Below are 72,089 nucleotides of genomic sequence, written 5' to 3'. Positions count from 1 at the left end.
TTTTTAATGACTTGAAAAGTTACCAAGCAAATGGTATAAGTTTGGCTCGGGAAAGGAATTCTATACATGTAAAACATTTATTGTAGCAGAATTTAGGAACTTATGAATAAATAAATACAGAGTCTTATTTTTAAATACAAAATAATGATTGAAAAAAAAAATAGGACAGGATTTGAAACAAGAACGAATATTTAAGAAAATAAGAACTAACCTCTTTTGTAAAATTTCCATCAATTTTTAAGGTGTAGCGAAGCACCGTAAATCCAAAGAACTGATGAGCAGAAGGTAAGAAAATCTCCTTAGGGACATCGATACTTTACCAGTATTATCTCAAAGGTATTTCAGGTTGTACATGAAACTTAGAGCCGCACATGATGTGAATTCTAGTCTAAATGGGAGACAAAAATTTTTGTTCATCTTCTTATCAACATTAATTTTTGTTGTATTATCTAAAAATTCAAATAAAAATTATATATTCATTTCTCCATTGTCGGTTACAGAATCGTTGAGACAATGTCCATCACTTTTTTTTTTATGATAAAAGTTAATAAAATCCCTCACAAATTTTGCAATAGTCGAAATTTTCAGAAAATGGTAATGATTTTCAAGATAAGTTAACCACCGTTAAATAATTTTGTAAATTTATTTTTCGGCATATCGGTGAAAAGTAGTTCTGAAATTGATAAAGATGGATAGAAAAATGAGAAGAAAATTTACAGATGTTGAAAAGAGCGAAAGAGCATTTTTGCGAGGAAACTTATTAACGTACACCATACTTTACCCTGCAACATTTCATTATTTAGGAGAAGTAGTACCGGGATAGAGGTGGCACTACCTTAACCTATACAATGAAATCTGGTTGGTCCGAAGTCTACATGTGGTGAACACGTATACTCCGAACGGGCAAAATATGGCGTACGTTAAGCTCCAGAAAGCTTCCCTATTGCGCGCAATGGTTCCATCGATGCGCTAGCCGTGTTAATATTTCGTTATCACGGCATGAATGCACTGTATGAGTGCTTATCATTAGGGTCAACGGTCCAATTTGGCTAAGCCCGAATTATTTTGAACCATTGATTTGATTTGATTTTTGAAGCCTATTATTATGATTTTTAAGATAAGTTAACCACCGTTAATTAATTTTGTAAAAAAAATGCTCTTTTCGTTCTTTTCAACATCTGTAAAATTTTCTTCTCACTTCTCTATCCATCTTTATCAATTTCAGAACTACTTTTCACCGATATGCCGAAAAATAAATTTACGAAAATGGTAATAAGCATTATTTTTGATGCACATGGTACACACGCATGAGAATGACTGTAACTAAGATGTAAATGTCAGAGGTTCAAAATCTAAATTCTGAAGGCGTTCCAAAGAGATGAGCTCGCTTTAAAGTGATTGTTCTTCGCCTCAAAATCTTAAAAGATTTGAGCAGGTGTTTACGTATCTGTTAATTTGAATTTAATTACAGTTTGGTTGCTATAACACGAGTATTAAATATTATCGAGACATTCGAAAGATTTAAACTTTCTAGATATTTACCCCCCAACTTTTGACAACAGCTGAAATGTGATCAGTTTTGAACTCAAGTATCAAAACTAAATAAAAATTCTATCAGGAAAGTAGGTTTTAAACGTTTTATTGATTGATCAGCATTAAATCACTCATATAAAAAATCACCTCAGTATCAGTCGAACGAAACTTTCTCATACCAAAAATCAACTTGCCTTAGTTATCATCGAAGTCATGGGACTTGTACATGGAGACCGGTTCATTCTTGGCCAATTTCTCGCGGATCTTGTCACACTTCTTGGAGCTTTCCTGCATCTCCTTGGGGCAGGCCAGGGTCATCTGGCGCCACATACAGTATCCGAAGTGGGACGAGGCCGGATTGCAACGGTATTCATCCTTCCGGGTGGCCTTCTTATCGGCAACCTCCTTCAGGCAGGTATCAACGAATCCAGCGATCAGTGGTTCTTGCCAGGCATCGGCAGCGAAGTTCTCCTTCACGAATGGAATCAGGACGGCCGGGGCCAGCAGATCTCCCTTCTCATCGATGACGTTCTTCTTGCGGCCAACGCACTCGGCAGTGCAGACGATGTCCTGCTTGGTTTTGTTGATTTTCTCACAGGAGAAGAAATCGATCGGCTCCTGAACGGTGCCGGCTTCATCCTTGGCCTTGACCTCGTTGTAGCATTCCTTCTTCAGTTCCTTGATTTTGTCCAGATTCTCCTCGTTGCTGTCGTTGCAGCATTTGTGCTTGTTCTGGCGTTTGCATTTGTCTTCCCCGGAACCATCCGCAGCAGCTCGCTTGAACCGATCCATCAAGGTTAGGGTGGCGCGATCGTCCAACAAATCCTCCATGAGGTGCTCATCTGCAGATAAGAATTATCGGATTTTTTTTATATCTGTTCAGAAACGTTAGTACAGGTTTGAAAACTCAGCTTTCAGAGTTCTGGAATAATTCTGAAATGTGAATTTCAAACACTGATTTATGACTTCTAAATTTAATATTCGAAGAATAAATCTCAATGCTGTATTCTAAATTCTGATTTCAGAATTCTGAATTCTGAATTCTGAATTCTGAATTCTGAATTCTGAATTCTGAATTCTGAATTCTGAATTCTGAATTCTGAATTCTGAATTCTGAATTCTGAATTCTGAATTCTGAATTCTGAATTCTGAATTCTGAATTCTGGATTCTGGATTCTGAATTCTGAATTCTGAATTCTGAATTCTGAATTCTGAATTCTGAATTCTGAATTCTGAATTCTGAATTCTGAATTCTGAATTCTGAATTCTGAATTCTGAATTCTGAATTCTGAATTCTGAATTCTGAATTCTGAATTCTGAATTCTGAATTCTGAATTCTGAATTCTGAATTCTGAATTCTGAATTCTGAATTCTGAATTCTGAATTCTGAATTCTGAATTCTGAATTCTGAATTCTGAATTCTGAATTCTGAATTCTGAATTCTGAATTCTGAATTCTGAATTCTGAATTCTGAATTCTGAATTCTGAATTCTGAATTCTGAATTCTGAATTCTGAATTCTGAATTCTGAATTCTGAATTCTGAATTCTGAATTCTGAATTCTGAATTCTGAATTCTGAATTCTGAATTCTGAATTCTGAATTCTGAATTCTGAATTCTGAATTCTGAATTCTGAATTCTGAATTCTGAATTCTGAATTCTGAATTCTGAATTCTGAATTCTGAATTCTGAATTCTGAATTCTGAATTCTGAATTCTGAATTCTGAATTCTGAATTCTGAATTCTGAATTCTGAATTCTGAATTCTGAATTCTGAATTCTGAATTCTGAATTCTGAATTCTGAATTCTGAATTCTGAATTCTGGATTCTGGATTCTGAATTCTGAATTCTGAATTCTGAATTCTGAATTCTGAATTCTGAATTCTGAATTCTGAATTCTGAATTCTGAATTCTGAATTCTGAATTCTGAATTCTGAATTCTGAATTCTGAATTCTGAATTCTGAATTCTGAATTCTGAATTCTGAATTCTGAATTCTGAATTCTGAATTCTGAATTCTGAATTCTGAATTCTGAATTCTGAATTCTGAATTCTGAATTCTGAATTCTGAATTCTGAATTCTGAATTCTGAATTCTGAATTCTGAATTCTGAATTCTGAATTCTGAATTCTGAATTCTGAATTCTGAATTCTGAATTCTGAATTCTGAATTCTGAATTCTGAATTCTGAATTCTGAATTCTGAATTCTGAATTCTGAATTCTGAATTCTGAATTCTGAATTCTGGATTCTGAATTCTGAATTCGAAATCCAAAATTCAGAATCCAGAATTCAGAATTTAGAATCAGAATAAAGGATTCGATCTCATAAATACAAAACCAAGAATTTGAGAAGGTTATTAAAACTTTCAGACACTAACTGTAGAACGAGTCCTTAAAATCGTAGCTGGCAACCAGCCCGATCACCGACAAGCACACCACTAGTTTTAACATTCTGGAACAACCGGGACGTCGAGTGGTTCGAAGAGTTTCACCGAAAATGGATAACCGGCATTCTGCGGCATGGCTTATTTATAGTCTGGGCCGGGCCAGGCCAAGCCTCACCCGTTGGAAGAAAACAGCTGATTGAATGAACGTATGAATACAAGCATTTACTTGCAGGTAAACTACATACATTTCATATATGAAGGTGTAGAAATGGCAAAATATCTAGACACATTTCATCCACAAAAAAGCGACCTGGTGTGTTGATCGATTCCCGGAACGGAATTGGACAACAGGTTTAGGAAGGGGATTTTTTGCCTGTCTCGTTAGATTTATTTTGATTTAGCTTCGCGATTTTTTTTTACCATTTATGATTGATTAAATCATCCGAATGGTGCCTAATTACATATTATAAATTGTTTAGATTGTCATCATTAGCATTGGAAATATTTTCTTTTGTGAAATTTTGAAATTTTGAATTGACTCAAGTGTTGTTTGATAAAGGTTGAACTAGAAATTTTAATTTATAGTAGACTAGCTGATCCGGTGTGCTTTTCTACACCTTGTTAAATTGATGGAAATTTTAATAAAAATTAAAATTAAAATTTTTATTTCATTACCTATATTACATTCAAATTTCAACATTATTACCTTTGTATATATCTTGAGTTTCGTAACTTGAGTTGCGAATTGCATTACAAAATAGATTAATTCTAATTTTCTTAAATATTTTTTTTCGATTCTCAAAACCTGACCTTATATTTGTTTTTCAATAATTATTTTGTAACTTTTATAAAAACCAAGTATTCAAAGCAGTAATAATAGCCGTTTCCGAAACCGGGCGAGCTAAATGCGCATATTTATGTTTTAAGATATATTTCAGTTCCACTTCCAATATTTTCGTATAATTTAATTGTAAAATGAGAAACTGATGTTAAGCATAAGTCAAAGCTGAAATTCTGGTGAAATTTTAGATATCACTAGTTCTTTTGTATAAAACATAGTTAGGGGTGCAATATGGCCATATTTTATGGTAATATTTTGTTAATATTATATTTTTATCAGATCAATACTAATAAAAAAATTTCATTGTAAGATTGTAATTAGAGCGTAGATTTATTGTCCTATACGATATAAAGTAAAAAATGTATATGAATAATCAATTTTTCTTGATAGAGGCATTTAACCACAGAGAACAGATGTACAAACTAGCCCACGAAACTTGTATAAAATTTCCAACGATCGTTTTGAACCAAATTTTGTTTTTTGGCTGGGTCACCAGATGTCTCCAAACACACCAAAAAGAACTGTGAAATCCAAACTGAGAAAAAATAACAAATTTTTTGTCAGTTTTGATCAGGGCGTATGAACTGCATACGTTTCAAGAAAATTGCTGATAAATTTTCGTTACACTTTCGTACGGTTGCATAATGGGAAAATATCATAAAAGTTAATCCACTTCCATCTGTACCGTTGAGCCGTCAACACGTACGCCGGAGCATCGTATCGTTGCTGTGTACCTGCAGGAACATTTTACATTATTTATTTTTTCCTTACCTGTATTTCAATCAGCACTTTTCAGTGCTAAAATTATTTTCATTTTCTTTTATTCATATTTTCTCTTTTCTTTCCAGCATGGGGAAGTCTTCGGCCGGCTCAAGGGCCGGAAGAAAACGGATTGCTGAACCTAATCCAGGGCCATCTGCCAAAAAAGTTGAAATTTCCAATTCATTCGATGTCCTTCATAACATCGGTGATGAGGAAATATTCATATTTAATTCTGATAAGAGTACTAAGAAACCTTCTTCTTCTTCTTATACTCTTAAAAACGAAAAGATTCCACCAATAACGGTCACGATTCCTGACTTCAATGCCTTTCGAAAAGAAATCGTCACTTCCGTCAAGGATGTGAAGATTTCTTTTCAGATCGGTCGAAGGGGAACTGCTCGTATATTGGCGGGATCTTCTAATGATTTTCAAAAAATTTTAAATTATTTGAATAATAAAAAACATCAATTTTTTACGTACGACACTAGAGGTGATCGTCCTTTTAAAGTTGTACTTCGTGGTCTCACCGGCGATCAGACACCGGATGAGATCGCAAATGAATTAAATTCTTTGTTAGGTTTTTCTCCAATTCAAGTAATTCAAATGAGGAAAAGAACCAACACGAATAATACCAGTAGTGTTGGTTTTGCTCCTGAACTTTATTTGATCCATTTTAAAAAGGATCAGGTTAATAATTTGAAAATTTTGGAAAAGGCTCGTCTTATGTTTCATTGTCGAGTAAAATTTGAACCTTTTCGTAAATCCCATACCAATTTTTTACAAAATATTACGCAATGTCGTCGTTGTCAAGCTTTTTGTCATGGCACTAAAAATTGTAGAATGAATGCCAGATGCATGTTTTGCGGCTCATTCGATCATGAAAAATCTAAATGCCTTTTTGGTGGTGATAAGCCAAAAACAGAATTTTTCAAGTGTGCGAATTGCGCAGGTAATCATTCCTCGAATTCTCTAGATTGTCCCGTTAGGGCAAAAATTGTTGCTTCTAGGAAAAACCCCAAAGTTTCCAGAAAAGTTTCTTCTCCTCCTTCCTCTTTTTCGTCTACACACGTCAGACCGGCAAACAACCTGCCTGTTCGCAGTCAGCCTCGGTCTACATTGGAATCACGGCTGGGTAATACCCGAAGTGACTTTAATGTTACCTGGGCTGATTCTGCGCCACAGACTCGTTGTTTATCGTTCTCAGAGGTGGTTGAAAATGGGTTGCCCTCTTCAGGTTTAACTAATAAAAATGGGAAAAAACCAAGTCTCAACGTTCATGCGAAGGCTTGGGAAAATCCCCGAAATTCAAATACTTTTTCTTCTCCTTCCTCTTCTGATTCTAACAATTTTGTTGATTTGGGTGAGATTACTGAGGAAAAATTAAAATTTTTGCATCAAAATTTAATGGAAATGATGCAACTTATGTTGAAAGCAAATTCAATGTTTGAAGCTTTCCAAACTTCTTTTAATTATGCTAACAAAATTATTATGACTTTACGATTCCCTCATGGATCCAAATAGATGTTTAAATATTATGAATTGGAACGCTAGATCTTTGCTGGCTAACCAAGACGAGTTCTTTTTATTTTTGAAAACTCAAAACATACATATTGCTGCCATCACTGAAACTTTTTTAAAGCCAGACAATAACTTGAAAAGCAATGCTTTCTTTAAAATTTTACGAAATGATCGACTTGATCGACAAGGTGGGGGTGTAGCTATTGTCATCAATAGTCGTCTCAAATTTAGACTTCTTCCTTCTTTCAATACAAAAGTCTCCCGAGCAGACTTTTATGGCAAAATTATAGCAAATTTTGCTATCACGCCTTGAGAGTTTAATTAGCTCTCATTTTGCTTGACATAAGGTGGTACACAGCAAAAATGAGAGCAAAAATTTTCATACATGGTTAGCAAAGTGATACCAAATTTTGCTAAAACTGAGACCATAACTACACCTCGTTTTTCGAGAGCTTAGAGAGCAAAATGATGCCAATACAAGGCATCACATATTTTTGAATGATAGCAAAATTTAGCATCATCGTGATATCAAAATTTTCAAAAATACAACAGCAAAACGAGGTGTGGTTGAGGTTTTGATAAAAGCATAATATGGGAGTTCTAAGCAATCCGTGTATTAAAATTTTGCTGTTATAAGCAGGGTTGGTAAATTTCGCCCGTCACGCTTGACCCGACTAGTTTTTTTTCATCAAACGACTGGCACTGTTCTCAATTGACGGAGCTTCACTACTCGCATGTCGGATAAAGCACGACAACAATCAACATTTCTCCGTCATGCGACTGGCGAAGCTCCTACACATCCTCGATCGGCTGCTGCCGGCAGGTACAACTAATTGAACGACTTGCTGGCAGAGAGCAACAATAGCAATAAAAAACTGAAAACGAGCTTGCTGGCAGGAGCAACAATAATAATAAATGCTTTTCTTGTTCCTCTTCGGTCGTCTTCGGCTTGCTGGCAGGAGCAACAATAATAATAAATGCGTTTCTTTTTCGTCATCGGTCGTTGAAATGCGATTGCTTGACTAGGTTATCATTTTAGCTTCAAATGACTGGGGAATGAATGACTGGCAAACGAATTGACTGGTCGTTAAGGAACAGTCAAATGAGTTTGAAGGACCATTTTACCGTTGACCGTTGAATTATGCCAACCCTGGTTATAAGTATTTGCTATGTACCACAAATCAACTAAAAAAAACAGCAAATTAGGCTATCAAGGCGTGATAGCAATATTTGGCCAAATTTTTGCTATAAAGTTGCTCGAGTAACCAGAAACGCCTACATGTATGCAACGTTTTAGCAAACTATATATGGAAATATGTAAAGTACACCGGGGTAAGTGGGGACGATGGCAATTAAAACAATACTGTGCACTATTTTTTTCTAAACTTTAAATGCCGAATGTTAAATTTACTTGTAATCTATCCAATAACTGTAAATGAGATACGTTTCCAACATCAACAGATGTTTGAATCAATTTTAAACTAATTTTCTATTTTTAACTTCGATGTCGAGTGGATTTGCACCTTTTTCAATTGCAATTGCATCTATCAAGCTTATCTCTTCAGCATTTGTAAACAACACGTTCTTCATCACTATGAACGCAATTTTATCCAAATGATGATTCTTTAAAGTTGAACTATACAAAAAATAACCATCCACTCCTACCCCGGTGTACCTTAATTGCTTTTGATATATTCAATAAGGATGCATCATCCCAAAGTATGAAACCCTCGAAAAAAAAAATCGATGTGGACAGTACTTCATAACGCCTCCATGTATGCAATCGAATATTTTCTATCATCGTTATTGATTAGTTTAACTATCAAAAAAAACGACTGAACTGAAGAAATTACTGACAGACTAGATATTTAAGAAATCCATAATTTTGAAGAGCATTCAGCTGAATAGTTTCGAATAATTCAATGAACCAAGATAAATCTACAAATAGGAGACAAATAGGAGAAAAAATCGCAAATGATGTTTTCCTCTTCAAACCAAAACTTAAGTTGAGTGCTAGATACAATTTCAATAATAGTTGCACCTGTATACGAGTAGAATATCAATAAATTTTACACTTACCCGTGTTTTTCCTTTTATTCAGGCAAAAAATTTGTAAGGGTGGTGCTGCTGCTATTAAGTGATATCGCCACTAAGTACAAAATACGACCGGAATTTGAGTGCTGGCGTTCTTTCGGTTAATCATAGACTTGATGTTATGGCATACACCTAAAACAAAAAAAAAAGTTAAGTTTGTATAGCAAAAATAATAATACAACCAGAATTAAACCTGATTCCGCTTTGTCCTGGAGTTCATCGTTTAATTTATTATTTTCATCTAATCAATTGTTAGAGAATTATGCACATGACCAACCAAAGGATTTAAAATTGTTATTGATATTGTCGTGCAATTGCTGGTGTTGATTAATGAAGGATTAGATTTCACTGAAACGTTTTGAATTCTGCGAAAAATTTCAATAGAAAATCGATAAGTCGCAAATTTAAACGAAGTTTGCACGTGTAGCCTAATAAGAACTTACCCATCCAGAACCTACATAGATTTAGATTCCACTATGTTTTCCAGAAGTAGGAACCATTCCGCCTTGCTTGGGTTTCCTCGAATTGGCTGAGATGAATCCATGATAGATGAGAAATTTGCCGTCTAGCTCTTAAGTTTTCAGATTTGTCCGGATAAAAATGGTCCATGTCAAATTCTTCTTCCTCGGGACGTTTACCTTCTCGAGCGTCGCTCATGGAATATAGTGGCATATACTTTTCCCAGAAGTTCGTAGTGTTCCTAGGCCTTTTCCGTCACAACGCTTTTGTCTTGTTCGTGGTGATGCAAAATATCCTTCCTGGGCCCTTTTCTCCCATCATTAACTGTGTTCCTCCGTAACAACTTTGTTTCGTAGGAACTCTCTTCAAGTCTGAAACTTTCCGATTATGTTGATCACAGGATCCGCGCTTTTCGGTCATTTCGGAAACTATTTTCAACAAGAAACACGCCGCATGAAAAACATTCCGCGTCACGATTAAACAAAAACTGAGTAGCGCACTGAACCAAAACAAAACAAAAACTGTTAATTACTGGTTCGGTAACAGCGACGATATGTCATGCGGTTCATTTGTGTTATTTCAGGTTAAAAACATTTACACATATCTACATGTCATATTAATTTCTTTTGAAAATTTAATGTTTTAAAATTTTTGTTTTGAATATAAGCTAATATTAACATAAATTATTTGGAACAACATTTCTTATTATTTTTTTAACAATGCAGCCTTGGTTTAGATTCTGAATTCAAATAAAAAAAATTAAAAATTTAATGACTTTATTAAAGTGGCTTTTAATAACACTGAATCGTTTCTATAACTACGTACTAATATCTACATACATTTAAGTTGAAATTTAATTGCTTTAGAAATAAAAATAATAGTTAAATAAATAAAAATGTTTATAATTAGAACAACATATAGCTGAACACTAGAATTTACAGATTAATGCTCAGAAAATGACTTTGTATTTTCAAATTTTTAATGTTTATTGTGGATAAAGATGATCGTTGTTTAATTTTACTAAAAGTTACTATCTTCATCTTAAATAATTTTGTATTTTAATAAAAATCAAATAAACAAAAATGAAGATTTAAAAAAATTAATTTACGTTTAATTCTTGAATTTCCTGATCCTGAAATATATTTCTTGGTTTTGTACAGTAATCATGCGAAATATTGGTTTGAGTTTGCTATCAAATTATAATGATGTTTTTGTTAAACCTTCAAAAATATATTTTTACAGCAACAAAAAAATTTCTTACATTAATTTGAGTGATCTTTAGTATTTTTGTCAGTATAGTTTGAATAATAAAAAAAATATAATTTTGTCGTTGGGAACCAAAACGAAATTACGATGTAATTTTGGTATCGTGTACATTTTTGATAGAAAACATTTGCTCTTTGATTGATTCTACAACAAATTATGTGGTAATTTTAGTCTTAAGTGTGTATTCTAGCAATATTCTGGAGACCTCAATTATACCTAGTTTTGCTTTCAAACTAAATTTTACCAAAAAAAAATGCTTTCAGTTTGCTGTTGACATCTTAATTTGGCCTTAGCTTGCTATCAAATAAAAAACAAATGAAGTCTTAATTATGCCTCATTTTGCTCTCGTCTGAAATTCAAAAGCAAAAAATGCTATCAGCTTGCTGTTGACACCTTATTTTGGTCTCAATTTGCTATCAGTTTAGGCATCAAAGTCTGCTCGGGCTTAGAAACAATTGGAATTGAATTAGAAACTTCTATGGGGAAAATTATAATTATTGCCGCATATTTGCCTTATCAATACAGCGGTGAACAGAAAAATTTTTTGAAGGGAGATTTACAAAAACTCACCAGAAATAAATCTAAATTTTTTGTTATTGGTGACTTTAATGCAAAACACCGATCTTGGAATAATATTTCATCAAATTCAAATGGGAATATTTTATTTAATGACTGCTCTGCAGGTTATTACACTGTTGAATATCCTAATGGGCATACTTGTTTCTCTTCGATTAGAAATCCTTCCACAATTGATTTGGTTCTAACGGATTTAGGCGAGCATTGTAGTCAATTAGTTACTCATGCGGACCTCGATTCAGACCACCTTCCAGTAACTTTTTCTTTATCCCAAAGTCCCATTGAAAACCCTTTAAAATCAACTTTTAATTTTCAAAAGGCTAACTGGGAGCGATATATGAATTTTATTGAACGTAATTTAGATGTAAACGTTCCATTGAATTCAATAGAAGATATTGATTTGGCTGTAGAAAATTTGACAACTTCAATAGTCAATGCTAGAGCCGCTTCAATACCTAAAGTTAAACATAAATTTAATCAACCTTTAATTGATGATGATCTTCAGTTTTTGATACGACTGAAAAACATTCGTCGGCGCCAATTTCAACGAACTAGGGATCCTTATTTGAAATTAATTTATTGCGACCTTCAAAAAGAGATCAAACGTCGTTTAAATTTCATTCGTAATGAAAATTTTGCTAAAGCAGTAGAGGACATAAAACCCTACTCAAAGCCATTTTGGAAATTAACTAAAATTCTAAAAAAAGCCCCAGAAGCCAATTCCTACTTTGAAAGATGGGGATAAACTTCTTTTAACTAATTCAGAAAAAGCTCAAAAATTAGCCCAACAATTTGAGTCTGCTCATGATTTTAATTTAAACGTTGTAAGTCCAATTGATGCTCAAATTTCCCTAGAATTTGATGATATTCTTTCCAAGCAAATTGTGTTTGAAAGTTCTTGTGAGACTAATATTGATGAACTTAAATTGATTTTCAAAAAATTTAAAAATATGAAAGCCCCGGGGGAAGATGGGATTTTCTATATTCTTATTAAAAAGTTGCCTGAAAGCACTTTAAATTTTTTAGTTAAAATCTTCAATAAATGTTTTCACTTGGCTTATTTTCCCAATAAATGGAAAAATGCCAAAGTAACTCCAATTTTGAAACCTGGAAAAAGTGCTTCAGAGCCTTCAAGTTATCGACCAATTAGTTTGCTTCCTTCTTTAAGTAAACTATTTGAGAGAGTTATTTTGAATAGAATGATGATTCACATTAATCAGAATTCTATTTTCCCTGATGAACAATTTGGTTTTCGTCATGGGCATTCTACTACACATCAGCTTTTGAGTGTAACTAATATGATTAACGCTAGCAAATCTGAAGGTTATTCAACTGGTGTTGCTCTTCTAGATATTGAAAAAGCATTTAACAGTGTTTGGCACAAAGGTTTAGTAGCTAAATTAGCTCGATTTGATTTTCCTGTATATCTCACCAAAATTATTCAAAATTATTTGACTAGCCGAACTTTGCAAGTAAGCTATCAAAATTCATGCTCTGAAAGGATACCCATTAGAGCTGGTGTCCCTCAGGGTAGTATACTTGGGCCTATTTTATACAATAGTTTTACTTCTGATCTTCCTGATGTACCAGAAGGAAAAGGTAGAAGATTATTTGCTGACGATACTTTGCTTTCAGCCAAAGGTCGAAATTTACGGGTGGTACGCAGTAGATTGCAACAAAATTTAAATTCCTTTTTGAATTACTTGAAAATGTGGAAAATTTCTCCTAACGCTTCCAAAACTAAACTTATTTTATTTCCCCATAAGCCAAGAGCAAATTTTTTAAAACCTAATGAAAATCATTCCATAACTTTTAATGGGGTTTCTTTAGAATGGTCTGATCACGTGAAGTACTTGGGACTCACACTTGATCGGAATCTTTCTTTTAAGAATCACATTGAAGATATTCAATCTAAATGTAATAAATACACTAAATCTCTTTATTCTCTCATCAACAGGAAATCCCGACTTTGCCTGAAGAATAAGATGCCTATTGACAAGCAAGTCTTCCGACCAGCGATAATGTATGCAGTTCCGATTTGGTCTAGCTGCTGCGCGACGAGGAAGAAAGCCATCCAGAGGATTCAGAACAAGGTTCTGAAAATGATTTTGCGGCTTCCACCTTGGCACAGTACCGAAGATCTTCATCGGATTGCAGGCATTGAATCTATCGAAGAGATGGCCAACAAAATCATCTCCAACTTCAGAGGCAAATCGATGCAGTCTTCCATCGCAGAGATTCGCTCTCTCTACAGTTAGTTTAATTTTAGGATAGCTTTAGTTTTTAGTTTAAAATATTTTTTTTTTCACTACAGGATGTTCTCCTTTATAAAAATGCTTGATTGTGCTCAGCAAATTTAAGTCGAATAAATAAATTTTAGTGATTATTAAACTATAGGGCTCTGAAAGTTCATTATTGAACTGAACACCTAATTTAATGTATTAATGTAATATAAATGTAATGATGAATTGGTACTAATAAAGATATATTTAAAAAAAAAAAATCATAAAAGTTAATCGCTATTCTCGCAAACTAGAACCACAGATGAGCAGATGTACAAGCTCGAACAAAAAATCTTCAGAAACTCGTGTAAAATTTTCAGTGTTCGATTTTAAAGAAGCCGTTAAAGATGACAAAAAAACAGTGCCATCGATTGCTAGATTTGTAACTTTTGAACGGCGCAATAGATGGCACTGTTTCTATATCGCTCTTTTGAAAGTTTCTCTGAGCGAGCATTTTCTAGTATCATATCTGTTTCTATTTAGATCATGGGTGGCCAAACCATGGCCCGCGACCAACTTTTTGTGGCCTGTGAAACTCATTTTGGAAAAACCATGTTCTAAGAATTGAACGGTTTTCTTGTTCTGCGTACATCATTTGGAAAAATATATCTGAATCTATTCTAACTTAATTCAAAACAAAGATCTGAATTTTTTTTTGAAGTAATATAAGCCAAGTGAATAAAAGTGCAAAAAAACTAATTTCAAGAAATTGTTGTGCATTTGCAATTTTCTTTCGAACTTTTAGTATGTGAATATAATTTTGAAAATATAAAAAATTCAACATGCAGAATCGTTCGGCAGTTTTCGGCACTCGGCACTCAAAATTAACCATTTTTGCACTTATACCTCTTTGGCTCTGTGGGCCTTATAAAATTTTACAAAAAAAGTGACCGTCACTGTATAAAAAAAACAATTACTATTACAATTTTTAAATTATCTAAATAGTACGGTATTTGACAGATGGTCTGTAAATTTCACCACACATTTTCAATGTTTTCCAACTGGGTTTGTTTACTACGTATCATTGGTATGAAGAGCATTCAAGCGGACTCTAGTTTTAATATTGAGGAGTTAAGATAGCCTCTGAAAAAAGTAAGATCGTATAAAAATCGTAAAAAATCATTGAAGCATATCATCATCATCATCATTAATCCATCCAAATTTAATAAGTTTAGCAAATTAAGCAAAATATCGAAAGTTTGCTATGTAAATTTTTACAATTTGATATTGTTGGCTAAGCTTTAACAGAAAAGAGTATATTTATTTGTGAAAATTAAACCAAATACAAATATATTTTAATTTGCATCTTGCTCCATTTATGAACATCAATAGTGGAAAACTAGACAGAATTTACAGTTGGGTAGTAAAATTCAACTAGAACCGGTTTGGTACTGACAAATGTCTCAGAAGATCGCCTTTTATTTTGCAAAATTTGACTTCATGTGGTGCAATTATTAAATAAGACTTAAATTCGTAATCATCCTGTCCATAGAAGGCTTTCAAAATTCACTTGTCAAATCTAGATATTGAAAAATTTGGAAAAGTTGTATTGAGTTGAGGTTGAGGTCCGTACTTTGAAAAATCAGTATTAACTATGATATAACTAGAGTTCGTTGAAAAAATTATTCTTTTAATCGACAAAAACTTGTGAACACTACTTTTTTTTTTCTACAATACCATTCTGCGTTTATTTATTTGTCTATCATTTTTTTTTCTAAGAATAACGGTGAACTTCAAAACTTTGGAAAATAGACGTTAATTTTTTTTATATTTGGAGACCATAAAATTGACTTTATGTCCAGTCCTTTCAAGTCACGTCATTTGACATTTTTGGGATGTATAAACCAATGAGATTTCAAATGCCTTGAAAAAATTGACGTATATACATTAGTTGGGAGGTATGATTAATTTCGTATTCCGTAATATTTATACTATTTTTCAAATATAGCAAAATTTGTAAAAATATGCAAGTAACAAAAACGACTTATTAAGATGAATTTATACTGAAGTTGCCAGAATTTTTTCAGCACGAATCCGGACGGCAAAAATCCGGACTATTTTTATCTAAAAACTTGGAAAAATCAGGGCATTTGATTTTTAAATTGTCGATCAAAACTCCAGGCAATATCAATAGCAAATCAATAACAAAAAAAAAGACATGAAATTTTGTTTTTGATTTTAAATCGTATTTTAGGCTTCCATTCATGATTATTTTTATAAAACTTGATCAAAAATTCTCGTTTTTGAAGCATACAATTTTTTGACAATACAATTTGATTTATTTTTTTCACGATTTTGCAAAAAAGATAATTAAATCCGAGCATTTTTCAATGAAGTCCGGGCAACCAAGTCGGACTGGACTTTTCTCAGATTTTGTGTTGAATATCCCGGATAAAACCGGGCCATCTGGCAAGCTTAATTTTTCCTCAATGTGACCTAGGCAAATATTTTAATAGCGTTTTCAAAAATCAGTTTTTTTTTAAATACTCCACAACAATTTGATTTTTTTGGCCCGCCGGCCAATCTCATTTCTGAAATTTGGCCCGTCTGTTGAAAATGTTGGCCACCCATGATTTAGATCTTCATGCTAGTTTGAAGCAATTAGAAAAACAGCTAAAAGCTAAAAATTCTCATTTCGCAAATCATAAATGTGTAGCAAATCATTAACATAAATTTGCTCGAAACTCGTGAAATAGTAATTCGGCCTATTCATAACTAAAAGTTTGTTATTTGTTTTGTTTACTTCGCAGTATCTCTCTGACAATTCTCTTTGGTGTTCTTGGAGACATCTGGTGGCTCAACCAAAAACATAAAATTGATTCAAAACGATCGTTGGAAATTTACACACGTTTCAAGGCTTAGCTTATACATCTGTTCATCTGTGCTAGAACGCCTAAATTTTGGACAATGGAATGCAAAAGTAATACTTGAAAGTAACCCGCTTCGAGATGTTTGATATTTTTTCATGAAATTTTCGCAAAATCTAGTTCAACGGTTCAATGTACACTCTACAAAATTTGAATTATTTACTATGACTGAAAAAAAGGTACAGCTATTGTCGTAAAGAAGGGAAATTTGAGATTGCTTCACAACATTCGCTGTATTTTTGTCAATTTTTATTGAAAATACTTGAAATTTGGCCAAAAGATGTACAAATGTTTGATCTAGTACCTAGCAAAGTTTGATCTAAATTGATTGAAGCGATCAAAAATGGGACCGGTATGAGAATGAGGTTCATTACTGTCCAACAGGCGATTTCAATCTTTTTTGGAGGGATGTTTGTATGGAAAACATCGTAATCATTTTTTTTAATCGGATTTTTGTTTCACAATTCCAAAATTTATCTCTTAAAATATAGTAAATTGATAGAAACTTCATTCCTGCTTTGATTGGAAAAAGAATACATTCGATTAAGAAGAGATTATTACGAAAGAGCTCGTTAATATGCATCAAATTCGTATATCAATTTTTTTATAGGTCGTTTCTGAAACTTCGTTCTTCTCATTTTGAGCTCTGTTGCAAAATTTCTATTTCCAAAAAAATCAGGGATGAAGCTTTTATCAATTACCAACCTTTTTGGTGTAAATTTGTGGTTTTGTGTTTGTTTGTTTGTATGTAATTTTTCTGTTTATCAAACCTTGCATCTCTAAGAAGCGCATTAGGTTTTTAATATTGAAAATTCCATACTTCATACCAATAGATAATCAAAATTAAGTAAATATAAAGGCATTAGTGTCTTTCTACAGTAGTACCAGCAATTCTTCAGCAAAGCTTTAATTTTTTTTTCAAATTTATAACATTTTAACATATTGTACTTTTTCACTATTATCGATACCTACTAAAATCTGAGAGGAATATTTTTAAAAAATTCAAGAATTGTTAAAATATTTAACATATTAAATAATTTAAATATGTTAATATAAAAAAAATAAAAAGTAGAGACATGTTGAAGTAATAACCATTCTGTTGCATGATTCTGCTATCTTTCAGTTTCCTTTCACGTTTCTATTCTGCATTATGGATACTAGGACTTGTCCGGCATCGTTATTGATGTTCGAAGAGAAAGAGCACTATTTTTAGACATTGTGAAAGTGTTGTCATACCTGGCCCCATTTTTTTTGACGCCGATGTGCAATTCGGTGTGAAATGTTCTATTCAGCCGACGCTTACCTGAACTCATGGGATCCTTTAAGTTAGTAATATTATAAGACAGAAGGAATAACTCCCATAAGTCGTTAGCCTTTGCTCTACATCATCATACGTCAGAAAGTTATTTCGAATTCCCATGGCAGATAGTTTTTAAAGAGCCCGTTTGAAATGTGTGTAAACACACACCATCTTGCCTTCTATACATGAAAATTCTGATTAAGTTTGCTACGTATAAGTTAAGAGCATACACGTTTAACTAAGATGTTAAAACGACTAAAATCGAAACAACAAGAACATTTCTATCCACCTTTTTTCCAAATCAATATAATTCAATTAGCAAACGTGTCAATAACATTTTAGAAATTTCTGTACGAGATGTCTTAGAGAGCATCCTAGACTTTTTGCTCCGGGAAATCTCTATATTATGGATAAACCTAATGTTCATTCATGATTAAAGACAAATATAGATACAAATATAAAAATACAAATATCGAATCTATTTTTTCTGTTACTGACTTGTTTTCTAAGAAGTTTGACACCTCAAAACAAACAGTGAGTTTAAATCCATCTAGTGAGTCAAAAAAAAACAGATGAAATATTTTTTGAGAATATTGAGCAACTTAAGAATACAGATTGAAGTTGTGGAATAGCGTGTTAGGAAGACAGTTCACATAAGTACTTTGGTAAAATTAGGTAAACTTCGAGCGGATTGAGACAATAACTCGAATTAAACTTTAAAAACTTACAGCAGGTTAACTGCAATATTAAGTAAGAATTTCAATAGTCATTTGAGAGTACTGATTGACATTCGAATGAAACAAGTTAGAGGACAAATGAAATGTTTAATTCTGGAAAGTCGAAAATCAATATGATTGTGAGGACAGCTCAATTTGTAGTGAGAGGACAGTTTGAAAATAAAAATCAAGAAATTATTTGAACCAATGAAAAGAATTTCAAGAGAACTAATAGAAGAGTTGAATATTAAAATAAAGCGAGTTGGCTAAGTAGAATGAGAGTAAAATTTTAAATTATACTTAAAACATCATACAGTGACTAAGTTGAGACTACAGTTGAAAAACTTGACAAATTACAATTCAAATGGATTAAGAGGAAAGCTTGGAATGAAACTAAATGAAACACAAAAAGAGTAAAGAACCGATGGAAATATTTGGTGAGAATCGAGAGTGATTTGAAGGAAACTTGAGAGGACAGATAAAGAAGTTACATCAAAAAGGTGAGATGTGGTCAGTTGACAGTACGGCTTAAATGTTTGAAAAAGCGGCTTTAATGATTTCAATATGCACTTTGTGACTCCAGGAAAATAAAACTTCAGGTGAGTTGTGAAGACAGCTTTTGATAACACATATAAAGAACTCCAGAGAAGGTCAAGAAAAGACAGCTGAATATTTACAGTAGCTGGTGATACTCTAAGCATTGAGAGCATAAGCTTTACATTGGGTTGAGAGATCTCTGATTTTTTTAGCATATCAAATTCTCGGAGAAGACAGCTTTCAGTTGAGGAAAAGAGAGTGAAAAGACGACTTCAAAAGGTATTTCGTGAAAACTCATTTTTAAATAGAAAGAAAGTAGTTTGAAAATAAAAAACTAGAAAATTAAAATGTTTTACGAAATTGAGGTCAGCTAATACATTTGATGAGATAATAAATACGACGGAATACTTCGAAAAAACTTTTAAAAAAATTGAACAGTTGAATTTTTAGTGTGGCAGTTCAAGAGGACAGTTCAATAACTCTGATAATTTTTTTTTTATTCAAAATTGTATTTATTCTTAAGTTATATCGTCTCATTTTCCAAAAACTAGCAGCAATTAACAATGTTGTATGGTAGCTGCTCTGAAAAACGATATTATTGAATTTTGAGCAAGTCCGTTTCAGCATTGTTTTAATAATAAAATTCGGAGAAATTGAAGAACTTTTTTTTTAACATTCATTGTGGACTTACTTTAAAAACAAACCATTTAGAATTTTTGAATGTCACGTTTTATCAATTCTTATGATAAGTCTTCAGTTAAATGTTACTATACTCTTCACAATGTTATATAAAGAAAGTACATCCTACGTCAGTAACCAATCCGATTTTTTCCTCTATCCCAATATGATCCAACCAGCAATTCAAAATCAAAACAAAACTGAAACTGATCGGTGATAAAAAGAGATCTGTACAGTTAAATCCACGCTTAAGATGACTGGCAAGTTTTGCAAGTTTGTTTCACTCGTCTTAGAATTTCGCAGCTCTTCTTCTACTGTGTTTGGCACAAACCAAATAGGTACGCAAAACTGTGTCGGAAACTTTCTAGATGTTGGACTTGTTTGCGCCGAAATTTGCCGGCTTTTTCAGCTCAGTGACTTGTTTTGAAGATTGAAGCTAGAAGCTTGGGGATGTAGGAAATTTGAAGCTTAGAACGTTCCGAACAAACATGCATCCCACTGGGTTCAGACCGCGAGATTGATCGATGTACAACGTAGAGAGAGATTTGAAGAAGATTAATTATATTTTTTACTGGCGGCGAACCCTCATGTTTTGTGTGGGTAGGTGATTCACTTGACGAATCAAAGCCAGAGGGATGGGAAGTCATTTTCTATGGCTCTGAATGATACAGTTTTTGTCTATGAGCAGCGAAATAAATCGGCATAAGTTTGCTTTGTGTTTGAGATGCGAGAAATTGAAAAAAGAATCATAGAACGGGTTCCTCGCCTGAAGTTTGGCGTCTCGCGTTGATGTCTTACGTCGTGCTTTCACGAAAGTCAGCGCCAGAGAAGACACTTGTAATTTATTTGCGTTTTTAATTCTTTTTTGTTTCTAATTGGTTTGACAAATATTCATCAGGTAACCTTCCGAAAGCGCTTATTTTATTGTTTACGAATAGGGGGTTCCTGGAAGCAAATGGAACGGGAATTTTCTAACTGCAAATATGGTCAATTTGATGGCTGTCGACTGTGGATGTTTATATAATTATAATTGAATTTGAAAATTCAAATCGTTGACAATTATGGTTTGCAATGTGATATGGAGATACAGTCAAACTGTTAGGGGAACATGCCCTATTATGCGCCACCTAAGCGAATCGCTGATTTTCTATGTATTCCACGTACAAATTGTGTTAAAAATGGGTGCAATCGTTGAAGAAAATTGTTTTCTATAAATGCCCATGATTTTTTATTACTCAAATTGCTATAGTTGCTTCAAAAACTTGATTTTCAAAAACCTCATTCAAATCCACAGAACAAAACTGTGTTGCAAATACGCGCCACCGTGTATTCAATACGCGCCCTGCAGCCGAACACACCCGAAAGCAGCCGAAGACCGAAAACACACCAATACTTACAGACACTTTGGTTGAAAATAAAATCAAAATGGACTAATCAAAATTTTAAAAAAAATATAAAAGTAGATTTTTTGGGCTGAATTAACGCTCAAAAAATGGTTTTAGACTTTTAGTTTGTTTTCAATGAAAATTGGCCTTTTTGAAAAATTAATGCTATTTTCAGCCTACTATGATTGGCGCGTTATAACGAGCGCATGGGCCGTGATAAAACATACCCATAAAAAGCATACCATAGCGAGTTCGGTATATTTTTTTAGCATTAAATCGTAGTTTAGATTCTCCTCTATCGATGTGTCAGAAAATATTGTCTTATTCGTTTTTCTCTGCTTGGTGACACCTTATTGAAAGTGTTTTAAAATTTAGATCGAAATGAAGAAAAACCTAAATTGTGAAATTATCACGACACAAGAGCATTTTAAGGAAAACTTCATACTTGCCATGACCAATCACAGCATTTAGAACAAATTGGTGCAATTTTGCAGGCTTAAAATGCTTCAGATTCTTCAAAACAAGGGTGGCGCGTATTAGCCACATGGGGCGTTATATGAACTTTTCCCCTATATTTGTTTTTTTTTTTTATGAAATGGTATAATATTTCTTACAGAATTAATTTTGGAAGCATTCAAAGACCATTCAATTCATTTGTCAGTATCTAAAAGTATCGTTATAAGTGCAGAAGATAAAAATAAACTGCACAGATTAAGAAAAGTTTTCCAGCTTCAAATTCAATTCCATTGTAAAGATTTAGAATTACGAATCAAATCATGGACCAGAGTTTTCAAAAAATAGCAAAAATTAAGAATCCATATTAACCAAAATTACAACAAAACTACTTGATAACTTATTTCTAACTTATCATAGTCCTAGGATTATCAGAAGCTTAGGAAATGAAAATATTAACAGTAACTCACAACTAAATTTAAAAGCCCATCAGATCAAAATCATAAAACATATTCAGAATTCAGAATTTAAATATGAAATTAGAATTCACAAATCAAATATTGCGAAATCCAATCAGAATCAGTTTTCAGAATCTAGATTCACTGAAAGAAGGAGAAAACTGTACAAGACGTAACAACGAGGTAAGATGGCCCATTAGACTGAGTCGATTTGGGTCATTTTTGAATTGCTCAAACCCTGGGGTCTAAAAAGATTCGTCTTGGTGTAAAACTCTTCTATGAATTTTTGTAGAAATTATAAGTAACGTTTACATGAGTAAATTTGAGCTTTTAGATTTGTATGGGGAAATTGAATATTTTGTACTGAAAATTCACCATAATTTTTGTTCCTTCTGTTGAACCGAGCTTGCTTTTGCTTTTTGTGCCAATTTATCAATTCTCTAAAGGAAATTTTCTGCTGAACAACTTTGTTGAAGACCGTAACTTCGTAACTTATCAGACAGAAAGGTAGCTATTTATCAGGGGATATAAGAAACAACAAGTTCAATTGACATCACTGCTGGGTGCCTAGCGAGGTATTGAATGACTACTGTTTGCGCAAAAAACGGTCCTCTCAGTTTAGGGTATATTCGCGCCACATCAAATTTCCCATTTGAAACACCTATTGCGCGCACCCCCTTTGTTAAAGCCAAATTCTTATGGTCAGTTTGTTGGCGGACCAAACCACCGCACAAAGCGGAGAAGAAAAAATAGATCACTTGCTATCCAGTATCAATCGCGCGCAGTTTAATCATTATTCAGTCCGAACAGTTAGAATAAACGCTTTAAGATCGAACATTGTAGCTGGTTTTTACTTGAAATTAAACGGAAGTAAAGTTTATTGAGTGCGGTTTTTATGACTAATCCGAAAGTCAATTTTTGTCGGTAACAACTACTTTTCATGCAATACTTCGTAAGGCACCAGCAGTGATGTCATTTGAATTTATTGTTTATCAATGCAAAAAGACATACCCCATATTTTCAGTACAAAATATCTAATTTTTCCATACAAACCTAAAAGTTCAAATTTACTCAAAATTTCTGCAAAAAATCATGGAAGTTTTAAACCAAAACGAGTTTTTTAAGCTCCAGGGTTTGAGAAAACAAAAATGTTTTAAACTATGTTTTTTTAAATTTTTATTGTAAAAACACCCTTTTTTGTTAAACTTTTCGATGAAAAGATAACTAAAACGACTTTAATTCTTTGAAACGGAAGAATTTATCGAATCGGCGTGAAACTTTGCATATATTTTTCGAAAATTTGTGTTTTTCTTACAAACGCGAAAGTAAGTAAATAAAATTTAAAAAATCTGAAAGAAATGACCAAATATGGTTTGAAATATGAAGAGTCGTTTGGCATTATCTCAAATTCGATCACGTTTGCACTTTAACCCTTTTGACTCCGAGGATTTTAATTAACATATAAGTCAATTCAAAGCCGTTTAGAGTTTAGAGAGTTAAATCACTCCCCCCACCCACCATGAAGAATTTTTCCAAGTGAAATATTCAGTACAAAAAATGAACTTACCGAGAGATCATTTGATCCCAAAAGAAGTTCAAAAATATGAGATGTCAGAAAACAGGATCTTGTTTTTCATCACTCTAGACTCTAATTTATTTTCAATTGTACGTTTAAATTTGTAAATCAGTTAAACTCTTGTACTGAATCTCAAAACTTTACACTATAACCCCACTTCGTGTTTAAAATTGGTTTTTACTGAGAAATGTCAAGAAACAAGTCAAAAATTCAAACCAACCATTTGAATTCCAAAATTTATTCATCCAATACTTACTTTACACATCACAAGTTAGTTGCCAAGGTGACAGGTTTTGAATACTCACGATAGTCAATTTATGCTGATATGGAATATTTCTCACGAAACCAATTTTAGTTTAGATTGAATTTTGTGTCTCTCATTTCTCTGAATGCTAAACTCCATATTAAAATGGGCTTCGAAAAGTTACATAAGGCAACAAAACTAACATTTTTCCGGGGGTGCAAATGATGTAAGAGATGGTTGTGATTAACTTGTCTGCCCTGAATCCGAATATGCAATCAGCTTTTTGTCTAGCAGCTTTTGTTTTTGAAATCACTTTTGAAAATAGGTAAAATCATTTAAAAATTTCCTTTTTTTGGCAAAACTTTAAAATACTTTAAACAACTTAAAATAACATTAAAAAAAAAACAAAATAATGGTTGAAATCAATCAAGTTTCGCAAGTAATTACGATGACAGCGAAAAAAGTTTTAGAAGTTTTCTACTTGCTCTCTTAACTTCATTTAAACCAAATTGAGTTTCAAATATATTTAAAAAAAATCAAATTCAGGCTTCAAATATTTTTTTATGAAATTAAATTTTTTTATAGGCTTCTTCAGTAGTGTTGGAAATGTTTTTAATGATATTTTTCCAATTTCTAAAGTATGTAAAAATTTACTTTTTTAGATCATTCATCAACATCATCATCATCATTATTCCTAAAATAAACGAAGCATAATAAACATATTAAGAGCAAGTTTTTTAACCTTCATGTAGATTTGTTAGAGCATCAATGATTGATTATTTACACTCAGAATTGATTTACTCAAAACTATTTCCTTTTTTAAATTTTCAAACTCTATATAACCAAAACTAGGAATGTATCTTTCAAATCTTCTTATTTTGTTTATAGATTCAAATAAGTTTACCGAATATTTTAGATTTTTTAATTTAAAAAAAAAATTACAGAATTTTAAAAGCCAAACTAGTTTGTTTTTTTTTTAAATTAAAGTTAAAAAGTTTCTCATCGATTTTCAATTTTGAATTAGGCCGGAACAAATTTCTAATCCTTCTTTTGTCACTCGGAGTCGGAACATCGCGAGGGGGGACAGTAACAAATAATTTGGAATAAATTTCACGAAAGCTTGTATGCAACAAAATTGCATATCATTGCCCAAAACCTTAAAAAACTAGTAATTTTTTATCGAAAAATTCAATAAAATCAAGAAAACAAAAGGTGGAATAATTTCCATCTTCCAAAATTTGTTTCTTTCGTCTTGTAATTTTTTGGACTCTAGAATTTTTTTTCGAAATTAACATTAAATACTTCAAATTTTATTTATTTCCACTTTCGAGTTTTTGGAAATTTTGAAGGGGGGGGGGGGGGGGGGGGGTGTTGAGAAAAGAAGAAATTGATATTTGTTCCAGCCTTATTGTATTTCGAAAATGCTTTTTGGATTTGAATATGAATGGAAAATGTTTAAAAATGCTATAATCCAGTATTTCGACGGCGACAAAATATTTAGAGCTTGAAGTTTTAAACTTTAAAACTTGCACTTGAAAATATATAAACGTTCCACTTATTTTCATTACTTAACCATTTTTCTAACCTTTTTGAATCGTTCATTTTAATCTATGGAAATTTCGAAGAAGCAACTTTAAAGCTAAATTTTAATGCTCACTTAGTATTGATTAAATAAGTATTTGGTTGGTGCTTTAAATATTTACAACAAACTTTCAATTTCCTTCCTTTATTTTTATCAGTTTCTTATTGTTCATTCAAGAAATCACTTTAACCATAACCTGTATTTAAATGATGAATTGCACATGTTGTTTGATAAATATTTGAAGTTATTATTGTGTAATATTTTTTTTGGCTCTACTAGTAAAATTTGAATATGAAAAATTATTGATTCTCTGATTTTTAACACTAAAAAAAATTTGGTTTTTTTTCTTCGTGTCAGATAAAAATTGATCTTCAAGTTTGTGTTTTGAATCAATTCTTTCAAGTTCAAAATGGTTTTTTTTCTTATCAAGAATTCAATCCTAATCAAATTCACAATTCAGTTTAGCGTGTTTTAATATTTTTTTCAAATTCAAAATATTACAGCGTAATTTTTCAATCAAGCCTTCAATTGGAAATGAAGAAATGGAATGTTAACTAAACGATTTTTAAACAACAATGATTATCATTTCTCCGAACAATTTTTAACTATGATGAATTTCTTTCCTGATCTGGAATTTATTTTAGAATTCAGATTTAGTTTCTTTTTTAATCTGGGTTATAATTAATGCTTTTTGTTTCTGTGATAACATATTAGGGTGGGTGTTCCTAATTTGGCATGTGTACCTAATGTTAACATACCGTTTGATTTTAACTGTTTGTGACGTTATTTTCGACTTATAACAACTACAAAAATATGATAATGTAACGGATCATCTTAACTCTCATCATACACACAATACACACACAAAGACTCCTAAAATTTTTAGCAAAAACCTTTTTTTTTTTTAATATTTTCAAACTGAACAGGATTGAAAAATTTCACAAAATGTAACTTGACGATCTTTTTTCATCACTTTAAAAAATGTTCCTTACATGGAAAAATCATGAAAAAAATATTTGTTCCAATGTATCAATCGTTCGAGCGTAAAATGAACTTCATAATGCCATATTTTCAAAGCAATGGAAAACTCTCAACTATTTTCAGAAAAAGTTTTCTGAAATGTTGATTATGGGTACAATTGATCCCCTAGAGTTGGGTACAATTGATCCCCCTTCCAAATGGCATATTTTTCTTCTGAATTGATCGTTATGATTTCTGATTACGAAATTACTAATATTTATCCAAAAACTAATATTTATCAAACATTTGAATGAAGAAAAAAGCAAAAATAATTAATTTTCTCCTAATTATAAAAAAAACAGCGCCTTTCATGCAATGCTTATTAGCGTTGAGACAAAGTTATAGAATTTTCTTCATATGTCTGCTATAAATTGTGAAATGAGAACAAACATGACCAAAATAGTCAATTAACCTTCTATCTTGGGGTTTTGTTTGATTTTTTTTTCCAAGGATTAGGGCTTCCTGAATAAAAGATCAGGTCTCCTTCAATAGGGGATCAAGTGTCCCCTAACTTCAGAAAAATCGCAATTTTTTTACTCCCACGAAAATGCTTCTTGTTCATCAACGAGTTCAAGTATCGTTCTAATTTTTGGAGCATAGAAACTTGAAGTTACAAGCTGTCAGAAAATGTCAAAGACGGCGAGTTGCTAAATTTTTCCAAAAAGATATGGTGAAAATACTGAATCAAAGCAATCGAAAGATTCCTTTTAATTCAACCACGGTAAATGAAAAGTTCATATACCAGTATTTCGATAGCAACTTACTACATTCTTCAGTGAACGTTTTCGATTGAACGATTTTCATTTACCGTGGTTGAATTAAAAGAAATCTTTCGATTGCTTTGATTCAGTTGAATCATTCAACCAAGTAGGCTCATACCACAACAGAATGGTGAAAATAAAAAAAAGAGGATCAAGTATCCCCACTATCGCCCCCCTATCGGAAGAATTCAGTTGGAAATGAACTAACCGTACACTGCAATAAATTTAATTGAATATTGAAAGCTGACACTGAATTTTTGCAGCCATGGCCTTATAGCAACGCACGTGTTTTTTCGGATCTTTAAAATTTTTAATTTATTTAATTGTTTCCATTAGTAATTTTGTGATTGATTGTTTGAAAATATGTTCAAAAAGTGACCAAGTGTCTAGTGAAACACTGGTCACCGGAAGTGTTTCGGACGGGCTTGTGGTTTTTTTTAGGTTCATAATGTTAGCTTTGAGCACTTGGTTTTCCTGTGCAACTGATAGTGACGATCGTTGATTCGTTATTTTCCTGATTATCGTGGGTTTGTCTTACCCTCAAATCTAAACCAAGTCAACGGAAAAGTTGTCGCTGAGATGTAACCTCGTAAGCTCAGACGTGTTAGTTGAAGTTATGCGTACCGTAAATTTTAAGCTTTAACAGAAATTTGTTGGTGTAAAATGTGGGTTTTGGGCTTGGGCTGGGTTTGTGCTGCAGTTTTTGCACATTTAGTGTAAAGTATTTGTTGTTCTAAGTTCTTGGATGCTTCTTGATGAAGAGTTATAATCATCAAATTTTATGCATAAACATTGAGATTTGAATTGTTATGTGAATATTATTTTCCAAAAACCGACGGTCATATATATCAAGGTGATGTGAGAAAATAAGTTTTTTAAGGACGATAGCTATAGCGATCTTGGCATACTGTGATCAAATAAATTATAAGCACTGATTTGTAGACCGTTAAAATATTCCCTTAGCTTATTATATAAAGATAAGTATACTTTTTAAATGGTGAAGGGGTAAGATGTCAAAATGCGTATCTAACTATTTTTTTTCTTCTATATTCATATATAAAAAATTGCTTAACTCTATTTAAGGAGATTAGCGGGGGGTTGAACAGGGCATTGAATGATCCGAAAACTATTATAAAACGGATTGTGGAATTAAGCCAGCAATTTTTTTGGAAATTTGTTTCGAACAATTGGAGGGTAATAAGATAAGTCAAACCTGTCCCAAGCCAATGGTGCAATCCTGAGCAAACTCAGGTTTTAATTTGTTATATTTAGTAGAAATGTTGACTGTTAGGTTAGAAATATGACTTGTCATACTAATTTGAGTTTTCCAAATTTTTAATGTAAGGATTAAGTTAATTACTAAATTTCGAAATGTAGTTGTCAATAAGGATTCTGAATACATACTATAAATTTTTATTTTATCGATTGAATCGGCATTCATTTGATGATTTAAATTGTTCTACTAGTTTTATTAAAAATAGTTTGAATTGAATTTACTTTTTCCAGTCGAGCAATATTCATTAGATTAAATTATCCAAAGGAAATTTCCTATGGATGTTCAATTTTTTTCATTCATATAGGCTCTAGTGCCTTTACATTGTAACTTTCCTAAAGGTTACACATTTTTTTTTAATTTGTTCTGAACGTCACTCAATCATTTTCCCAGCGATCATTTACGCAGGTAGCTCGTTGATGACAAATTTTCGGATGGAAAGTGTTCAGCAGCAGTGAGAGAACAATTACTGTGCCCCTGTCGTTGCGTCATCTCTATGAATAGTCAGTCAGGCGGGTTGATAATTGCTGGCTTTTTAATTTGCTGCCTAAAGATGGGGTTTTCAATTAATTTTCCCCATTGTTGTAATGGAATATAAAACACCTTGGTGGAATATCTGTTTCCATCAGTTGCTGACCAGTTGCGATAACAATCAAGCACAATGCAAAAACAGAGTGTAGCGGCCCTTTTCGTTCTACTTTCTTTGGGAACAGTTTCTACGACCTCCATTCCGGTACCGGAACCAGCTGTTAAGCAGGAAAATGCCACCCAGGTAGCTCCGGATGGAGGCGTTATTGAGATCCAGAAACAATGTGCTGCCCAAGCTGGACTTCCGGAAGATATGAATGGTAACGTGAATGATTTTCCTAGATTGTGATGACTCATATAGGAACTTATGAGTACATTTTAATTTTCAGAGGAAGCAATGTTGAAGAATCGGGACAAGGTGGCCTGCATGCACCAATGTGTGATGGCCAAATTCAATCTTACCGATTCCGATGGCAACTTGAAGTTCGATCCGGTCGTCAAGGGAGTGAAGCAGTACTTCAATGCCTCCCAGTGGGAAGTTCCCCTGAAGGAAGCTCTGATCGATGAGTGTTACAACGAAAATAAGCAAGCGGCCAAGCCGGACGCGTGCAATCCGATGGCTCTCAGCTTCGGGGAATGTCTCTGGAAGAAGATCGATGCGGCCTGTAAGACCCCGGAGGGACAGGGTTCTGGCCAGTGTGCCGCGGTTCAGGCTCAGGTCAAGCAAACGTGCCACTCATTCTACCCGAAGGTTTGCGATGCAGCACAGCCGAAGCCTTAAGTTGTGCTCAGTTATGCACGATGAAAGCGGAGGATATATTTTTCTATATGAAATATCATCATAATTCTAGTCATAAGCACCACATTTATGTCGGAAATGGGTTGTATCAGTATTAGAATTATAAAATTTGCAAAATTCTCCATTTGTATGATCAGTTTTTGCAGCAGTGAGTTAGTTATTGATAAAGTCGATAAGAAAACGAAAGATTTGAAACTTAAGGTATGTGCTATTTACTCGAAAATAAATGATTCATGTAAATGGGAACTGAAACTATTTCCTCTGTAATTAAATGTCTATTATTTTTTACAACTTGTGTCTACTGAGGATTGGATTAGAATCCTAAATATCCGGTGAGTCTTAAGTAGCTGGAATAAACTGGTATTTAGTTTTCCGAAACACTGGATTAAGAATTTTGTTTCATTCGACTGTTGTATTCTTGATGACCAGCAGAGGGCATTTCGATTATGTTGTAAATCGTGGATTTCTTGAAGTCTTCCGTCGAAAAGTGCCTTGGTATCTGCGAAGCCCACAAAGAGGTGAACAAAACCACTCACAGTCGTTAGTCGCTAGTTGAGATGAACATGTGCAAAATCTTGTCCAAAGGTTGACTCGAAGGTTTCAAGCTAAGGGGTGTTCGGATCAAAAAGTTGTCAACTTAAATTCGCCGTATTCTTTCTAACCATTCATATGAAAAACCTGAACACTTCTCATTTTGTAGATATGCGTGTGTGAAGAATGATGCTTTGGCTTCGGCTTTCGACATTAGGTCTTTAGTTTTCAAAATGGCGTCCAAGCAAGAGGAACTACAAACCAGAATTTTGTGCACTTCGTGGAAATCCAACTACACGCACGCAGAAACAGTAAAATCGTTGAATGTGGCGAAATCAACCGTCACCAAAGTAATAAAAGTGTTCGGGGAATGTATTTCGACAACCAGGAAGCTGGGATCTGGGGTAAATCGAAATCCGGGAGCCGCAGTGACGAACTGAAGAGTGGATAGCACTTTCAAGCGAAACTCCAATCTCTCCGTTCGAGATGTCGCCAATAAGTTGGGAATATCGTCTACAACCGTTCATGAAGCTTAAAAATGATCCGGACGGATTCTGCGCCGAAGGAAGGAGATAAGGTAATTGTACAAAATCTGATAAATTTTCAAAAATTTCGATTTCTGGAAAGTGTTACATTAGTTTTTTTTTCTTTGAGGGATGAATTATCTGCGTAGGATAAAAATCCCAGAAAAAGAAAAAAAATCATCCAGTTTTACGCAAATTTAGGAATTTTATAAAAATTTCAAAGTTATTTTAAAACAAAATGAATCTTAGGTATTTTTCAAACAATACGCTTTTAAGGCTTCAACAAATTTGTTACATAAACTCAAATCTCTTATTTTAAAATGATCAAAAAGCCGTTTTGTGATGTCAGAAATAATTATATTTTTTTATTTAAATTTTCTAAAGTTTGGAGAAGATAATTTTTTTTTAAATTTTGCGTCTCTGAAACAAGAAAATCTAGGCAAAATTTGGATCCACCTTGAGATTTTTTTTTGATTTTTTCCAATAATTTAAGCTATATTGACCTTCAGCTATATTTTTATGTAGTTTTTGTTGAAATTGGCCCACAATTAACTAAGATATTTGAACTTATACGAAACGTAAATATACAGCATATTTTTGTTGTTGTACTTTCCCAACCCCGTCTTTAGACTGGGTTCATGATTCAACTCTCCTTCTAAACTTAGGATATATTTTTTCTATCAAAAAATCAATCCAGAATAGTGGTAACTATTACGATATATATGATCAACTTTTTTTTCAAATCTGGAAAAGAATTATAATTTAATTTCAACCAATACCGTGTGAATGATCTGGAAACCACATTGACGATATGATTGGCGTGAATCTTAAAACCAAGCCAAATTGGGCAAAAATCACTTCAAGATCTTGTTTAGAAAATAGTCACCTGACAGGGCCGTAGGAAGAACCGACTCATGAGGGGAGAGGAGGGGGGGGGGGGGGAGGAGGGGGGGTTAGGTTTGTTGACTGTTTATATTACCTATGATTTTTTGCCGAACAACGCTCGAATCTTTTTTTTAATTTTCAATCTGAACTCGGAATCTGAATTCAAAAATTGAACTTTGAATGTGTTTCCAAATTTCCATACGATTTCTGAAATGCGCAAAAAATACGATTTCCGAATCTTTATTGTAAATCAGAATTTTTTGAGCCAATTTTTAGAGTCCTCATTCATGAATCCTTTGTTTAAATTCTGTAGTGATGGTTTAATCTTAATTCATTATTTTATTTTTTTATTTTTAATCTGTTTTGTGAATCTGAATTAAAACGTGAACTTCAAATGATGTATCTGATTCTGAGATTTCAATGTTGGATCGCCACTTTGAAGCTATAAATGTTTGAATTTAGTGTTAGAATAAAGTTTAAGAACTTCACATTTGAATATTAAAAAAAATCTTCTTTATTCATATACGGAAAACTTTTATTATAATATTGAAAATGTAGGTATATGGTTTTCGATAAACATGATTCAAATTAGATATGAAATGAAAAACCAAATTTGAACCAGGATTTCAAAGCAGCTTTCAATTCCTAATTTCTTATGATTATTTGAACTGAAAATCAAGAATTCTAAACTTGATACAAAATCAGAAATACGAAATTATTTAGAAATACAATTTTGGTTATGGCAATATGGAACCAGAACCTCCAAAATGGGTTCAATTTAAAATTTAATATTTAGACCTGATTTTCTTTGATAAGTCAGATTGTCCGGTTTTAACTGGGTTGGCCTGGATGCCTTATATAAAATTTTGGAAAAGCCCGGTTCAACCCAGTTGCCCGGATTTCATTGGAAAAGCCCGGATTTTGTCCCAAATACCCCCCCCCCCCCCTCCCCGTTCCTACGGTCATGTCACCTGTTTAAACGTTCTACTTGAGTTTGTAGATTTGTTATATTTGGTATTCGATTTTTATTTTGCATGGCTGCCTTTTTTATATATGATTCGTTACTGGAAACTGAAAATCGATACCAAAATTTAAATTTTAATTTTTGAATTTAAAATGAACACACACACACACATGACTTTATGATATTTTATAGTTTTCAAGCTTCAAAACTTATACAAGTGAACAGCATTTTTGATAGCTGTATTTCAATTATTGATTCTGGATGATTTTGGCGTCCTGACTCGAATTTTTTGTTGGATTTTAATATGACATTCAAATTTAAGAAAATGAATCAATTTTGAAAGAAACCTAACTTACAAGAGAATAAACAAACAAATATAGAAATCAAACACTGAAAAGAATGGTTTGGATATTTCATTTTGAAGATTTCAAATCATTTTCAAATTTTTTGAAGGCTGCAAAACGGTTTTACTACTGCTTAAAAAATATCTAGGATCCAATTAAATTTAAAGGTTTCTTAAAATTTTGTCAAACTTTCTGTATATTGCAGAATTAGAAAAAAAATAAACAAAATGAAAACTCCTATAATGTTTTTCTCAGAAGTCAAAATGACTCGCGCTATCCGAGAAAGATGATAATTGAATTCAAACCTTCATATTCAGAACTTTTATAATATTCTACAGCAGGGGTTTTCAGATCATTTGCTCGGCGGAGCACTTTTTAAAACCAAAAATTTTGGCGGAGCACCTACATTTTTGAAAGAATGAATAACCCGAGTTTTGAAAACTTAATAGTATTTATCGTTCAAATAAGATGTGCCTTGTCATCGTAGTCAATAAAATCAGTAATGGCTACTCTTCGAATAGTCTTGTTTTTATTGACAAATTATGTGTCATCAAAAATTTATGATATCAATAGAACAAATACGCTTTCTTAGATTTCTCAAGCTGTAACAAGTATGGTTAAATTTGTGTCAGTTGTAGCCTGACATCTCGTTCCACGTTTAGTCTGGATCGGTATTTTGTCTTCGTTGCGATATATGAGGAAAATCCAGACTCACATAGATAAGTTGTGGAAAACGGTAGAAGAATAACTTTTGCTTTATCGGACAAAATTTAAAATTTATTTTTCAGTTACCACCAATCTCCAACGACTTTTTGGATACGAATCATTCCTGAAGCTTTGAATCCGATGTCATATCTATCAATCGTTCATAGTCTTGTAATGTTAATGATTCTGGTTTATTTGATATAAAAATAGGCTGTTTCACGCATTCGAAGTCTTCGATCTTTTTATTTTTTTATGATATTCTTCAGGAAAAATGGCTGGAAGCTGTTCACCAAAATCCTGCGGCAAAACATTGTAATTGATATTGTAAATGACTTCACTAGAAACGTGGGCCTGTTAGTTTAAGTTTACACCAAGGAAAACAAAAATAAATTTATCAAAAAAGTGTCGTGATTGTCATAGTTCTTGGAAATTATCGGATGATAACTTCAAGGTTATTTCTGATTGAATGCTTCTTAAATTCGAAAAGTGTCCAAGTTGCGCTTTTAGAGCGATTCTGCCCAAAATTTGATTTTTTTCTTGATAGTTATGATTTTGCCGTTTTAATCGAAGATTGTTATTCCTTTGCCTTGCATTAAAAGACTTAATTCAAACAGGCGAGACAACTTTTTTCTAGAGATAACCAGCGATCTTCGGTATGAAGAAGTAGCGTGGAATGTTGGTTACCCATCTCTTCGCACAACGCTTTGAACATCCTTGAATTTTTCGGTCGAGCCTTAATAAAGTTGACTATTTTTACGCTTTCGTCTAAGACTTCCTTCAAAGCGAGTGCATGTTGATGAAGGATGTAATGACTACTACCGCAACTTTTGGTATTTTCTTTGATCTTGGCAACGACTTCAGCAGTATTTCCAACTATAGCTTTCGCACCATCCATACATATGTACATCAATGCATTTTTCCATGGAATTTTGTTGTCCGTAACATAATCATCAATTATTTAGCTTGAAAATTTAAGCCCCCTACGTGGAAGTTGGCAACGGTTTGCAAAGGAACAAGTGGCCTGGCTTCGACCAGACCGAACTGAACGCCATGAGAAAAATTTTATACTGCTGATTTTGGAACTCATCTTATTGTTATGCGAGACCAAAAATACTTAAATAATTCACCGGGATGCGTTTCTCGGAATATAAACTATTGATTCTCGTTGTTAAATTTAACAGATTCCGTCTATTGTTGAAAATATTTGTACATTAACCTCAAGTGACTCGAACAAATGCTGTTGGCGTTCAGTTCGGTCTGGTCGAATCCCGACCAAGTCTTCTTCGAAACATTCAGAATCTTGATAGCGAACAAATATCATCAGAATTGCTAGTCTTGCTACATCTGAGGATTCGTCAAGCTGCATGTCGAATTTTGAAGTGCTCAATCACTTTCAACATCTTCAGCCATGTCACAAATTAGCCGCGAAACCGTGTTGTCAGCAATGGGAATCGAATTTACCAATTCCACTGTTTTATTATCAACCTTGATACGGACGATGATGATTTGGCTAGTGAACGGTAGACAATGTGCAACTCGAGACCCCATACACCCAACCTTCGGGTAGTGTTCATACCCAGCAAACATTTATGAAGGTATAACGCAGAAACATTAGAATTATTCAAACAAATATACCAGATGAAAAGATTGTATTAAACTTACCAAAATAGCATAATAGCCAAATTTGTATATAGCATATATACAAATCGTTAATGTCGAATTAGCATATTCTCAACTTTTTGGAGACATATTTACGAATTGACTAAACTGCTATCCGATTTAACTTTTTTTGAGCAAAGCTTGTCGTAAAGGAATGATGGAAATTCACTCAATACCAACTTATTTACGACGGTTATCGAAAATGTGTTACTAATCGATTTGGATTATCATTTCTATTACGATTTCATGTTAGCTGGGTATCACCTCTTGTCTGCAACTCCGATTCTCTACCTCCCCGTGGTGCTAGCTGGGGTGCGAGCAACCTTTGCGGAGATCGGGTACCCAACCCTGGTGGATGCTTTGGTCGCATGCAAACTGAGTTAGGGGGCTTCGTACGCGTATGTTCTGCATGTCAGGGGCGGCGTGCGGAGTGCAACAACGTCCTGGTGGTGTTCGGGACCCAAAACAGCAACATTACGACGGTCCTCCTGCGAGAAAGTGGGGTAGCTGCGGGCCTTGCGAGCCCATGACTACAAAACAAAACATAAGCAACGAACAACGAACAACAAATTTCGGATGGAAATCGGCAAAGACCCACGCGACGAAAAGGGACTAGCGGTTGGAAACTTGGAACATGGAACTGCCGATCTCTAAATTTTGTGGGCAGTACTCCAACGCATTAAACAGCCGCAAATGCGACATCGTAGCGCTGCAGGAGGTATGCTGGAAAGGCTCCACGGTACGAACGTACCCAGATGGTCGTGCCATCTACCAGAGCTGCGGCAACACACATGAGCTTGGAACAGCTTTTATAGTGATGGGAAAGATGCAAAAACGCGTGATCGGGTGGTGGCCGATCAACTCACGAATGTGCCGGTTGAGAATCAAGGGCCGGTTCTTCAACATCAGCATCATCAACGTGCACAGCCCTCACCTCGGAAGTACCGGTGACGACAAAGACGAATTTTACGCGCAGCTGGAGCGTGAATACGACCGTTGCTCAAAACATGATATCAGGTTCGTCATCGGGGATTTTAATGCTCAGGTCGACCAGGAGGAAGAATTCAAACCGACAATTGGAAGGTTCAGTGTGCACCAGCTGACCAACGAAAACGGCCTTAGACTTATAGATTTCGCCACCTCCAAACGAATGTACGTACGTAGTACCTTTTTCCAGCACCGCCTCCCACACAAGTACACCTGGAGTTCACCGTACCGAACGCAATAACAGATCGACCAGGTTTTGATTGACAGCCGGCACTTCTCGGACATCATCGACGTCAGATCCTGTCGAGGCGCCAACGTCGAGTCGGATCACTATCTGGTGATGGTGAAGATGCGCTAGAAACTCTCCGTAGTGAACAACACACGAAACCGGCGCCCGCCTCGGTTAAATATCGCACGACTGAAGCAACCTGAGGTCGCGGCAGACTACGCGCAATCGGTCGAAGCAGCGCTGACGACAGAGAGTGAGCTTGACGAAGCCTCTCTCGAGGACTGTTGGGATACCATCAAGACAGCCATCAACAGTGCTGCGGAGAACGTCATCGGTTATGTGGAGCGAACTCGACGGAACGACTGGTTCGACAAGGAGTGTTGGAGGGTGATGGACGAAGAGAATGCCGCGCGAGCGGCAGTAGTGCAAAGAGGCACCCGTCGAAATGTGGAAAATCACCGACAACGGGAGAGGCAGCGAGTCCGATTTTTTCAGGAGAAAAAGCCCCGCCTGGAGGAGGAGGAGCTCGAGGAGCTGGAGCAGCTGCATCGTTCCCAAGAAACACGAAAGTTCTATCAAAAACTCAGTGCATCCCGCAAAGGCTTCGTGCCGCAAGCCGAAATGTGCCGGGATAAGGACGGGGGCATCCTGACGGACAATCGTGAGGTGATCAAAAGGTGGAAGCAGCACTTCGATGAACACCTGAACGGCGCACATGCAGGAGATCAAGCCGGTGGGGGAAGGTACATCGCCGGCGTAGCCAACGACGTAGAGGAGCCACTCCCAACGATGAGTGAAGTTAAGGAAGCCATTCGCCAGCTGAATAGAAACAAGTCGGCTGGGAAGGATGGCATCGCAGCCGAACTCATCAAAATGGGCCCGGACAAGTTGGCCGATTGCCTACACCGGTTGATAGTCCGGATCTGGGACATAGAACAGCTACCGGAGGAGTGGAAGGAGGGGGTAGTATGCCCCATCTACAAGTGGGGCGACAAATTGGACTGTGAGAACTACCGAGCGATCACTGTCCTCAATGCCGCCTACAAAGTGTTGTCCCGAATCCTACTCCGCGGGGGCACAACGAGCGAGGTGGTTAGACCAAGTGGAGCGGTTGCCATGGACCGAGTGAATTTTAGGAATTATGTTCGACAAGTTATGTCGTGAGACGGAATACTATGTAAATAAAATAAAAAATAAATACGGACGACGTTTTGAATACAAGGTTTGATTAAGTTTTCAGCAATTGTATGCGCTTCTCCAGCTTTTCCAATTGGTAGATTGCCAGCCTTTTCATTGAGTGTTTTGCACACTCAGTCCTGCAATACAACGTTGTTCGATCGAAGCAGTGCACTTTAACATTCCACCATTCTTTGCCAACATCCCTGCAGGGATTCAGCCGCCGATTTCTTATGTTACAATAAAAATGAGATATCAGAGATTTTCAAAGTTGGTTTATGATTTTCGTTGCGTACGTCGCGGAGCACTTTCAAAAGTTTCGCGGAGCACGATCTGAAAACCCCTGTTCTACAGTATTGCTTAAAAAAGAACACAAATTTCTAAAGTGAATTTTTCTCTTTTTTCAGAAATTATCTCTCAAGTAAAGTTATCTCTAAAACAAGCGGTAATAGAAAAATTAATTGAATATCAGTGGGATCAGTGCCTTCAAATAAGTCCAACTTAGCTATGCATATTGGAAAAATGTGAATTTGGTTGCCTTCATATTTGTGTTAAAAAAATTATAATATGTTAAATAGAATAGAAGTAATCTAAACCCCATTTGAAAGTGGTGTTGAGAAAAATTACAAAAAAGCGCTGAAATTAAGTTCTTTATCTTATGTGGTTATGCAATTTTTGTCAATAATTAAAAAAAAATGTTTCTTGAACTATGAAGTGTTTTGTAGAACTAAAGTTGCATGTACCCATAATAGGAATTAATAGGAATTTGAGGAAATTAACTGCAAGTTGACCCAATTTGACTGCAATTTAAATTTCTAACTTCTAACGGCAAATTAAATAACCTCTGTTGTTTGATGAACATTTCCACGGAGTGAAAATGTTTTAAAATTCAAGGTTATAAGTTCGAGCATTTCCGTGTATTTTGCAAAGGTTTTTTCCGCTTGGGGGGAGGGAGGTGGGGGTTAGGTTTGATCACCCAGATCACCCAGATTACCAAGTTTACCCAGATCACCCCCCCCCCCCTCCCCCATAGGACCGCGCATGATTTGATGGTATCAAACTGATGATGATATAGTTTCGCACATCGCGAGACAGTTTTCAAAATTTTTGATTCTCATAGACAATTTGAAAAATCGAGTAATCGATGTACAAACTTTTACATTACATTACAAACTTTACCCAGTATGACGGATTGGCTCAATGATATCACCCTCAATCTTTATATTGCGTTTATTATTCTATACCAACACATAATACAAATATTTTTCGGACAATCAACCAATCTGGGCTAAAATGCATCAAAATGCAAATCAAAGATTCACCTTTTAAATCTCGTTTCCATATGCTGGAATAAGCTCTTTATGCACCATGCGTTTGTTAATTTCGAAATTTCATCCACCCAAATATTAAGTTTTATGATTTCAGCTAGTAGATTTTTTTGTAGTAATTATTACCAATAAATGTATGCAGCACCCTTATGCTTTTGCTTTTAAAACATTTTTGACAGAAAAAAATATTATATTTAGTTCGAACAATACAAAAAATGACTTCAATTTGTGCTTTATGCGTTATGACATCCCAATATATCAAAAACTATAAATTTTCCAACGTTTTCATTTCATTTTTTTTTTATTTAAAACAAAGTTTGTTGCAACTTAACCCTTTTTCTTAGTAGCGTTAAAATCGCATGTTTTTGTAAATTTAAAAATAACTGGTAAAACCAACAATTTGTCTGACTACGTCAATTTGATGTCTCATCATTTTTGAAACTTTTAATGTAACTTGTATGGTCCGGAGATAACAATAAGTTTTTAGAAGCCATTGAAGTTGAGAAGTGTTGCAAGATGCCACAGTTGATGGTATATGATAAAATATGAGAAAAAAAAAGTCTAGACACAATTTTACCGTTTGTTTGAGCCGTGCCGCTATTAAGCCTGCCTTTTTCCTGATACCTAATACCGAGATATTAGGTGCGATTTCTGGAGTTTATACTTTTTTGGCCTTGAGTTTAACTAAAACCAAAACAAATTATAGGGGGTGATTGAATATTTCAGGCATTTGCATTATTTTTAGAAAAAAAAAATCAAACTTCTTAGAGCACCTGTATCCGTGGTCCAAACAGCCGGTTTAGACCCAAATTCCGACCCGAGCAACCGCACTGGTGATCTATTATACCAGTTTCAACCCAACTTTTTTTAGGGCTGGTATAAGGATTGATCCAAAACTGATGAGATTTGGATCCAATTTGACGCAGTTCTAAACCGTTTGACAGTTAATGGAACACGAGTGCAGTTGCCAGTATTTTCATTGGATCGGATCTAATTTCTTTGGTTCAATTCTTGTATAAATTAGACCCAAGAATAGACCACGAATACAGATGCCCTTATAGTAATTCAATACTGTTTACTTTAGTGAGTCACCTTTAGACAAATCATAACGGGGGATGCAGATTGTAAGATCATTAAAGATCATCGTACCCACAATTTAGGATGTTATCAATTTATTTTTGCTCACTGGACTTCGTAACCCTTTTGAGGAAATGTCTATAGTCTATGATATCTACTTGAGTCAATGGAAGTTTCATTTTTGTCGAACAGTAAACTACCCTAGGCTTAATGACAACTTCCTTCTCAAGCAGCACGGCTTTGTCGCACCCAAATCATTGCAGGTTGTAATTAAGATCTAAATGATCCATTGTGACACTACCCAGTGTCGTCTCATTCACGGTCAAGTCCGACCTGACCCGAAACTAATCGGGAGATCTTGACGATTTTTCCCGGTTTTCCAGACGACGACGATGCTGCCTGTCGCATTATGGGTTCAACGATATCGGGGCGGGAAAATCTCCAGTTTGTTTTTCTATAAAAACATGTGCGAGTCGTGCTTTTACTAGTTGTTAATGGAGGTGAGAATGGGCAAAGTCGGTTTGATTTTCGTGGTGCTGTCGATCGGTTTGGCAGCAGGATTTGTACCGTCGTTATTGGAACTCCATCGGGTCCGAAGGAGTCCATCGATTCGTTGCTGCAACGATGGATTCGAGGACACCGTCAATCACGAGAAGATTGTAGCGGTGAGGCGAGAATGTGCCGAGGAGTTGGGGCTGAACGAGATGTCCGGTAAATATAAACTTTTAAGTGTGGATATGGATAACTTTAGAAATTAGGGGAAATAAGGGCATTATGGGCATTCGTAATAGGTAGCCCTTTTTTACAAAAGTATCTAAGAATTTTGTAAAATAATTTTCAATGGATAACTGTTTTTTTTCAATTCAATAGTATGTGCCTTTTTTAAACGAAAAAATTATCTCCTATTCAAATAACCGGAATATAACTTTTCAAATGGGGTCTTCATTATGGTGCCACGCGTCAATCAATAAACGCAAACTGAAAATGAAAAAAATAAGCAAAACGCAAGTTCTAAACGCATTTTTGAACATTTTTTTCAAGGCTTTTTTCCTAACCCTCTAAATATAAATGATAGAACTGAATAAGTGAGAAAACGTTTTAAGCGAGAAAAAGAAATTGTCACTCTCGTATAACTAGGTTCAATTTAGCATATTTATTTGGCTAAAAGACAAAAGAGAAGGCAGTTTGTATCTTAAACAAAATAAACCCTTCAATTTGAATTTGCATTTTTTCCATAATTTTTTTTTTTGTGAATTATTTCTTACATCCTTTTGTTTTTTCAAATCGTTTTAAGCAATAGCAAAATTGAAATTTTGCGAACTTTATTTTCCGTTAGCTCACCATAAATTAGCGAGAAAATTTATTCAAAACCAAAAGTTAGCGGAATAGTGAGCGATTTATGAAATTATGGAGTTATTGTGGAATTATGGAATTTCAATTCCATTAAAAAGTATTGTAAAGATTAAAGCAGTATAGAGTAAGGACTTCAAGCAATTTATTCGTATCTTGAAAAACTATTATTTGGCACTAGCTGACTAGGCCTTCTTTGCTACACCTTCTAAAAATCAATAAGTCATGTGGAAATTATCATTATACAAAAATTTTCGTAATCTTTACAAGGAGAGCTTTCACATCAAATTATTATTTGAATACAAAGGAAATTAGATTCTCTGAAATGATTTGTTTTTACTTGATCTGAAATTGTTTTTAATAATCGTTTTTAATCTGATATTAAGAACTCGTTTTTTTTGCCTCTCTTCACTGCGACGAGGGAGGGTCAACGAACTGTCATAAGAACATTTATCGTAACTAAATAACATCACATTTCACATATAGCTCCATTTGCATGATAAGTTTTCGAGCCATACATACTTTCCTTCTTCACGTTTCTCCGCTGAACGAAGGAGAAGTCTTGAATCTTAAGAAAAACCTCTCATGTAAAATAAGGTTTCTATTGCTTGAAAAGTTTTAAAAACTATGCGATAAAACCTCCCCCATTCCCGGTACTGTACTGTATGGAATCTCTCCTTAAAAAAAATAGAAACATTTTTTGCACTCGAATGCTTTTCATTTCAAATTTGGTTCTACTTGTTGAATAAGTTCTCAAGTTATACAAAAAAAAAAATGCGGAACTCCTTTTTCCCTTTCTTGTTCCTCACTGGAAGGTGAAAAGGATTTTTTTTAATAACCGTAGAATCATTTCTCCTACCCTTATACTGTCCCCTGTAAAATTTGGTTAAATTTATTTGATGAGCTCTTGAATTTATCAAAACAAACGTATGACACCTGTCTTCTCTTTTCTATTCCATGAGGGGAACCATATCATCTTAGAAATATATCTTGTATTTAAATACTCTTTCCAATTTTTTAGCATCTGCTAGATTAGCACTCAAGTTAAAAAAAAATAGTATGGGAGCTCTTCTTCCTATTCCTATCGAAAAGTGAAAGGAGGAAGAAGTCTTAAACAATCATAGAAAAAAAAATATTCAAATACCCTCTGCTATTAAATTTGAATAATAAGCTCTCGAATGATCCAAAAATATTGTATGAAAACCTCCCTCTTCCTTCCTCTTTTCCCGTTGGAGAGAGGGAGGGGTCTCGAAAAAAAACATATCTTATACTCGAAAATGCTGCCGCTGTCGGCAAGGCTCTCCATATGCAGCCATATGCAAAAACAACGGACCGAAAAAACGGCTTTAAAGATTTTTATAAAACTTCGTGGTTTTCTCGGTTAAAACTATACTTTTTCTATTTTTTTCTTCACAGATATTAAGATAATTGTTGTAAAATTTCGTCCATTTTTTTTGCTTTGGAATTTGTTGATGCAGAGGAGAAAATTATGATGGGACAGCCTTGCGAGTATATTTCGCATGCGTATTAAATGTACCTGAAAATCTGTCCCATATTTGGCTTTACTTTTGTCAGTTGATCATTTGATTCTCTCTATCGCTGAATTATTCACTTTACTGGTTGTTTACTGATGAAAAAAAGTTTGAAAAGATGTTTATGACATATTTAGATAAAGATAACGTAAGTTTATCGTAAGAATCGAGTAGGTCTAAAATAAAATAAATAACAACGTTCCATGAATAAAACAATCTGTACCTTCCACTTTTGGAAAGTTTTTCGGTCGATAATCTTTTAAGAAAAACTATAAATACCTACAAATTAAATAAATGCTGAATCAGAAACAGCAAAGCATCTTGGCTTCAAATGTTTAATGAGGAAAATCTATACATTATGACTTACGCGTGTGCTACCAAGTACGCGTATTTTGGTTCATATATTTTATGAAAGTCCAAGCAGCAAGTAACAGCAGGACAAAAACCTAACAAAATATGGCTTTGTAGCTGACTATTTTCCATGTTTTACAACGAACAATTCAATAAGCCTCATACGAAATTTAAAAAAAAACAGTTTGGTGGAATTTACCCATTAGGCTAAACTTAGCTTGCAATAATTATGGACATTGTTATTTTTGACTTTACTTTACTGTTTTATCTAGTCTGACTTTCGTAATTTTAATGAATGATTATTTTGTCGCACACATTGTATGAATATTTGTAATTTTAACGTAAATTAGAGGAGCAATTTTGAAGCATTCTGTAAAAATAGACATATGGGACAGCTTTGCGGGTATATTTCATACGGGACAGGCATGACTTGGTATTTTTCATATATGTTGAGAACAAAGTTATAAAAGTTTTTAGTCTAAATTGAATAACTAACTGTATTTTAACGACTTTTGAGATAAACTGAAAAATGACGAAAATGCATATGAGACAGTCTTGCGAAGAGCGGTAGTATACTTACATGATAAATTTGTTTTTTTTGTTCGATTAGTTTTCAAGTAATGCATAAAACTGTATGGCAGACCCCCTCCTCCTTTTTATACCCCCAGTGGAAGGAATGATGGGTCTCTAATATCGTAGAAACTTTACCATATCCTCCATATACCTTTTTATGTGAAATTTGAATTTATTTGCATGATTAGTTATCGAATAATGCATTAAATTGTATGGAAGACCCCTTCCCCGCTTTGTATCTCAGCATTTCTCGTACCCAATAACCGCCCATGTCAAATCTGGGTCCATTTGCTTGATAAGTTCAAGAATTTGGCGAATAAATTGTATGGGAGGCCCCTCCTCATTTTCTACCTCCACAATGAAAGGAGGAAGGAATCTAAAACCATCTTTAAAATATTCTTCCAACCCATAAACCCTCGCATGCCAAATTAGGTTCCGTTTGCTTGATTAGTTCTCGAACTTTGCGAAAAAATTGTATGGGAGCCTCCCTTCTCGCTTTCTATTTCCCCATTGGAAGGAAGAAGGGGTGCCAAATCATTTTAGGAACTTTTTTTTTGTAACCAAATACACTCCCATATAAAATTTGATTCCTTTTGCATGATCGGTTCTCGAGTTATTCATACATGTTTCTTTTGTTTAAGAGGCCCAGCTCCCCGCTCCCTGTAAAGGGGAGGGGTCTCAAACTATTATAAAAACCATTCCCGGTCCTTAAAGACCCCTTCTGCTAGGGTTGCCATCCGTCCCGCAAAAGCGGGACATGTCCCGCTTTTTTGTTGAATGTCCCGCTGTCCCGCTTTTCCCTCAAAATGTCCCGCTTTTTTTTCTTGGAAAACTTTTACAAAATTAACTGACTAACACTGGAAAAAATCAAATTTTAGTCTCAATTTGAATTCTTTGACAAACAAAAAATGTTTCAAATACGTCTTTTTCTCAAAATAAGCAGAATTTTTCATAGTTTATATAAGACAATATTGAATATCTCTAAAGCTCTTGGCATTGCAGTAAGATTCTGTTTTTGTTAAGTGTTTTTAGAGCACGTTCAACCAATGTATTAATTGTTTGTTTAAGTTTTTTCTTAACAATTATAGATTGTTAAATTAACGAAATTAATTTTTTCGCCGGAATTGCCTTATATTATACACCAACTGTTTCGACTCAATTGTCCAAAGTATATAAAGATGAAGGTTTCTTGAGTTTTCAAATTTTTCAATTAATTTCCGAACAAACTATTTTTTATTCAAATTACACACAGGTTTTTCACGCGAAATAAAATCTGCCGATTACATGTACGGCTTGAAATACTTTCTCACAAATAACGTGTTAATTCGTGAAAACCGTGGAAATCAACGGTGCATATGGCAAAAAATGAGTGTAAATAGAAGTCATGTAAGAAAAACTGAGCAAAATCAATCTGCGTTTAAAAGAAAGTTTAGTGTACTTTCTATGAACAAGTTTGGCTGATAGTACACGTATAAGTTTTGCTACACAATTAAACATTTTTGACATTTTCTTTAATGTACCGCTTTTTTGGCTGTGTCCCGCTTTTTTTTCGTGAAATGTCCCGCTTTTTTCTAAAAGTATCTGGCAAGCCTACCTTCTGCCAATTTTCATGCAAATCGATTTAGAAGTTTTCGAGTCCCACATCAAATTGCATCACTTTGCAAACGCAAACAAAAATCACCCATTGGGTACTTTTGCTTGAAAAAAAGCAAGGTATTTTTTCCTGTCTTTTGAAAATTGAAAAAAAAACAGATTTGCGCAAATTAATAGCAACTTAACAATGACTAACCCGAGCAAGGCCAGGTAAAATCAGCTAGTTTAAGATAAATTCGAAATGGCCCGATATTGAGAATTTTTGCACACAGCATACAAGCGTTTGTTTCCAAAACATTTGGAATCGCCTCTTCAGGAAGTAGAAATTTGCGGATATGAACGACGGTTGTGAATTTTTTGCTGCTCATTTTAACTTCTGGAAAGAAATTTACTTATAAACTGTTTTTTTTTGTGTTAAAAAATTGGTCAAAAGTTTGATTTTAGTTTGCATCTTATTGATTCTTGTTCAGTTGATGTTTTGGGGTGAACAAGCCTTGCTTAAAATTGGTGGGTAATTGGTAATGCTAAAATAATAAAATTATGGAAGAAATCAGCCTCTCAGGCCTGTCTGAATAAACGTTAACCTAATTAGTTTCTGGTGAGATGAATACATTTTTTTTGCTTTTATTTCTTACTAGCTGATTTTACCCGGCTATGCTCGGGTTCACATAAAACATAAATCAAAATGAGTCGTAAGACTTTGAGAATTTTTAAATTAAACTAAATCATTATAGCAATTTTGCGCATCTTTGGCCATAGTTCAGTTTTTTATTGAGATTATTCACTGTGTTTATCGTTTTCATATTATAGAAAAAATTAAAGGTATGAGCTATAAATTAAAAGACATATAAAATAATTTCCCTTGAAAGCTTATTCATCACGATAAACATTTTTTTCATCCACCATTTTTAAGGAAGCTTGAAAAGATTTTGACTTTTATTTGTTATCTTCAAATGATCAAATTGTTTTGATATCTTCCCATCTTTTGGATATCATTCCACTTTTCAAGACGGATGATCTCCCTGTACAATGGTATATTAGACCTTTATCTACTTTGAAATTTCTAAACAAACATCCGAATCTGGTTAAACCATGTTGAAGACTCACATTGCATGTTTTAAACTATTTGTGTACTATTTTCGATTTTTAATTTCACACTGTTTTATGAGTACTTGGTCTTAAATGTGAAATTTCCACATTTTGTTTTTTGAAGTTTTTGAAAACAACCCACCTCTGAACCGAAGTAACCATTTTAATTTTATATGTGAGTTACATTTCAATGTTCCTAATCTTGGACATTCATCCCATTAATGCTTGTGAAGTGTGATCAATTTTAAAGTTCATTTGTTTAAATTCGCAGTACTAAACGGTTCAACTATAAGTTTTATATAAATTGGATGGTAGAATTGAACAAATTGACTCAAAAGTTATAAATTGGCCAAAGAAACAGAACTGCATAAAACTGAAAACCTCAGATTTAATTAATAAAAGTTTCATGTAATGGATTTGTTTCCAACGGAACCAAAAGTTTTTCCAGATAATAGACGATCAATTTTCTAATCCCCCGTTAAAATTCCCCGACGGCTATTAAAGCGTTGAAATCGAGGCTTTCAACTTATAACTTTGAATCTTATTATTTTTTCTTTCTCTATGAGAGATTCTAAAAATTCGACAATAGTTGGTTCATATAAGCTGGAATTTATGAAAATCGGTTCATTCAGCTGAAGAAGTCAATTCACTGTTCACTGTTCAGGTCACTGTATATTTATGTAGACTCTCAAAGCACCCCAGTGGCGGTAGGGAGCACTTTGAAAATCACTACAATTCTATTCAATATATTTCTAACAGGCTAGTTGTATTTTTCAATCCAAAATGTAGGCTCATTATTGCATTCAAATATCTCCTACCACGTGCTTAGAACAGAAGAAGGTATAAAAATACCCGCCAAAATTCCCCCTTTCAAATTTTCAATGCCCAGCAAGCTTTGATTTGCTTTTCAGTATACGTGAACTTTGAATGGTCGTTGCTAATGCTCGGCCCATAATGATGGTGAAGAAAAAAACCCCGCCAAAGGAAACGAAAATCGGCTGCCAAAATGGGTGCCATGACTTTTGGTTCGTGGGAATTAAATAGAACGTTGTATGGGAGGGTCCTTTTTCTTAGGTGGGAGGGGCTCAGAACTATTACTAAAACCTTACCCTGGTTCAACTACATCTCTGTACCAAATTTCAGGCAGATCGGTTCAGCGGTGTGGATTTGTATAAGGTGCATACAAACAAACAAACATATATAGTCCTACTCATCTTTATATATTAGATTATTACTAAACATTTTAAACATTATCACTTTATAACTTAACCCTACATAATCATAAGAAACGTTTGGCAAGGAACACCACGCTTTATTTTTCATCTTTTGCGTTTTCATCACATGGTTGGCCTGGCCGTAGTAGTATCTGCAATGCATGTTCTATGTATCAGATACTATATTGAAAAAAAAACGAGGAACGCAAGTTTTTCATTTTCCAGGATGCATACAAGTTTTGGCCATGTTGATATTAGAAGTGGAAGAAGAATTAGAAATGGTCCAATGTTTATTTTTAACAAAAACTCGATTTACTGTAAAAATTATTTCTAAAGCTTTCAGCAGCTGTATTTGCATTATTTGGTTATTTAAAAGTTCAAATTCACCATTTAGACTTATTTTTATTCGTTCGGCTTTTCAAAGGATACCCTGAAGTGATATAAAATTCAAAAAATCACTTTTGTATCCAAGAACATAAATTCTTCAAAGCACAGCAACTAAGACCCATTGAAAAATATTCTGCTATTCGGAAGCAGACGCTCAGTGAGCGTCTTAGAGAGGTTAATTTTAAGGAAGAAATTACGAAAAAGTAGGTTTCTGTATAAAAAAGCAGCTTTCAGATGTTGCATAAAGTTGTTTGGATATAGTTTGGCCTAATGCACGATTATGCGATAAGGGTATGTAACTAAAATCAAGTAAAAATATCACAAGATCACAAATGGTTTAAAGTTTATTATCTGAAAATCTGGTCGGTAAACTAGGTTATTTCTAACAGCGTTTTAACTGTTATGCAATTTGATTTGTGGGTAGGGATGAATAATTCCAGAGGATTCCCGTACAAAAAAATAAAAACAAATAAATAAAGCAATTTGATGTGGGACACTAAACTGAGTCGATTTGAGGTCATTTTAAATTTCAGTCAAAACTGCAGGCATAGCTATTACCCAGGGCCGGATTAAGCCATCGGGGGGCCCGGGGCAATTTTTCTCGGGGGGCCCCTATGATTAGTTTTGTTCTTCAAATGCTATCCGAGAGAATGCAAAACATTTTAAACGTTTAAAAGAACTGGATATGAGCTCAGTTTACAGCCTTCAAATTGCCATGTTGTCTGCACAGAAGATAGTTTCTGGTACCTTCAAATAAAATTTTTAATTAATAAGGTGCAAACATAGCGGAAGAGTTAAGACATTTTTAAACAATGAAAGCTTTGATTTGAGCTACAAAGTGCTGAATTTAATTCTCTTTTTTTAAATATCCTTATCACCAACTAAAATTCTATGATTTAGAGAAATTACCGAACAGATATTTTAAATGATTTTCATTTCATCATTGAACATCTGGTTTGTGATTCATTGAGAAATATTTAACTCATGACAATTGAGAAGTATCATGAGGATTTGAAACATTGAATACAAAATTTAAAAAAAAATAAACAAAATAATTAAATTAAAATTCCATAGAGATACAGATATAAGAGTTTAAGAATTAAAAACTTTTAATAAGGTTATATTCGAAACGAAAATTCAGTGTCTCAAATTTAAATCGTAATTTCAAATCAAGTTTTGAGAAAAAAAATATGAATTAAATTTAAAGAAAAAAAAGAAATTTAAAGTCACATTCAAAGCCAAAGCAGGAATTGCACCAAATGTGAATTCAATTTTATATCTTTGGAACACAAAAAAACGTTTTCATGAAATGTTTATGAATATGATTCTCATCAGATAAAAAAAACTGTTACAAAATTGTTATTCTAAATGTGATAGAATTTTCATTCGATGCCCTCAAAGCCAAGGAGGTATAAGTGCAAACAAAAATTCAGATTAGAGATTTAATGTTTAGAACACAGAATCAGCTATCATTGAAAAAGTCAGATAAGGAAGCAAATGAGTTTAGTAATTTAAAAAAATCCTGAGTTCTCAAAATTTAGAAAAACCATGAAACTGAATTTCAATAACTGAAGAAACAATACAAGACTTGAAAGTCTCAATAAGTTGAATCTGGAAAAAGACAAGATTAAAAAAATTCAAATATTAATATTAAAAGAATCACTCAATGATATTCGCAACTTAACTATAAGATCATTTTTATAATAATTCGAGAATGATCATTTGGAAAATGATGTGTTGACTTCAGGATATTTACTTCAGTAGATGATAAAATTTTAGTTAAATCAGTTGAAAATGTTTCAATACGAATTTCAAGTCTCAGACCGAAATTGGCATGGAAATTCAATAAAGAAACTTTGTACTGTTGATTGGTCCAATTTAGAAAACTACAGTTTTTTTAAGATATTATTTTCAAAAATTGGAAGGGAAAAGGGTTGAGAATTTATAAACCAACGGAAATTTCAATAATAATTATCGAAAAGTGAAAAATTATAATAATAATACCCGGTATTCACCCGGATACTGCGCGAGTAAGATTCTGAAATGCTTATCATAAAGTTTCTCTGTTCTCTCTTAACACAGTGAGCCAGTTTTGGCGAAATTAACGGCTAGTTTAGTGCAGTAAGCATCCCTTGGAAAGTTAAAATAATAATAAACATTATCATTGTGCAAGACGTTTGTATGCAATGAAAATAAGGAGATGTTTTTCTTAATTTTTCCTGTTCTGTACAGAATATCCCGACTGACATATGTCGATAAAAAAAATAATTTGAGGTGTTTTGCCTCATATTTAATTTTTGTTTCAAATTCGGTACACATTATTTTTGTACAGATTTTGAGTTGAAATTTTTAAAATTCAATACAGTGAAAACCCGATTTTATCACCCCCTTGATGAATTTTAGAGTGATAAATCGGGGAGAGTGATAAAATCGGGAGATTTCGTAAAAATGATTTTAATCCGTCATAATCTAATACTACAAAAAAAGTATATTATCCCAATTTTGATATTCTTTGCTCGCAAAATGCAGGAGAACTTCTTCACTGCTAACTCTAGGGGGCCCCCTTAACTTATACAAGAGAAAAACTATTCTAGATATTATTTCCCGGGGGCCCTGGGTGTTAAAAAAGTGAGCCAGGAGCGAAATTTGAATACCGACCAGCTCCTGATTTGACAGGTGCTAAAGTGTCTAGGGAAAATTCCCAAGCGAAAATAGCAACAAACAACAACAATACCTATCGATGCGTCACTAGTGGCAAAAATGGAAACAAGTTTAGGACTTACCGGTGCGCAAATGAGCTGCTAAAGCTAAAATAAGACCTAAAATGTGTCCCGGGTTAACACCTGGGATAGCACTTACCGGTACTGGTGCTCTTAGTTGTTATATTTCAAATTGACATTCCGATTTTTTAGTTTTTTCATAGATTTGTAGAAATTGAAGTAGGTTATTCAAGAAGTGTTAAAACTTTTTTTCCCTCGGGGGGCCCCATGAGCCGGGGGGCCCGGGGCAATTGCCCCTTTTGCCCCCCCCCCCTTAATCCGGCCTTGCTATTACCTAATCTTAAAAGTTATTGATATTATAAAAATTATTTTTTTCAGTAACTAAATCTCTTTAACTAAACTGATAATAATTAGTTTATTTTTCACTTCCTCTGTTTTGAGCTCAAAGTTTAAAATAGGTACCTCCTGACTTAAAATCTACTTAATTCAACAAATTTTATAAATGGCCTTATGTTCAGATCAAGGTTGCCGAAGTCAGAGAAAACCCTGTAATTTCACAGAATTTTGAGAAATTTTTTTTCACAGAATCTGTGTCACAGAACAAAAAGTTTTGGAAATATTTTCAAATTTTACAGATCTTTTAAATTTTGTACAAACGTTAATTTTATTTTAACAAAAATTTTGGATTTCTATCTTTGTTTTGGAAAATCGTGCTAAGATTGGTACCGTAATCCGGGGTAAGATTGATCACGTTTTTTTCAAAATTTGTCGATTATATTTGTGTTAAGGGTTATGTGACAAGTTTCATACTTTGAAAACCAGCGCTGGACTCCTATGAACGTAAAACATGGTTGCAGAATTTTATTATACTACTTTAAATTTGATTTCAAAATCGATTTCATCTTTGTTTAGAATTTAATGCTTTGGGGTAACATTGATCAGTTTCTATTTTGACGGTTGTAACGGTTGATACAAAATACCTTCATAATATTTACAACTGCTAGTAATTGATAAACTTAGACAGTTCGGAACAAACTCAAATGATATAAAATTAATTCTACAAAAATGAATATAACACTTTCGGTGGCTCAAAAATACTAAATTTGTATCCTTAATGTGTCAAGGCCGAACAACAATTCAAATCAAGAGATGGACAGAGATGGACAATGAAGCTGCATAAATTAAGGGGGTAAATTTTTAAACATTACTTATAAAACTTTAACTAAAAAAAACAGGATTTTGCCATCATTCAATTCTCACACTATTCCCCTTTAATTTTTTTCTGCAAACTTTACTTTTAAATAGGGTTTCTGATTTTTTCCTAGGCTGGCTTACTCTTGGAAAATGTCCCTAATTTTTTAATATCAAATATTTACCTCAAAATACAACAAAAACTACATCAAAACTATACATTTACTGAGGAAAAAAGTTGAACTCTCACATAAATCAACCTGTTGACTTCTTAACGCTTTGGCTTCATCAGGAAAGGCGATTGCTTGCGGGCCTTCGAAAAAGTAGATATTTCAAGGTTTTGAAATTTCATTTTTACTTACATTTGAAATTTTCAAAAAGTTTGTACCAAATTGAGATTTTTGAACTTAGACTTAGTTATTGATGATTATGTGGAAAAATTTCATGTTTATCAAAGCTACCCCGGTGATCAATGTTGCCCCGTTTTGCGGTAAAGTTAATTGATTTTTCTTAAGTGAAATGTGGAAAATAGTCTTTTTTTAAGACTTTTCAAATAAATTTATGCTGTTTCCATCACAGAAAACCATCACAGATTTTGTGAGAAAAATTATAGCAACTCAGAACTTTTTTTGCAAAACACAAATCTTTTATTGGCAACCTTGTTTCAGATATACTAGAATTATTTTGAAAAAAAAAAACTAAAATTAAACTGCTTTGGGTGATTCCCATTTGAAATCTAATTCAGATTTGAATTACTCAAACTAACTACCATTTGACCTATAGTAAATCTCTTTAATTAAAATTAACAAGTCAACCGGAAATGCAACTACTTAAAAATATACTTCAGACGACTACACGTCTTCGGAAAGTAAGAATCACACCGGGTTCGAATCATATCGCACTGTTCCGAGATTTTCCATCGCCACTCCTGACATACGGCGTAAACCTTCCGCCAAATGCAAATCCAGAATTCGAGCGCCATCGGATTGCACAGGCCTTCTGGAAGTGGCAAACGCGGCATCGAATCGACTAGGCACTGCTCGGCAGCGCTGTCCTGAACAGGTGCTCTCCATTCGGTGCCATAGAAGTACTTTTTGATTTCCTGAACGACCAGCTCGTGTCGTAAAAATCCCTCCGTATCGGTGAGTCCGTACTTGGTCAGCACGCAGAGCGTCAAACAGTTCAGTTGTTCTCGATTATTCTCGAAATCATCATCTAAAATTTGAAAATGCATTAACACAAGAAAAAAAAATAATATCAACCAAATTTTACCGGTGATCTCAGGTGTCATTCCGTTTTTGGCGAGACATTCATGGAAATCATCGATTACGGTTTCGTTCCAGTTTCGAGGCAGCTGAGTGTTGTTCCGTTTCGATTCTGGTGGCGTTACATTGTCAGCAAAAATTATTGCCAAATTTAAAATCACTAGAACGGCTGCACTAAGTTGCACCATTTTTAAAAACAGTCTTGAGTGATACTAGATAACGACTGGCGAATAAATTTCTTCAATGGAATGCGCTAATCTGTAAATGCGTCTCGAATAAATGCAAGCCATTATAGTTGTGTAAATCACATCAGGTATGGATACAGCAGATAGGATGATTCAATCATAGAGAGACAGCAGATTATCTATACACTTAGCGAGATTCGATCGAAGAAACGTTTCGACTATGCTTGTTAAATAATTGGAAAAAGATAATATTACAGCAAATACAGCATTTAAAATATTGCAGCGAATGTAAATTATACCAAACTGTTGAAGACGTCAACTGAATAGTTTTTTTTAATTTAATCTCAATAAATTCGTTGAAGTTATCAAAAGGAGAAACATTATTTCAAACTGAAACGTTCTAATGTTAATCATGAAAAGAGTTGGATCCAACGAGAAAACCCCCTCCGTCGTCATGAAACTGCTACTTTGAATACTAATATCATTATTATTGTTATTAAAACTTAACTTAACCTATCCGCTTAACCTTACCTTTTTGAAAACGTCCTAAATACAAAATTACTTTAAACACGTTTTTCTTCCTAAACATCAGGATATCTCAAATTTATTATTTTTTTCTAATTATTTCTTATTTATTTTCATCTACACGATACACTTTAAAATTAATGGTAAAAACTGTTTGAAATCCGAAGTTCATACTATTCGATCGAGTTTTGATGAATTTGAAAAAAAAAATATATCAAGCTCACAGCTGCTCTACTCCAATAATGTAAATTATCATTATCTATTTTTAGTGAATTTTTCAAAACTAATTTATTTATTATATGGATTCAACAAATTCACTGAGACTGTTATTGTTGTTTATTCATATCCGAAAAGCTATATGATAAGCAATATGAAAAGCTATATTAGACATACTGTTCGAGAAGATTCTATTAGCGCGCACACATTTTTGAGATGTAGTATCTACTGGAATGGAAAATTATTAAAAAAAATCATTTGATAAAAGAGTGTCTGCAGTGTTTAATATAGGTTGAGACCAGTTTGTGAGCTGCAAACATGAGCAAATTATTTCAGGTTTATTGAAACGGATGGAACGAAATGTCACAAAAATCCTGCTTTATCCAATTTACTTAAGTTTGTCAATCCAAATGTTTGAAACTATTCAGATAATAGCTGAACTTACCTATCATCAGTGTGTTTTCTTGATTTTAGTCAGCACTCGTTTTTTTTATGGTGAAATAAGCACGGAAGCGTGGGGTGACTTGAGAAATGCAAAATATGTGGTTCCAACGATGAAATATACCTAAGCAATTCCTGGGTCGAAAAAATATTTAAGTTTTAAGATTTAAGAAAACTTGATTCTTTATGTAGGGAACTTTAGTCTAAATTATGATCTAAATGTAGCTGTGTTCGGTATCGCTAACAGAAAAGTGAGCGTTGCTGAATCAATCGCTAACATAGTCAAAGTTAGGGATCGCTTATTAAAACCATTAAATGCGCTGTTAAAATTATCGCTTAAGATTAAAGCGCTACCCACAAATTGATGAAAAACAAAATGGTACCTACATATACTAAACAAATATTCCTAAACATTTTTAAATATTATGTTTTTGAATTTACAAAATATATTTCCCAGGAAACTAAAATTATGCGTTAGAAAGTTTCCATCCAAAAATAACTTAAAAATATCAATAATTTCATATTTGATTATGCTGTGTCAAACATATTTGAAAATTCAAATACATTACAAACATATTTCAGATTTTATGTGTGCAATCTTATATTAAAAAATTAACACGAAATCATCTTTCTTAAATAGGAGCAGTGCAAATTGTGAATATTTTAACAACTTCTATTCGGTCTTAAATCAAATGCTGAATAATTTTTTAACTGAACAGCTTAACAATGCCAATTCATTCGTTCGTGTTTTTTTTTTAATTTTTCTACTAATCTGTTGAATCAGTTAACATAAAGTGTTTTGAAATGTAGATATTTCAACAATATAAAAAACTTAAGGTTTTTTACGGGTGAAAGCTAGTATAATTTTTTTCAAAGTGTTTATTGATTTCTACTTCTTTTAAAGTTTCAGAAAGAAACGCTCGATACAAGGGATAAAAAGCAATTAAAAAGTTAAATGAGAGTTGTGAGAAATGATTGTCGTGATTCATCACGCGTCATTTTTTACCCGAATGACAATTGTATGAATTTAAATAATAAATATTAATAATAATAATAATAATAATAATAATCACACGTCATATGCGGCGTCAAATGTTACCAAATTTTTCTTTAGTCTGGTAAAAATAAACAAAAAGTACTATGATGCTATCAATTACCAACCGTGAGTTCTAAACTTAGTGGCAAAATTAAATCGCTAACAAAAAGTTAGCGGACTAATTAACGATAAGTGGTTTAGCGCTTTTCTGCCGATCACTGGAATCTACCAAATTGAGGAAACGAAGTGTTTGTTGACTAAATTCAACAACACTGCTTCTCGTTTTACAGATCATAAATTTTAGAATAGAGAACTGTAAAAGTTTTCTTAATAGCCCAGCACGGAGGCAATTTAACCCTTTTTTTTAAAGAAAAAAATCAATCTTTATGAAGGTTTTCACCAGCCAAATTGCACTTTTATTGAATAAGAACAAGGCCGTGCGAACGGGGGGGTTTAGGGGTTTAACCCCCCCCATGGAGATTTTTTTCAAGTAAAATTTTCAGTACAAGAAACAAATTTATCGGAAAATAACTTGATCCCAAAAGGTGTTTAAAAATAAGTGTAGACAAATATGGCAGAAATTCGGCTCGCCTCCGGCGGAATTTTGTCTTAAATCACTCTCTAGGCCCAAGACATTTCATTTTACGGCTCTATATGACGTTCACGAATTGAAACCAATCAATTTTAGATTTCGATTTGCAATTCAGTTAATACCTTTTGTATTGAAACTCAAATCTTGACACACATAATGCCTAACTCATGTTTTAAATGGAGTTTCATTAAGAAGTGTACCTAAACCATTTCAAAATTTAAAACCAACAATTTGAACTTCAAAATTCATTCATAGAATACTAATTTTCCACATCACAAGTTGGTGGACATGTTAAAGGTGTTGAATATTACAGCGCAAGTTTTCAATCAAGCCTTCAATTGAAAATGAATAAAAGGAATATTAATCTCGACGATTAATATACAACAATTATGATAGTTTTGCTGAACAATTTCAAATCATGATTATTTTCTTGCCTAATCTGAAATTTATTTTAGAATTCGGATTTAGTTACTTTTGAAATCTGGGTTGAAATTGATGTATTGTATTTCTATTATTTCTATTTCTTATTTCTATTATTTCTATTATTACTCTGGTTTTATTCAAAATTTTAAATCGCAATCGTTTTCTGTGTTTTCTGAAATATTGATGTAAGATTTGTAAACTTGATTGTTTAGTATTTATTTTAAAGCAAATGTCTTGTTCAGAATAAAGAACATCATTTCAAATAATATTGATGACTTTCAGGAAAGAGCAGTGATTAAAAAATTTGATAATAACCCCCCCATGAGCGGGTCCTTCGCACGGGCCTGAATAAGAATGAATTATATCGTGCAGGGTTGAGCAACCTTTTGCAGCAACGGACCAAATTGAATTTGAAATATTTTCGGCGTGCCGCGCTCAATATAATATATAAGCTTTACGTCATTTTTTATAACGACCACTTTTTGTCGATAAAAAGAGAAAATAAAATGAATTCATGTTTTTAAAGAAAACAGAAATTTAACACCGTTTTTTAAATACAAGTTGAATAATATCAGTTGAAAATTGAACAAGTACCTGCACAACATTTTTCAATGATAAAAGTCTACTGTAACAACGTTGACCCATAATCCTAGACTCGGGGTCGAATTTCATTTGCTAATAACCTTTTTTTTAAATCAATATTCTCATTGTCACTTTGCACGACAGTAACGTAATCTTGTTCATTTTCTTATAATTTTAATTTTTTAATCAATTTGATTTTATTTTTCACAGATCTTTCTTACAAACAAAACCATCGTTTGTTACACTTAAAAAAAACAAAATTTCAACCTTTTTTGAACCACAGAAAAACCTTTAACTCTTTGTGGTTCGAAAAAGGCTTGAACTCTTTTCTAGGAGAAACTCTTTTTTGTTCGAACTGATGCTACTATTCGTCATCACTTTAGTTTAAACTGGAAGCTAATTCACAGTGAAAACTTTTAGTGAGAAAAATATATTTTTTTTAAATCACTGTCTTCCCAGCGTTCAAAGTTGAATCGTTAATAAATTTGTCTACTTTGAATCCTTATTCTGTGTCCATTTTCGAAACGTTTTTTCACAATTAAAATTTTTCCGAGATGGCCAGATTTTTTCTTTCTGCAAACGATGAAAAAACTGTTCCGTATATGATCATTACATTGCTACATTTTGAGCAATGTGATTTTAATCACAAAAAAATCATAATTGCGCAGATTTTAAACAAACTTTGTCAAAATTACAGTTTACATATTTGATTCTTGATTTATATTTCAGAGTTTATGGATTTTCATGAGTTTTGAATGCCACTGGGATAGGCTTTTTACAGATGATTCATGAAAATCTTATGATTATAATCAATTTCTATTTCTAAAAAAAACAGGAATGAAGTTTCTATCAATTTACAACCTTTTTTGTGATATATTTTGATTTTGTGAAAGAAAAAATACTAGAATACATGGATTACGATGTTTTCCATACAAACATCCGTCCAAAAATGAATGAAATCGTATGTTAGGCGATAATGAACCTGATTTTCTACCCGGCACCATTTTTGATCACATTCATCGATTTTGACGAAACTTTGTCTGGTATTAGATCAAATGTTTCTACATCTTAGGACCAAATTTCAAGATTTTTCAATGAAAATTGTCGAAAATACAGCAAGTTTAATGAAGCAATTCCAAATTTCCCTTTTTACGGAAATACCTCTATCTTTGTTTCCCGTCATTGAAAAGGCTTCAAATTTTGAATAGTGCTAGTTGAATAGTTAAACTAGATTGTATGAAATTTTCAAGAAAAAATATCAACCGAGAGAGAAATGGCAGCTCGTCAAAGTCGAAAGTGGGTGCGCAGCTTCACGCGATTTCATTCTTTTTTGAACGCAACTGTATGTCAAAAAATAAGATTGTGTGTATTAACAGATTATCACCGCTGATTTATGATTTTTAATTGAATGATTAATGCCATTTCGGTGAAGTATATTCTAATAATAAAAATATCAAATGAAAGTATTGAAAATTATAGACGGATAGATAAGATAAGAAAGCATGAAAGGTGTTGAAAATGAGCCAAGAGCGTGTGATGTGAAAACTTCTTGCCGTACAAGACCATTTGTCCTGCACCATTCGACATTCATTCATTCATTTTAAAATAATAAATAATATTGCAGCTACACTTAGTTTTTTTACGCGGTATAAAATCCGTCGGTATCGTATAGGACATGGAATATTTTCGGTTAAAAAACGTGTTGTTTCGCGAGAACCGTGTAGAAGAACCGTACCAATGTCAAAAAAACTTGTAAAAAGAAACCGTATTAGAAAAACTAAGCAAAATCAAACCGTGTAAAGAATCTTAGTGTATGCCTTTACTAGAACAAAATAATCCTTAAATTTTAGAAAATGTTAACAATCTGAATGGTTTTTGGACAAATGCAACTGCAAAAAAGTGAAGTGCATATTTAATTTAATTACTGTCATATCATTTTTTTTAAATTGGTATGAATCAGTTTTTAATGGTGCTTTATAATCTACCATTATAATGTAAAAACAATTCAATTTGAGAAATGGTTCGCAGGTCGCGTTTTGATCATCCCTGTGCTAGACATTGATCACGAGCTATTTAGTTGCAAAATATGTATTTTTGAACTCAAAGGATCAGTTAAATATCAAATGTAGCAAGAGATCGATTATCCATACATCTTCCGATGGATTTGGGCTCACATGAAAGGGGAAAATGCCAGCTTTCGAGTTGTGCATGTATGTACGTATTTATCTAACACCCATCTAACAAATTATCAAAAGATCTATCAATCCAAATGGTATAGGGAGAACTGTCCCTAAATGCGCCTTTTAGGGGAAAAAATAAATTTTTGGGTTACACGTGGTACCAAACTTTATATATTGATATATAGATACAAAATCACAAAAAATACAAATACAAAATAACAAATTAACGATAACTAATTACAAAAAAGTTTTAAAATGGCATCGTTATGAACATTACAAATCAAGCTTTCTAGAACGTATGGTAATTTTTGCAAACTTGGATTTTAGAAATAACAAATAACGCATCAAAAATAAAATAAAAGAAATTTAAAAGTTTTGCACTGCAATATTTTTGTACAATTTCGTTGGTGATTATTTTATTTTATTTATTTGGTATTCCGTCTTACGACATAACCTGATGAACAATACTCCTCCAATTCACTTGGTTCATGGCAACCATTCTCCAACTTCTCGGGCATCCCACATTCGCCAGATCACACTCCACTTAGTCTAACCCCCTCGCTCGTTGCACCCTGCTCGTCTCATTCCTACCGAATTGGCAGCATTGCAGGTATTGCAGAACGGCCGTCCAGCATTCTTGCAACATGTCCTGCTCAGCGAATCCGTTCAGACTTCACCACCTTCTGGATACTTGGTACTCCGTAGAGCTGCGCGAGCTCGTGGTTCATCCACACCCCATTCTCCTGAACGCCGCCAAATATGGTTCTTAACACTCACCGCTTGAATATTCCGAGTGTGCGCAGGTCTTCCTCGAGCACTATACACGTCTCGTGCCCGTACAGGACAACCGGTCTAATGAGTGTTGTGTACAGGTTACACTTTGTGCGGGGGCTAAGTCTTCTCGACCGTAGTTGCTTGTGGAGTCCATAGAAGGCACGACTTTCGCTGATAATTCGCCACCGGATCTCACAGCTGGTGTCATTGTCTGCGGTCACCGTCGATCGTGACTTTGTTATTACTGGACAAGCGGGTTCGGTCGGTCTCGGATCCGCAGGCCAGCATATACTTCGTCTTGGACGTATTAACCCAATCCTTCCTGCTTCGCGTTTCAGTTTGCGGTAGATCTCCTCCACCGCCGCAGATGATCTGCCGACTGTATCAATGTCATCGGCAAAGCAGATAAGTTGACTGGATCTGTTGAAAATCGTGCCCCGCATTTCGCCCACCGCTCGTCGAATAACACCTTCTAGCGCCACGTTGAACATCATGCAGGATAGACCATCGCCTTGTCGAAGTCCCCTGCGCGATTCGAATGAACTCGACAATTCACCCGAAATCCGCACACAGCCCGGCGTTCCATCCATCGTCGCCTTGATCAGTCTGATCAGCTTCCCGGGAAAGCCGTTCTCGTCCATGATTTTCCATAGCTCGTTACGGTCGATCGTGTCGTATGCGGTTTTGAAGCCGATGAATAGATGGAGCGTAGGGACTTGGTGTTCCCGGCATTTTTGGAGGATTTGCCGTAATATGAACCTGGTCCGTCGTAGACCGTCCCTCCATGAAGCCGGCCTGATGACTTCCCACGAATCTGTTTGCTTGTGGCGTTAGGCGGCGGAGTAGGATTCGGGACAACACTTTGTAGGCGGCATTGAGGACAGTGATCGCTCGGTAGTTCTCACAGTCGAATTTGTCGCCCTTCTTGTAGATGGGGTATATTACCCCCTCCTTCCACTCCTCCGGTAGCTGTTCTATGTCCCAGATCCGGACTATCAACCGGTGTGTAGGCAATCGGCCAACTTGTCCGGGCCCATTTTTATGAGTTCAGCTGCGATGCCATCCTTCCCAGCCGACTTGTTTCTATTCAGCTGGCGAATGGCTTCCTTAACTTCACTCATCGTTGGGAGTGGCTCCTCTACGTCGTTAGCTACGCCGGCGATGTACCTTCCCCCACCGTCTTGATCTCCTGCATGTGCGCCGTTCAGGTGTTCATCGAAAGCTGCTTCCACCTTTTCATCACCTCACGATTGTCCGTCAGGATGCCTCCGTCTTTATCCCGGCACATTTCAGCTTGCGGCACGAGGCCTTTGCGGGATGCGTTGAGTTTCTGATAGAACTTTCGTGTTTCTTGGGAACGATGCAGCTGCTCCAGCTCCTCGAGCTCCTCCTCCTCCAGGCTGCGCTTCTTCTCCTGAAAAATTCGGACTCTTCCGCTGTCGGTGATTTCCCACGTTCCGACGGGTGCGTCTATGCACTGCTGCCGCCCGCGCGGCTTTTTCTTCGTCCATCACCCTCCTACATGCCCGATGAATTTCGTTGGTGATGTTAGAAACTAATAATATTTGTCATACGTTAAAGCTAACGTTTGAGGGATATTTAAGATATTAAAAGTTCTTTTAAATAGTAGGGCTAGGTGGCTTTATTATCATATTTCAGCCATTTTATTACATATTGGAATTCTTTTGATCTCATTCAAGAGATCGTGATCAAAACCTTCTTTGTTTTATGTATTTGATAAGTTTTTGTTAATATTGGATATATATGACTTAAATTTAGCTTAAAGTTGGAACATTTTTCAAAACCCAAATTTAAAATTCAAACCTGATCATCTCAGGGAGGGGTGGACCAAATTTCAAAATTCGAGTTTCATTCGAATTCTTTTATCATACTTATTAAAATACATTTATTTAATTTTGTGCGAAAAATTTGCAATGTTCTTAAAATATTTAACCTTCCAAAGTCGTTCGGGTCAATATGACCCGAAGCGCACATTCAAATCATCATAAGTCTTCGAGAAAAAATCGCAAAAATTTGATTTTAAAAACCTCCCTGGGAAATCACGAAATACACAATCTGTAGTACCAGGCAACTTCCTGTGACCACCGGAAGTGCTCCCTCAAAAAAATCCGTAATTAGGCTGTTCGGGTCTATATGACCCGAGAGTTTGCGTAAGTTCCCCTGGCCGCAAATATTGACCGATTGCGATGAATTTTAATTCATTGTATAGATAATTTATTCTAGTTTCTCAATATTGTAAAATAAAGTCGAAATATTATACGAAATCACCTGTAGCTGATTCCGAATGAAAAAAGTCCCGAAAAAAAGCTCTTTTTAGAATGCCTATAACTTGAGACAGGTTCAAAATATAGCGCTGATTTTATAATATTTGGAATTGTCAAGAATAAATCTATCCATGGATGTATAAATTTTTGGTGGTCCAAAGGAAGTTTTGGCCGCTATCCCGGAACTTCCGGTAGAAAAAATTCTTACTTCAAAAAAGTCACCCAATTTTGGCTTTGCATTGCTGTATCTCGGTTACCAATGGATCGATTCTCTAAATTCAAATTTTAGTTTTTTTTCGTTAACTTTATTTTTATTTTTGTAGAACATAGTTGGTTCCTCAAAAATCTCAGTTGTTCAGTATATGGTCATGAAACTCACATCTTTTTTGTCATTTTTCAAACTCCCCCTCGTGTCGGTGGGTTTACGCGATTTTGTTAGCGTGATTTCTCTAAAATTTTAACTCAAATTGGTCACTTTTTATATACCTAGAGATTCATTAGAGTCTCCTCTTTCGATTGACATACATTTTGTGTGGTGTTTTGAAAATTTGTAGCAACGTTTTTCGAATTTACTGAAAGCTGCCAGATTTCAACCAGTTTGGTCCACGTTTTCAACAGGTTGGTGTACAAATCTCGCACCCCTCACGTAGCCGCGGGAGAAACAAATCCTTTAGCTCTCTTTTTGTCGCTCACCAAATCTACCACCTAACCAAGCAGCAGGAGGAACTGCCGTCTCGCCGCGTGGTTTGTTGATTGATTGTGCTGATGCTGATAACGAAATGATTGCTTTATCGTTGAAGGAATTGCTTGAATCTTTTTTGATTTAATATTTTGATGGGGGCAACATTTCTAAAGTTCACGTCCATGATTTCAGATATTCAGATTACAGATTTCAGATAGCAGATTTCAGATTTCAGATTTCAGATTTCAGATTCAGATATCAGATTTAAATTTCAAGATCCGATTTCAGATTCAGATTCAGATCTCAGATTCAGATTTCAGATTCAGATTTCAGATTCAGATTTCAGATTCAGATTTCAGATTCAGATTTCAGATTCAGATTTCAGATTCAGATTTCAGATTCAGATTTCAGATTCAGATTTCAGATTCAGATTTCAGATTCAGATTTCAGATTCAGATTTCAGATTTCAGATTTCAGATTTCAGATTTCAGATTCAGATTTCAGATTCAGATTTCAGATTCAGATTTCAGATTCAGATTTCAGATTCAGATTTCAGATTCAGATTTCAGATTCAGATTTCAGATTCAGATTTCAGATTCAGATTTCAGATTCAGATTTCAGATTCAGATTTCAGATTCAGATTTCAGATTCAGATTTCAGATTCAGATTTCAGATTCAGATTTCAGATTCAGATTTCAGATTCAGATTTCAGATTCAGATTTCAGATTCAGATTTCAGATTCAGATTTCAGATTCAGATTTCAGATTCAGATTTCAGATTCAGATTTCAGATTCAGATTTCAGATTCAGATTTCAGATTCAGATTTCAGATTCAGATTTCAGATTCAGATTTCAGATTCAGATTTCAGATTCAGATTTCAGATTCAGATTTCAGATTCAGATTTCAGATTCAGATTTCAGATTCAGATTTCAGATTCAGATTTCAGATTCAGATTTCAGATTCAGATTTCAGATTCAGATTTCAGATTCAGATTTCAGATTCAGATTTCAGATTCAGATTTCAGATTCAGATTTCAGATTCAGATTTCAGATTCCTCCCAGCAAGTTATTCCATTTTTTCCGCAGAAGCAACCTTCTTGCTATGAATAACATCAACATACCAACCGCAATTTACACGGACTCAGCTAGTGTTCTTATGGCTTTGGAATCCGGTGTAAAGCATCCGATTATACGAAAAATCCACAAACATGTTAATTTAGAAAAAGTTACATCTATCTGGGTCCCAAGCCACGTAGGAATAACCGGGAATGAAGCAGCAGATCGTCTGGCAAACGCAGGGAGGGAACCCGAAATGCTGGAAACTGGAACACCAAAATCAGACACCCTAAAATGGGTGAAATCGGTTATTTCGAGACATCATTCATCAAAATGGAGAATCAACACAACAATCAAATTGAGAGAAGTGAAATAAGATACCGACAAGTGGAAAGACGTAGAAAACAAAAAAGACCAACGTATCCTGACAAGGCTAAGAATTGGCCACACGAAAATTACGCACGATTACCTGTTGAAGAAAGAAGAACCTCCAGTGTGCAGTACCTGCAATGTGGTGTTAACAGTGAAACACATTCTAATAGAATGTATAAAATACAACACACAAAGAAATGATTTACTACGAGAAACAACTTTACAATCAGTGCTACAAAATGAAAAAAACAAAGAAAAAAAGTGCTAGAGTTTATAAGAAAAAGTGAACTCAGTGATTTAATCTGATATGTAAAATATGATACACGAAATGGGAGGGTGAAAACATCTGCTTAATCCCTCGATAAATAAAACATACAAAAAAAAAAAAAAAAAGATTTCAGATTCAGATTTCAGATTCAGATTCCAGATGCAGATTTTAGATTCAGATTTCAGATTCAGATTTCAGATTCAGATTTCAGATTCAGATTTCAGATTCAGATTTCAGATTCAGATTTCAGATTTCAGATTCAGATTTCAGATTCAGATTTCAGATTCAGATTTCAGATTCAGATTTCAGATTCAGATTTCAGATTCAGATTTCAGATTCAGATTTCAGATTCAGATTTCAGATTCAGATTTCAGATTCAGATTTCAGATTCAGATTTCAGATTCAGATTCAGATTTCAGATTCAGATTTCAGATTCAGATTTCAGATTCAGATTTCAGATTCAGATTTCAGATTCAGATTTCAGATTCAGATTTCAGATTCAGATTTCAGATTCAGATTTCAGATTCAGATTTCAGATTCAGATTTCAGATTCAGATTTCAGATTCAGATTTCAGATTCAGATTTCAGATTCAGATTTCAAATTCAGATTTCGATTTCAGATTCAGATTCAATTTCAAATTTCAGATTTCAGATTCAGATTCCGGATCAAATTCCGATTTCTGATTTAAATTTCTGATTAAAATTTCAGAATATTTGTTACTTGAATCATAGATTTTGTGTCTCCTGCAGTAGACACTGCTTGAAATAAAAGAAAAGAATCATGATAACATTCAAAACAAATGTATCACTGAAGAATTCTAAAATTCAGAATATTCAGAAAAGAATCATGATAACATTCAAAACAAATGTATCACTGAAGAATTCTAATGGTAAAATATCGAAAATGATTCAAGAAGCTTATTTCAATTTGGAAAAATAATCTTTCTCTATTTTAAAATCAAAACATTTACTACGCAAAGAGGCATCAGCATCAGCACAATCAAAATCAATCAACAAACCACGCGGCGAGACGGCAGTTCCTCCTGCTGCTTGGTTAGGTGGTAGATTTGGTGAGCGACAAAAAGAGAGCTAAAGGATTTGTTTCTCCCGCGGCTACGTGAGGGGTGCGAGATTTGTACACCAACTTGTTGAAAACGTGGACCAAACTGGTTGAAATCTGGCAGCTTTCAGTAAATTCGAAAAACGTTGCTACAAAACACCACACAAAATGTATGTCAATCGAAAGAGGAGATTCTAATGAATCTCTAGGTATATAAAAAGTGACCAATTTGAGTTCAAATTGTAGAGAAATCACGCTAATAAAATCGCGTAAACCCACCGACACGAGGGGGAGTTTGAAAAATGACAAAAAAGATGTGGCTTTCATTACCATATACTTAACAACTGAGATTTTTGAGGAACCAACTATGTTCTACGAAAATAATAATAAAGTTAACGAAAAAAAACTAAAATTTGAATTTAGAGAATCGATCCATTGGTAACCGAGATACAGCAATGCAAAGCCAAAATTGGGTGACTTTTTTGAAGTAAGAATTTTTTCTACCGGAAGTTCCGGGATAGCGGCCAAAACTTCCTTTGGACCACCAAAAATTTATACATCCATGGATAGATTTATTCTTGACAATTCCAAATATTATAAAATCAGCGCTATATTTTGAACCTGTCTCAAGTTATAGGCATTCTAAAAAGAGCTTTTTTTCGGGACTTTTTTCATTCGGAATCAGCTACTGGTGATTTCGTATAATATTTCGACTTTATTTTACCATATTGAGAAACTAGAATAAATTATCTATACAATGAATTTAAATTCATCGAAATTGGTCAATATTTGCGGCCAGGAGAACGTACGTAAACTGCAGGTCAAATTTATCAAAAATAGATTTGTACGGAAATTTTGCGAACGGCTTTGGAAGGTTAAAATAGCTACTAAATTCATCGTCCAGAAGTTTGGGATTAGCATGTAGTATGGTGTAACGGCCAAAAGTTTGGGATCAGTCTTCAAAAACATGCATTTTATTTCACGCTTATCTCTGTTATCAAAAAACGTATTGTCTATACGGTAGGCTGATTTGGATGCTAATGAGTTGCATTTGCTTTATGCAAATGCACTCTCTTTAGAACTTCAGCTAAAGTTTCATCATTTTCTGATGATTTTCACCAAATAGTTCAACCGTAAAAAAAATGTTCAAATTGGTTTTGATCATAATTTAGTTTTCTTACAAGTTATTACACATCGGATTGACGTAGATCTTGAGACATAGAACCACCACATCAACATTTGTTCCTGGAAATTCCGTCCTTCACTAATTATACCCCTAGAATCAACTAGTTTGTTGTGTTTAGTTACATCGCGCACAATGATTTCATGTGAAATTATATATCACAAAGCAACGAACTTGCACCGGACCTTTCCGTCCATAAAGAACTCATTCACCAAATAATGCAAATCTTTCATATCAGCTGCGTTTAATTGAATGGGTTTTTCATCGGTCAATTTATGTTTTAATGACGCATTATGATAAGGTACTTGTAGTTTTCATTCTTGGTTTTATTTAGATTTTTTGTTCTGTAGTACTCTAAAATACTCGACTATTGCAAAATTTTGATTTTATGAATTTTATTTTCAAGAGGCCTTCTATTAAGTTTTGTAGCAATTTAGAGGATTGTAACCAACTTGGCCATTTGTCTTCTACAAAATAAGGGCAAACGTTTTCTTTTACTTGCATCTAAGAAGATTTCTTAACAATACTCGATTTTTAATTTCTTCTTCACAGAGGAAGAGCTGGTCAGCAACCGGGACAATTTGGTGTGCCTGCTGGAGTGCATCGTCAAGAAGCACGACTTGGCCGACGAGAAGGGAGATCTGTTGCACGATGATCTGGCCGAGGCCCTAAAGGAACACTTCCAGGCTGCGGAATGGAAAGCTCCTCTGATCGACGGTTTCATCAAGGAATGCTTTGACCACGCGGAACATGAACACGAAGAGGAAGGAACCGAAGAGGGAAAATGCAACCCGGAAGGATTTCACTTTGCGTACTGTCTGTGGCGACAGTTTACCCTGGCCTGTCCGGAAGAGATGCAAGATGGATCGGAGAAGTGCGACACCATTCGGGGCAAGCTGAAGAGCAACGAGAACGTGAGCTTCTGGCATAACGATTTCGAAGAGTCGAAGTAAAGCTCGGAATGGGGAGCAGCTTTTTAGCTGTTCGTTTTTTTAAGTTTTGCTAGAAAGCTTCGAAACTGTTGACGTAAACTTTTGCTATGAGATCTTGGATTACTCCTACCGGATTAGTGATAAGTTGATTCTTGATGTGAATCTTTAGCGATTAAGCTGCAAATGTTTGGATGACTGTTTGGTATTTATATTCCTCTAGATAATAAAACCATCTGCAAACAATAAATAAAACCATTCATTTTGAAAACCTCATATAAAAATCACTGACAATTTGACAAATCTCATAGAAAATTTTGAAATAAACAAATCAAACTGTCTTTAGGGTGAATTTAAAACGCCAAAAATCGGTATTTCTAAATTCTGGAAGAAAATTAGATTTTTTTTTCAATGAATTGATAAAATAAACTTGAAATGCTATATTTTAGGTTTTGGTTTGTGTTTCGAGCTTTCCAGATTTCTTTGATTCAAACTTATCAGTTCAATTTTGTCTATCACTTTAGTATTTGATGATATGATCTTAAAATTATCAATTTTTAGTTAAACCAGTCGTAGGCAGTGTTCGGCATCGCTATCTGAAAAATAAGCGCCGCTAATAAGATCGCTAACTCATTCAAAGTTATCGATCGCTAATTAAATACGCTAAATGTGCCGAACATGTTATCGCTTTAAGCTTAAAGCGCTAATCGCTAATCGCTAACTGTTGACTTACATAAAGGCCGGAACAAACATCCAATTCTTCTTTTGGCATGCCCTACTCTCCTTCGATTTTACAACTCTCCAAGGGGAAATTAATAAAGTTTTTTATTTAAAATTAGGTAAACTGATCGAATTTACATACTATTATATGAGCAGAACAAAAACTGTCAAAGATGGGAATTTTCACACCTTTCTCCCGAATAGACTTGCACCGTGAAAAAACCATGAAGTTTGTAATCACAGTACCATGAATTTGGTGGTTTACACCATGACTTTTACGATCCACGATACCGTAAATACACATTGAAGTTCATAGTTTATGACCATAATTTTCATCGTTTTGACGAAAATTACCATGAAAAAGGGGTATTGTTATGCAGCGTGACCATGAAAAAATTGGCGATTTTCCATACATTGGGAAGCTCAAAAATATAAAGTTCATGGTTCATTCATGTTCCAGTTTTTCACAGTAAAACCATGAAAATCTGATGATTTACATTGTTCGCCCACTGAAATAAAAATTGTTGCTCTTGGTGGGTTTTTTGTTGTTGTTTTTGATAATGTCATCATTGTTAGGTTATAGATGAAAAACAAATTAATTCATTTATATTATTTATTAAAATGATCTTAAAAAATCATTCAGCCAAATACACAACTTGTACAAATTTATTTTTCACTGAACATAATGTTTTTAATTCCATTAAAACTCACTTTTTTCCGCTGACATCCGGATCTGCCTCCAGCGGGATTCCTCGGGGATCTGCCACAATCTTATCGTATTTTCCTGGAAAAAAACCTTTCATGAGATTCAAGCAACTTAAATTTAATCATCATTCGTACTTACCATCATTGATAATGCTCTTCGGATAAATTTTGCAGGACATTTTATCCAACACCAAACACGTACAAAAAAAGTGAAAATTGTTAACAATTCGTACACGCTCATCTTAAAGTCCCAGCTATCTAGGTAATACATACAGTGAAATATTATGTATTAACCATATATTTCATGGTTATCGCCATATTTACGGTAATTTCACAATATAACACAAATTTTACTTTTTGAAGGGATTGAGATTTTACATTGTTTTTCATTGTTAAGACGAAAACCATTGTTATTACAATGTAGAACCATGGTCTTGGTCTATTCGGGCTGTCACTATTCAAAACGAATTCACGATCAGTTACTAGAGCAAAAGAACAGAATGTGGAAGATGGGAGCTACATCTCTTTTTTTAATTTGAATTTTGGTTAAAAATTTTACTCGATTTATCGGTTTTGTGCAAAGTAGATGGTATGCAATTTCTTTGCAAACAATCTTTTGTGCAATTCATTCCATTTTGTTGTTTTTAGCATTATTTTACATCATCCTCATTTAAAATCTTTAATCTGTTCTCCCCTTTCCCAAACTTGCAGGATCATTGTCAAACATAAATATTTACCAATTTCTATTGGAACTTTGAACGAAGTCATCATGATTTTATTTTATTTTTATATGAACTGACCTGTAAAATCGCTTAAAAACTGTATTGTGAAAAGCAAATATTTCAACTATTTGAAAACAAATGCTGATGAAGGGATGTTAAAAATAGTTTTATACTAATTATTATTAATGTTGCGAAAAAAAGTGCTTCAAGAGAGGAAAATGGCACTAAATACATCTTTGCTCTATCTAACTCGAGTAGTATACATTCATCCAACTAATCCAATTAACCAATCAGAATGATGCTCAATTTCACCTTAACTTGATTAATGACAAAAAGTTTATTCTGTCACTTATAATTCGGCAGATTAATACACATATATGGGAGTTAGCGGTCTTCAATAAGCGGAACCAAAAAATAGCAGAGCTTTTCAATTCGCTAGATCAATCAAAACTTAGCGGCAGAATTAAACCGCTAACGAAAAGTTAGCGGACTAACTAGCGAATAGCGGATTAGCGCTTTTTTGCCGAACGCTGGTCGTAGGTTATTGATAAACGTACAACTTATAGATATAATAAACAAAAACAGATTTTGAAGCAATTTAGCTGTTTCACTTGCAAAGATACATAGCAATATTTTGAAGAAATAAATTTTTCCCTTATTTTAAATCAAAGAAAAAGTGATAGATTATCACTGCAGAACGTTTCTTAGCTCCTGGTATGAAAAATTGAGTATTATTTGAAAGTTCTGTTGAAGATTTTGAAAAGTTCTAATGCTTTAAAAAATTAATTTTACGTCTTTTAGTTAAAAATTTACTTGAATTTTTTATCGAATAGGAAAAAAACCATCGGTAATTTTCTACGAAGCGAACATGAGTTAATAACTTGTAGTTTTATATCTAAGGGCATCTGTATTCGTGGTCTATTCTTGGGTCTAATTTATACAAGAATTGAACCAAATAAATTAGATCCGATCCCATGAAAAAACTGGCAACTGCACTTGTGTTCCATTAACTGTCAAACGGTTTAGAACCGCGTCAAATTGGATCCAAATCTCATCAGTTTTGGATCAATCCTTATACCAGCTCTAAAAAAAGTTGAGTTGAAACTGGTATAATGGATCACCAGTGCGGTTGCTCGGGTCGGAATTTGGGTCTTAACCGGCTGTTTGGACCACGGATACAGGTGCTCTAAGTAATGCTCAATAATGTAACCAAAAATGTTCACAGATTATCTAAAGGGTGTTCTGGAGCTGAGTAATGAGTGAAAATTTGGTTATGAATTTGAACATTTTATCCGATAATTTCAGTAATAATAGAACTAAAAGTTTCACATTTATTTGGTGCATTTTTTACATTGATTTCTAGTATAAGTGATGTAATCTAAGTTCTCACACTGATCTCCCAACTCTTAATTCCACGTGAGTGAGAACTTTTAGAAGCTATGAAATTTTAAAAAATTTTAAAACAATTTGCTTTGATTCAGTTGAATCATTCAACCAAGTAGGCATACAACACAACAGAGTGAATTTAAACTTATTTCTAACACTATTTCTATTTTTATTTTATTCATTTGGAGAAGATTTTAACCA

The 72,089-nt window shown here is 34.1% G+C and overlaps 4 protein-coding genes across 4 annotated transcripts; 2 read left to right on the top strand and 2 right to left on the bottom strand.

The window, feature by feature from the left end:
• Positions 1-1,623: 1,623 nt before the first annotated feature.
• LOC129743621 (uncharacterized) lies at positions 1,624-4,068 on the bottom strand. The gene is made up of 2 exons (XM_055735699.1): positions 3,910-4,068; positions 1,624-2,375 (listed from the first exon to the last, which is right to left on the bottom strand). Exons 1-2 carry the CDS (start codon positions 3,980-3,982, stop codon positions 1,729-1,731), a joined length of 720 nt encoding a protein of 239 aa, XP_055591674.1. The 5' UTR covers positions 3,983-4,068; the 3' UTR covers positions 1,624-1,728.
• A 25,113-nt stretch (positions 4,069-29,181) lies between these two features.
• On the top strand, positions 29,182-30,165 carry LOC129743624 (uncharacterized). Its single transcript, XM_055735705.1, has 2 exons — positions 29,182-29,414; positions 29,484-30,165. The coding sequence occupies exons 1-2, from the start codon at positions 29,228-29,230 to the stop codon at positions 29,873-29,875; spliced, it is 579 nt and encodes a 192-aa protein (XP_055591680.1). The 5' UTR covers positions 29,182-29,227; the 3' UTR covers positions 29,876-30,165.
• A 10,637-nt stretch (positions 30,166-40,802) lies between these two features.
• Positions 40,803-68,626, top strand: LOC129743623 (uncharacterized). Its single transcript, XM_055735704.1, has 2 exons — positions 40,803-41,013; positions 67,979-68,626. Exons 1-2 carry the CDS (start codon positions 40,809-40,811, stop codon positions 68,377-68,379), a joined length of 606 nt encoding a protein of 201 aa, XP_055591679.1. The 5' UTR covers positions 40,803-40,808; the 3' UTR covers positions 68,380-68,626.
• LOC129743625 (uncharacterized) lies at positions 50,841-53,850 on the bottom strand. The gene is made up of 2 exons (XM_055735706.1): positions 53,575-53,850; positions 50,841-53,517 (listed from the first exon to the last, which is right to left on the bottom strand). Exons 1-2 carry the CDS (start codon positions 53,753-53,755, stop codon positions 53,129-53,131), a joined length of 570 nt encoding a protein of 189 aa, XP_055591681.1. The 5' UTR covers positions 53,756-53,850; the 3' UTR covers positions 50,841-53,128.
• Positions 68,627-72,089: the final 3,463 nt, after the last annotated feature.

The sequence above is a fragment of the Uranotaenia lowii genome, chromosome 2, assembly GCF_029784155.1.
Source record: "Uranotaenia lowii strain MFRU-FL chromosome 2, ASM2978415v1, whole genome shotgun sequence".
Classification (NCBI taxonomy): Eukaryota; Metazoa; Arthropoda; class Insecta; order Diptera; family Culicidae; genus Uranotaenia; species Uranotaenia lowii.
The sequence above is the reverse complement of the archived record's forward strand: the minus strand, read 5'-3'. Positions and strand labels throughout refer to the sequence as shown.

What these genes read in the sequence shown, in the direction of transcription:
- LOC129743624 (XM_055735705.1), top strand. Translation starts at nt 29,228, where the DNA reads ATGCAAAAACAGAGTGTAGCGGCCCTTTTCGTTCTACTTTCTTTGGGA. An exon ending in ACTTCCGGAAGATATGAATG is followed by an intron (nt 29,415 to 29,483) that starts GTAACGTGAATG and finishes TTTAATTTTCAG; the next exon opens with AGGAAGCAATGTTGAAGAAT.
- LOC129743625 (XM_055735706.1), bottom strand. Translation starts at nt 53,755, where the DNA reads ATGGTGCAACTTAGTGCAGCCGTTCTAGTGATTTTAAATTTGGCAATA. An exon ending in AATGACACCTGAGATCACCG is followed by an intron (nt 53,518 to 53,574) that starts GTAAAATTTGGT and finishes TTCAAATTTTAG; the next exon opens with ATGATGATTTCGAGAATAAT.
- LOC129743623 (XM_055735704.1), top strand. Translation starts at nt 40,809, where the DNA reads ATGGGCAAAGTCGGTTTGATTTTCGTGGTGCTGTCGATCGGTTTGGCA. An exon ending in GGGGCTGAACGAGATGTCCG is followed by an intron (nt 41,014 to 67,978) that starts GTAAATATAAAC and finishes TCTTCTTCACAG; the next exon opens with AGGAAGAGCTGGTCAGCAAC.
- LOC129743621 (XM_055735699.1), bottom strand. Translation starts at nt 3,982, where the DNA reads ATGTTAAAACTAGTGGTGTGCTTGTCGGTGATCGGGCTGGTTGCCAGC. An exon ending in TTTTAAGGACTCGTTCTACA is followed by an intron (nt 2,376 to 3,909) that starts GTTAGTGTCTGA and finishes TCTTATCTGCAG; the next exon opens with ATGAGCACCTCATGGAGGAT.